We start from the raw sequence: 72,089 nt of genomic DNA, 5'->3' as shown, positions 1-72,089 counted from the left end.
TGGGACCTAGAACAAGCATCTCTGTTTTGACCGAGTCTAAAAGTATAACATTTACAGCCACCCACTTCCTTATGTCTGAAACACAGGCTTCCAGCGAGGGCAATTTTGGGGCTTCACCATGTTTCATCGAAATGTACAGCTGTGTGTCATCCGCATAGCAGTGAAAGTTAACATTATGTTTCCGAATGACATCACCAAGAGGTAAAATATATAGTGAAAACAATAGTGGTCCTAAAACGGAACCTTGAGGAACACCGAAATTTACAGTTGATTTGTCAAAGGACAAACCATCCACAGAGACAAACTGATATCTTTCCGACAGATAAGATCTAAACCAGGCCAGAACTTGTCCGTGTAGACCAATTTGGGTCTCCAATCTCTCCAAAGGAATGTGGTGATCGATGGTATCAAAGGCAGCACTAAGGTCTAGGAGCACGAGGACAGATGCAGAGCCCCGGTCTGATGCCATTAAAAGGTAATTTACCACCTTTACAAGTGCAGTCTCAGTGCTATGATGGGGTCTAAAATCAGACTGAAGTGTTTCGTATACATTGTTTGTCTTCAGGAAGGCAGTGAGTTGCTGCTCAACAGCTTTTTTCATTTTGTTTTGAAAGGAATGGGTTTTTTAATATTTTCTGTTTTGAAAATAATGTTTTTTTTTCATATTTTCTGGGTCAAGGTTTGGCTTTTTCAAGAGAGGCTTTATTACTGCCACTTTTAGTGAGTTTGGTACACATCCGGTGGATAGAGAGCCGTTTATTATGTTCAACATAGAAGGGCCAAGCACAGGAAGCAGCTCTTTCAGTAGTTTAGTTGGAATAGGGTCCAGTATGCAGCTTGAAGGTTTAGAGGCCATGATTATTTTCATCATTGTGTCGAGATATAGTACTAAAACACTTGAGTGTCTCCCTTGATCCTAGGTCCTGGCAGAGTTGTGCAGACTCAGGACAACTGAGCGTTGGAGGAATACGCAGATTTAAAGAGGAGTCCGTAATTTGCTTTCTAATGATCATGATCTTTTCCTCAAAGAAGTTCATGAATTCATTACTGCTGAAGTGAAAGCCATCCTCTCTTGGGGAATGCTGCTTTTTAGTTAGCTTTGCGACAGTATCAAAAATACATTTTGGATAGTTCTTATTTTCCTCAATTAAGTTGGAAAAATAGGATGATCGAGCAGCAGTGTGGGCTCTTCGATACAGCACGGTACTGTCTTTCCAAGCTAGTCGGAAGACTTCCAGTTTGGTGTGGCGCCATTTCCGTTCCAATTTTCTGGAGCTTGCTTCAGAGCTCGAGTATTTTCTGTATACCAGGGAGCTAGTTTCTTATGACAAATGTTTTTTGTTTTTAGGGGTGCAACTACATCTAGGGTATTGCGCAAGGTTAAATTGAGATCCTCAGTTAGGTGCTTAACTGATTTTTGTCCTCTGACATCCTCGGGTAGGTGGAGGGAGTCTGGAGAAGCATCTAGAAATCTTTGGATTGTCCGAGTATTTATAGCACGACTTTTGATGATCCTTGGTTGGGGTCTGAGCAGATTATTTGTTGCGATTGCAAACGTAATAAAATGGTGGTCCGATAGTCCAGGATTATGAGGAAAAACATTAAGATCCACAACATTTATTCCACAGGATAAAACTAGGTCCAGAGTATGACTGTGGCAGTGAGTAGGTCCTGAGACGTTGGACAAAACCCACTGAGTCGATGATGGCTCCGAAAGCCTTTTGGAGTGGATCTGTGGACTTTTCCATGTGAATATTAGTCACCATTAATTAGAATATTATCTGCCATGACTACAAGGTCTGATAGGAATTCAGGGAACTCAGTGAGTAATACTGTATATGGCCCAGGAGGCCTGTAAACAGTAGCTATAAAAAATGATTGAGTAGGCTGCATAGATTTCATGACTAGAAGCTCAAAAGACAAAAACATTACATTTTTTTTGTAAATTGAAATTTGCTATCATAAATGTTAGCATCACCTCCGCCTTTGCAGGATGCGCGGGGGATATGGTCACTAGCGTAGCCAGGAGGTGAGGCCTCATTTAACACAGTAAATTCATCATGCTTAAGCCATGTTTCAGTCAGGCTAATCACATCAAGATTATGATCAGTGATTAGTTCATTGACTATAACTGCCTTGGAATTGAGGGATCTAACATTGAGTAGCCCTATTTTGAGACGTGAGGTATCACAATCTCTTTCAATAATGGCAGGAATGTCTTTATTCCAGTGAGATAGCTAAAGCGAACACCGCCATGTTTAGTTTTGCCCAACCTAGGTCGAGGCACAGACACGGTCTCAATGGGGAAAGCTGAGCTGACTACACTTACTGTGCTAGTGGCAGACTCCACTAAGCTGGCAGGCTGGCTAACAGCCTGCTGCCTGGCCTGCATCCTATCTCATTGTGAAGCTAGAGGAGTTAGAGCCTTGTCTATGTTTGTAGATAAGATGAGAGCACCCCTCCAGCTAGGATTGAGTCCGTCACTCCTCAACAGGCCAGCCCTGGTCCTGTTTGTGGGTGAGTCCCAGAAAGAGGGCCAATTATCTACAAATGTTATCTTTTGGGAGGGGCAGAAAACCATTTTCAACCAGCGATTGAGTTGTGAGACTCTGCTGTAGAGCTCATCACTCCCCCTAACTGGGAGGGGGCCAGAGACAATTACTCGATGCCGACACATCTTTCTAGCTGATTTACACGCTGAAGCTATGTTGCGCTCGGTGACCTCTGACTGTTTCATCCTAACATCATTGGTGCCGACGTGGATAACAATATCCCTATACTTTACACTCACCAGTTTTAGCTTTAGCCAGCACCATCTTCAGATTAGCCTTAACGTCGGTAGCCCTGCCCTCTGGGAAACAGTGTATGCTCGCTGGATTATTCGTTTTAAGTCTAATACTGCTGGGAATGGAGTCGCCAATGACTAGGGTTTTCAATTTGTCAGAGCTAATGGTGGGAGGCTTCGGCGTCTCAGGCCCCGTAACGGGTGGAGGAGAGACCAGAGCAGCTTAATGGGGAGAACCGGTTGAACGTTTCAGTCGGCTGAATGAGCGTCACCGGATGAGCATGCGGAAAGCATTTCCCTCCAGAAGCCGTGAGAAAAATGTCCGACTGCGGGGACTGTGCGAGGGGACTTAAACTACTATCTGTACTTACTGGTGGCACAGACGCTGTTTCATCCTTTCCTACACTTAAATTACCCTTGCCTAACGATTGTGTCTGAAGCTGGGCTTGCAGCACGGCTATCCTCACATAAGTCGATCGTTCTGCTGTATATTATGAATACAGCGACTGCAATTAGAAGGCATAATGTTCATGTTACAACTTAGCTTCGGCTGGTGGAGGTCATGTAGAACCATGTCCAGATAAAGCGTCCGGAGTTAAAAAGTTGAATGAAAAAAAAGTTGAGCGAGGGAAAAACTAAAAATATAAACGTAATTAAAAAGTAAAAACCGTAAAGTTGTCAGGATTTGGAGCGTGCTAAAATCAAGCTGCAACAAGAGCGGCTAGAATTGGTTCGGGAAGGAAAGCTCTCCGGGGAGAGTTTGCTTTGGGAAAGTGACCCTGATTTACCTAGGGGTCGCTCCTCTCTTGGTCGTGCCCTGGACACATTTGACATTGTTGGAAAGTTATGGCTGTTGCCAAAATGTAATGAGAAGGACCCTGAGACGTTCTTTTTGTTGTTTAAGCGTGTTGCTGATGCTAGGAGTTGTCTTGACTCTAATTTAGTTTAAAAAGTGAAGACTGTTTCTGAAGCTGTGGTTTTGGTGGACGAGTAGGCTTTGCAGATCCCCGTATTCGGAGTGAGTGTGTGTTCGGAGAGATTTGGGCCTCGCCCCCCGAGATGCTCTGGTTCACATGCAGAGCTTCATTCATCTAGGGTAGAGCCTGGCTCCTATGGTAAACCTGACTTCAGTCAAGACTCACTACTGTCATGGTTCAGGTCATTGGAAAAACAAATGTCCTGTTCTTAGGGCCACGGGTAAATTCAGTACTCGCGCTATGTTAAACCTAAGCCTACGATGTTAGCAGCGCCTGTCCCACATCCATTCACTCCATCTCATGCCCAGGTACATGTGAAAGTCCTAATTGACCCAGATTGTTAACATTTCGTTACAGAGGGTTGTGTCTCTGTTAAGAAGTAATGACCCAGTGCCAGTGAAGATCCTGAGTGTGACAGGTGCCTCTGAGTTGTTTGTGTTAGTCAATGTTACCCTTCTCTACTGAGACTGATTCAGGGAATTACTTGGCTGGTGAGCGTGTATAGCCTGTCGTGTCTCTACCTCTAATGGTTTCCACTAAGCCGTCGTTTGAAGCGATCCCCGATGAGAGCGCAGTTTCCCAGAGATGTTCTCTGCGTGCGTGGTGCCATGTTCCATGAGCCGTGGTGATCTGGTCACTGCACCGGCTAACAATGTTCCAAATAAATCTGTCAATACTTTCCCTGTTATCTGTGTCCCGCTCTGATCTAATCAAGAACCAGAGGGCTGACACCATCTTAGAAGAGTCACGTGACTGGCCACTGGTTATTTTGTGTTTTCCTGTCATTTCTGTCATCTGTTCTCGTTTTCTTCCCTCTTAAAGATTGCTTCCTGTGCGCAAAGGTTGCTGAGGTCTGGGGAGGATGAGGTTGGCTGGAAGATGGTGTTAATTCGGGCAGTAGTTTGTTTGGTTGGGGTGGTGTTCCGGGGTACTTGGTGGTCCCTGGTTTTATAGGGGGAGTGGGTTTGACAACCCTGCCACTACACACACCATTGTTAATTGTATATAGTTTACGTTATATATTTATGTTATTCCTTGATCTCTGCATTGTCACGGGCTACAAGCCGGTTCGTGACAAAATGGGACCAACACTTTACATATTGCGTTAATTTTTGTGTAGTATAGTCATGAGAATCGCAATACATATGGTTTGGGCACCTAAGTATCGTGATGATATTGAATTGTGAGGTCCCTGGTAATTCCCAGCCCTAGTAATGCATTGTAGCCTACTATAAATACAATTAAATTAAACTTTTATTCATCACATGCATAGGATACATCGGGTGTAAAGGATACAGAGAAACGCTTACTTGCAAGCTCTTTCCTATATACAAATATTTCCCTTATCTGACCATTAATGAATTTGGCATGTCAAGGGTCAATCTGTGGTTCAGAAAATAACAAACCACTTTAACAACTAATTCATAGAGGACTGACTATCCATGATATCAACATGATAGTTGTTTTGAGGCTTAGTGTTTATTTACACAATTCCATTGTTTACAAAGAATTGAGTAAAACAAGTTTATTTTGGCCTCTAATGGGGAATGGCAGTTGAACTAAGCTCATGAGGCATTTATTTACCACATTATCATTCATTTAAATCAAAGATTGCTCCTTTAAGATAAACACTTCATTACATTTATATTTGGAAGCCACTGATTTGATCATCTCAAGTCTGGTTGATCTTCACGGACAGATGGACGAACAACAGCAGTAGGAGCTGCAGGCTCATGATGCTGAGCCTGGACAGAAGCTGCTGGTACTGGTACCACAGGCCCATGGGGTTGGACCTGGACAGGAGCTGCTGGTACTGGTACCACAGGCCCATGGGGTTGGACCTGGACAGGTGCTGCTGGTACTGGTGCCACAGGCCCGTGGGGTTGGACCTGGACAGGAGCTGCTGGTACTGGTGTCACAGGCCCGTGGGGTTGGACCTGGACAGAAGCTGCTGGTACTGGTGCCACAGGCCCATGGGGTTGGACCTGGACAGGAGCTGCTGGTACTGGTGCCACAGGCCTGTGGGGTTGAACACAGTGTCATGATTTAGTAGCAGTACCTGAAACATGGAAGCCCAAATGTCGCCCTCGGACCTTGAGAGTATCATCTTGATGTAATGGTTAAGATGTTGGGTTGGTGAGTGAGATGCCCCCAGGTCTGGATTCACCATTTAGAATTACATTACACCCCAAAATATTGTTCTGTGGCAAAAGGTCAGTTCAAGAGCATGAATTTGATAGAATTCCAACCAAAGAGGAGTTTGACAACTCTGATCTACTAACCTCAATGTCAACATTTCTGGGCAGCAACAACACATTTAGGGTGGACTTATTGTTATCATCTGGGAGTTGGTAAAATAGTAGCACCAGAGCACGGATAGGAGAGACAGGAGCTTCCTGTTCCTTGGTGATGCCATATTTGCAGAATCATGTGATGTTTAATATGACGTGAGTTTCTGTTGCCTCATGGGGAAGGAGAAACTCCATACTGTCATCATCAGTCACATGGGCTACAGACAGGAAGTCACATCCACCCTCTAGGAGAGAAAGAGAACAGTGTTCTGTTCAGATGACAATGACAACCCAGTAGTGGAGTAGTGATGCTACTGATGGTGATTAAGAATACATAGGTTATAGACTATCTGGAAATGTATTACTTACCAGAATGAATCTCACAGTGTGGGAGGCGTAAACTTGAACAGGGGTCCTGCAGGCCTCTTGCCACTCTTGGCTAGAAGCCTCCTGTCCCAGTGGACTGTCCTATAGAGCACCTCTCCCTCCATCCTAAACACCAGGTCTGTTATACTGCACTGGAACAGACCTGCACTGGGGCACTGGAACCTGTAGAACAAACAATTATTCAAATTACATTTGAATAACATTTCCCAAATTTGATTTAAAAATGTTGATATTGTCCTTAAACTATTAATGAGGGGGGAAAAAGTTACCGGTATGCTCCCTTGCCCTCATGACTATAGATTTCAGGTTCAAAGTGATTGGGAACCGTCTACAATGCATAGACAATAACATGTGTTATAGTTTGAACAGTAGTTGAATATAAATGTATAAACTGGTCTTTCTTGCTTTCTTTACAGCAAAGGTCTTACCATAGTAAGAGAGAATAAAGTAGACGGCATTGGTCAAAATCGTGATTTATGACCCTATGTCCGGCTGGGGCGTACATGCCCAAATAAGGGCATCCGGTCTGGACACCCTGGCGGGAAGGTGTCACGTGGTTAGGGTCATATAGTTTTATCCTGTTCTGTCACGTGTTAGAGTGTGTGTTATATCTATATTGCATCTCTTTGAAGTTGTCATGATGATTGATGTGTAGGGCCCTCATTGAACTGGGGGGTTGTGTTTGAACATTTCAAAGAGGATGACCCCACACCCCCCTATTTTATTGCTCTTAGGGTTGTTGTCTATGAATTAGGAATGTCCGGGGGGTTATGTGTTGGAGGCAGACGTCTTATAAATACGCCCCAGACACACATGCGGCCCCAGAACACTAAACAAGATTTTTAAAATAAACATGGATTTTGGTAAAGCAGTGATGACCGTAACAACGGAAGCAGGACCGCGGTTGAAACATAGAGAAAAGACCCAGTATAAAGCAACAATATACGACGCGCCAAAAAAGCGGTTTCTATGTGTCACATAATTTGCAAATAAATTCATTAAAAATCCTACAATGTAATTTTCAGGATTTTTTTCGCATTTTGTCTGTCATAGTTGACGTGTACCTATGATGAAAATTACAGGCCTCTCTCATCTTTTTAAGTGGGAGAACTTGCACAATTGGTGGCTGACTAAATACTTTTTTTCCCCACTGTAGCTGATGTGTGTGTTTTAATAATTCAGCGACAAAAGCCTGTAAATCTAAACCAAATATACAGGGTGTTGCATGCTGGGATCATTGAGAAAACAGGGCCAAGTATCCTGCAACGAATCCTAAATTGTCTGTATATGTAATACATGATGTTTGCAAAAATAAAAATACAAAAATGAAACTGAAATATTGTTGTTATTTGAAAGTGGCTCATAAACGTTATTGTACCTCTGAGAGGCAGGAAGGATGGCGGAGCAGATGTTGAAAAACGTGTATTACACCCCCTCTAACCCTGGGTCTTATGGGGGTAAGGAGCGTTTACAGAGAGCTATAGCCGAAGGAACAGGTAGCCGGTTAGGCGTTGCTCAAGTGGATGATTGGTTAACCGCGCAGGATGCTTATACTCTGGATAAACCTCTACGAAAACAATTTCCAAGAAATATAGTTTTTTCTACTCATCCCTTGTCCCAGTTTCAGGCGGATCTATGTGACATGCAGGCCCTTGCAGATAAAAATGATGGAAATCGATACATGCTAACGGTTATAGATATTTTCTCTAAAATGGCCTTTGTAAGGGTCTTAAGAAATAAGAGTGGGGCAGAGGTGACCAGGGCCTTTGACTCTATCTTGAAGGAACGAGGAGTCCCCAAGAAAGTGCAGACTGATGGCGGAAAATAATTTTTTAATAATACTTTTCAGAAACTCATGAAGAAGCACAATATAGTACATTTTGCTACAGGCTCGGATTTGAAAGCTTCAGTTGTCGAACGCTTTAACAGAACTCTGAAGGAGCGGATGTGGAGATATTTTACAGCTCACAACACGCATAGATATATCGATATAGTTCAAGATTTAGTAAAGAGTTACAACTACAGCTACCATAAGAGTATAAGGATGAAGCCCGCAGAGGTCTCTTCTGAAAACTCTTTTCAAGTCTTTAAAAATCTGTATGGTTTGTTCCCCCTTCGCCGTAAGAAAAAAATTGATTTTAAATTCATAGTGGGGGACATGGTACGTATATCAAAGTTGAGGGGTGTTTTTGACAAGAAATATGAGCAAGGTTATAGTGATGAAGTGTTCACCGTTACCGAATGTCTACCTCGCATACCCCCTGTCTACAAATTAAAAGATTATGACGGGGAGCTTATAGAGGGATCGTTTTATGAGAAGGAACTACAGAAGGTACAGGTGGTTAAAGACAAAGTCTTTCACGTGGAGGAAATTCTAGATCATAAGAGAGAAAGGGGTAAAAAATGGGTCTTGGTCCGTTGGAAAAACTGGCCCCAAAAGTTTAACAGTTGGGTTTTAGAGCAAGATGTGGAGGAGGCATCGGGGGTTAACTTAAACCTCTCAGGCATGATAAATACAATGTCATTCGCGTGTACACAGGAGTGCATCATGGAACACAGCGGCTTCTACCTGACCCTCCCCAGTAATGCATCTGCACACATATCGTAAGAACCAAAGTTCTAATTACACAACCAATTTTCCAAAGCCAATTTTCCAAAGAGTTATCCAAGGCCTGGGAAGTAGGTCTCAGCGAGATTACATACCCCCACAGCTGGTATAATATCAAAGAGAAGGACCGGGATTTTTATTGCAAAAGGATATCGGAACCTGCGAAACTTCTAAAGATTAAATAGGGTTCTATAGAACCGTCGACAGGATCGTCTCAGAGTTGAATGAACTCCTAACCCAGAACAATACGGAAATACTCTTGAGCTACAACCCTATTCATAAACGTGTACAAATCTCAGGAATGTTAAATTGCTTAATTTTATTGAATTTAATCATAGTCGTTCAAAAGTCATTCAAAATTCATTCAAAAGTCATTCAAAAGTCTAACCACCCCGAGAGATCGGGATTAGGAAAAGGTCCGGAGGCGTTCATGGGGCTAAATGAGTCATCATCATCCCCTTCATATGGGGGAGGGGTTGTTGGGACATCTTTAGAGGTGCTGTAGCTCGGTGAAGGGTTTTGTTTTAAAGCTTGAATCTGTTGACGAAGCTTATGGTTCGGTACCCCCGAGAGAGGAATGTTGAGGATTGCCAGGGCCTTAAGAAACTGAGGCCACCCTGGTGGTCTTCTGTCATCAGCAACCTTGTGGGCTGTTGTGGTACTTTTAAGCAAGTCAAACATATGTGAACCCTTGACAACAGCGCCCTGAAGGATAAACTCTCCTTTGTCATTCCAAGTAGTGGTCTCCTTTGAGTCTTTTAGCTTGTTCATAATGTATCTAGCATTTTTCCTGTTACGTGCCGGAACATCTGTCAACACATCATGCATAACATTATCTTCAACAGGCAAGATCACAGGTACAGGCATTACAGGGGCATGGCTCTCTCTAAGTGCGTCATCTTTTAAAGGTTCAGGTAGGGAAAGCGTTAAATGGTTGGTATCTCTCTCACCTTGTTTTACCAAGGTCAAATACCTTTGCAAGAGGTTTGTGTATTTTTTAACCTTATCATAGGGGTTCAATCCTTTTCGGTTCAAAACATCCTTCATGGCCGTATCCAAATCATTTTCCGCTGTTTGTCTGATATTTTCAGGACCCTGCATTTGTTTTTTAAGTCTATCCAACTCTTGTTGAGGCACCAAGTACATTTTATTTGCCATCACACTCTGTGTTCAACCCCCACGCCTGGCAGCAATAAGGCTGGTGATGAAGGGTAGTGCTATAGTTAGCAACGGCAGAAGAAAACCCCCAGACTGTTGTAGGCTGTCTTTTCTTTCGAAGACTGGCTCTTTTGTTGACAAAGAGTTTGGTCGCAGTCTTTTGTCATATTATCCCTATCTCACATAGGGATAATATGAGATCTGAAGAACAGTGATCCAAGATGGCCTTCCGTTCTTTAGCTGTAGCCCCAACTAGGCTTCTCAAGAGGGGCAGGTTTCTTTTTAAACGCAGAGACATAGTGGTTACTTTTTAGGAATGTACACAGCCGGCCACTCCCACGGGAACAGGCCTGTTCGGAGCCTCAGGTGTTCTGGAGTATTTGCTTTTAAATCCACGATTAAATAAGAAAATGGCGCTTTGGTAGCGTCCTCATAGCTATCCATAAAGTAGGACTTCCTTCCCGGGTACATCTGCTGAGCTAGAGTGTTAATTTGTAGTTTGTCTCTAGGGTTTTTGAACAAAACCATGTAATTGGCGTTCAAACTAATGATACGGCTGTTTTTACCTTGGTGAAACACATTCTGCACCAAGCAAAGCACAGACAGGTTTCTATGATGAGTATATTGGGTAAATGCTCGTGCAATTTCAGGATGTTCGCTACCTGCAAATAGCATATCGTCCAAAACCAGCAGATTGTTTTTATGTGGAGGTAAAAGTTCATCATCAGACAGGGATTCAGGTATTCCTTCAACAAACTTGATTTTTATTTTCTTCAACAATTCATCATACATAGGTTGATAACATGAATAACACCACACAATATTGTCAGGCTTCTGAGATAACACATGTTCAGAATTCTCTAAAATACTTTTTACAAAACAAGGAGGGGCCTGCGATTAAGGCCGAAAATGGTAGTTGCAACCGGGGGTCAAAACCTTCTACAGCAGCCATTATATCTTAAGCTTTAAGACACACTGGGGCTTGTAGCATAAGTCAGTAGCCAAAGGGCAGTGTGGTCCCGTTAGGTAAAAGCAGTCTCTTGTCATAGACTACCCTGAATCTTTTAGTAAGTGGGGCATTCCTGAGATGGAAGCCCTTTTTATCCCTAAATTTATTTTGTTGGAGCTCAAAATCTCCAAGTCTCTATTCCGATCGTTTATGAACCCCTCGACCAAGCGTGTGATTGATTCCAAGTTTACACGCGGGGCATTTTCGTAGTTTTGAGTCACGCCTTTGGCTTTCAACACCACGTGATTGTCTTTAGTCCTAAAAGCATAGCTTTTGGGCCCACATTCTGTGATATGGTCGCCATTTTTGAGTTCACTCGTTAAACCACCCAGATAGTTGCTAAGTGGGGGGCTCCAGTCACCCTGTTTGCTTACATAGACCACAGAGTCTGTGTCATGGTAAAGAACCCTCCTCTGAAGCTGCTCCATGAGGGCATACAATTCAAGTCGGACGTAGGCCGTGGTAAATGCTGCAAGAAACACATTTACATTACTTGGGGGTAGAACCCACTTCGTGTTACGTCTCCATTGCACCAGGGCAATGTTTTGACTCAAGAATGAAAAATGTGAAATTTCATATTGGTCCGAAAAAACTAATTCCAAAAATTCTTCGGGGTCTTTAATGATCGACGTTGTTAGCATATTGCATCTCTGTGAAAGCTTCCCCCAAAGCGAGTTTAAGTACAATTTCGACACATTTAGTTTGGTCTTGTTGACCTCTATTCTGTCAGGGTCAAGAAGAACGCCATCTCTGTCGTGATAGTCTCGAATGTACTTGTCTTTGCTCTCTTGATCTGTGACCGATGAAGGATAGCCTGAAGCCATCTGCTTGCATCTCAAGAAGGTCTTGATGTACTCTTTAAAAAGAGTGTCTGATTTCCTGGAAAAGTTCCACACTTCAAAGATTTTGGCCACACGATATCCCTTCTCCAGAGCCTTTGTGAATTCAGGTGTAACCCAGACAGCTGTAAGGGCTCTTTCCTGATCTGAGTGATCACAAGGTTTTTCCTGGTTGTTGTTTTCACTGCAGGTGCGACATAGGGGAAAGAAAAGTTTTCCTTGAGGTCCCTTGTAAGGCAACACTGGTATTAACAAACCCCTAGGTGGGTAGACAGTTGCTTTGATCAGACCAAAATAGTTTTGGGGTAAGTCAAAGTCGCGGTGAATAATTTCAGGATGCCCCATAGGATAGCATGAGGAACTCATTACATAAGGATAAAGAGATGTAAAATCTACATAACCTATTGTCTTGTCTGGTTGCGCTACATACCGCAAGGTCAAAGCATTGGTACGGCCTCCATACAGAGCCTGTCGTGGCTCCAAGGTTTCGGGTGTGTCAAAGCTGGAAAGGAAAGCTCGAACATGGGGATCAGACTTTTTGAGTGCGGTCCACTCATGCTCCCACATAACATTCACTTTCAAACCATAAGTAGCCTGTAAAGATTCCAATATGTCTTGAAACTCTAGGTACATTTCACCAAAAGTCCTTTGGGTTAGTACACACAGGGCCTGTGGCTCAAAGCAAGATTTACAACCGTGGAAGAAACAACCGTTGTACTCAAACACGGTCTCAACACCGTCAATCTGTGTGTATCCATCTACATGATAAGGCCCAAATGCCTTCTCACCCCTATTCAAAGCATGTTGAATAAAAATGTCTTCATCCTGGGCCAAGTACTCCAACCACTGAATGGAACCACTAGAGTATGACTTGAATTGGCGTCGGTAGTTGTCAGATGAGGGGATAGCTATAGATGCTGTAGGTAGAAAGTGTGTACGATAGGTTTTCATGCATGCCGATGCAATAGTTGTACAACTCCAGGGGTCAATGCCTGCATCTTTGATGACCTCTGCTCTGAATCTGAGGCACCCCTCGCGAAGGATAACCACGTCGTTGTCACAGTATGACTCCATCTCTTTGTGGAAATCAAAAGTGCTGTGACATACTGTCTCGTACCATGTCATGAATCTCTCTCGCTCTTTGGGAGACATTTCATCACAACCGTACATTTCAGGTCTCGGATAAGATCCTATATAGTGTAAATTCTCCTCAGATGTAAAACAATGGGGAAACCAACCTTTCACAGAGTTCTCAAAACCCAAGGCCTCAGGCATTTGAGACAATCTCATTGGTAAGAAGCTTAAACTGTCAATGTATCTCTGGTTGAAAGCGGGGTCTACAAAACACAAGATTTTACTACCTTGAGCTATGACACTGGGTGCAACGCCTTGCTGTATGAGAGGGTTCAAAAGAAGGTACGAATCATATGCTCTAGAATTGTGCGCTATAAATGTAAAGTTTCTGTACTGGGGTTTTCTGAAGTGTTTTAGAAAGAGGAGTGCACAATTGGGTCCCTCGGCTGACCACTTATCCCCCTTGAAAGTCATGGTAGATACAAAAATAGGCAAATGAACACCTGATTGTTGATTAGTCTCAAAATCATAAAAAACGCATTTCTCTGAATGTTCATCTTCAGCCAAGGGTTGGATATAACACTCGTGGGGCACTTCTTGAACCACTTCAGAGTCTCTGCTTTTCAAAGGCCCTTTACAGATTGGGCAATGAAAGATTCCACACACATGAGGTTTAGGGCTGTCTATTTTAAGGTTGTAATTGCATTGACATTTTGGACATTTCCTGTTAATATCACAACTGCTTACAGATTTACAGGCCTTGGGGTGCCATGTTTCAATTTTGTGTTTTTCGTAACAGTAGGCCGAACGGCATGTCCGGTGACAATCGGCACAGGGTGTCAGGTTTAAGGGCTGCATCGGACATTTTTCATCCAGACATACGGAACAGTTATAACGGCACGAGTGGCCACCCTTTCGGGTGGAGCCGGTATGACAGGCTGGACACACATATGGTGCGCCTAAAAACGCTCCGATGTTGGTAACTGCATTGTAATGGTAGTTTTGCACATAAAAGTACAGGATCTGAGGATGAGGTTGGGGGTTGTTTTGGAATTTAAAGAGAGAAGCATTAGCTCTACTGTGGTACAAAACCACAATCTTGATGTTCAGAAAGTTTTCAAATTTGTCTATGTCAGAGAATGCCACTGCATCCTGCATGCCCAGACCAACAGCATTTTGAAGATCTCTAGCCTTTTGCAACGCCTCTAGATCCGTACATCCAGGGTTTAGTAAATGTGCTAGGCCTATTGCAAAGCATAGCTTATTACCGTGATTGTGAACGTTTGAGGCATGCCCTTTTATTGTTTCTGATTTCTGATTGCATTAGGCTATCTAGCTTCCTTCTCTGCCCCCCACCACCCAGGGGTTGCCGTACTTTTTGCACAACAAGGTCCAGCGACCTATCGGCTATGATGGATAAATTTGATTGAACAAGTCGTTCCAGCAGGGCTATAAATTGTTCAAGATCTGCTTCACCATTGGGTAAAATAAGAGATAGTGTTTTGCATGCTATCTCCACAAATTTCAAACTGTAAGACATCACGAGGTTCGCCATAATCTCTTGCCCTCTCTAACAGTTCGTTCAGAGTATCCAAAATCATCACGTAAAAAACCGCATAGTCGAGATTTTGATTCACCCATGTGAAATTGAAAAACTGTCTAATCTCTGTATTGCTGAATTTATTTCTGTACACAACCCTGACACTTCTATCAAGACCATCTCCCTCCTGATTTATTAGACAATTTTCCAATTCCTCAAAAACATAATATTCCGTTACAGCCTCTTCTGACAGGGGCATTAATAGCGGGCTGCTTGGGGGCTCAGGTGTAGAAGATCTCAGGCTCTCGTTCATCTGGTTTATTAAAAAAACTAGGGCGGGCGGGATTTGAGATAATTGGTTTTCATCGGTTGTTCCTGACTCGTTCATATGTTTAATTATTTCAATTAGGTCGGCGGGAATTTGGGAAAATAGATTTCCGTCTATCGGAATTATGTCTGATACCCCACCCTCGTTCATCCGTTCAATTAAAGCTTGTAGATCGGGGGGTATTTTCGCCAAAAGGCTTTCAACTGTCTCAATTATAGGCACATCCATTTCGGTAACTGGTTTTAGCGCTGGTATTTGCGTTTTTTAAACGGTTTTGTTGCTTAACAACCGGGGCATTGTTCTATGCCAGAAGGATAGATCCTGACTGTATTGCCGCTCGAGTAAATCAACCATTCGTTGGTGTAGCAAGACATTTCTGGATTTTAGAGCCTTTGAAAAGGCCTTGATAAACCCCGCTTGGTCTATTTCAGGTTCGGGTGTTTCTACATAAGAATTGGAGGAATCAAGAAGATTGGCTGCATTACAGAATAGCCAGTCGTCTACCTGTGAAATGTCATTTAAAACGTTGAAATCATCCGGTTTCATTGTTTTATTGTGAATGTCAGGCGCTCCGAAATCCTCCGCGGATTCTCGGTGTGTATGGTCTTCTGTGCCGTTATACACCGGGGAGGAGTCTGAAAAAACATTATTTGTCATTGTTTTAGCATTTTCAATCATAAAAATGTATAAATTATAATAAACTCTGTATTACTAATAACATATATAAGGGCTTCATACCATGTCCGTGTAGGGCCGTTTCTTGAAAAAGGTAACTTTTTGGGCCAGGGGATTCTGCGCAATGCACTTGCGCCGATGTTGTGCCCTGTTTGGGGCGGAAATATGTAGCTTGGTTCCTGGGGGGTGTTAGAGTAAACCCGTTCGAACAGAAAGGCAGAATAGCATCAATGTCCTCGTTCAGAGTACATGAAGCACCCGTGGTCCTTCTTTTGGGTCTGTCCGCTGTAATCACAAAAAAATAGCTTTTAATATAGGGTTCACACTTTTTGTTTTTAATGTATACATTTTCTTAGGGATTTTTTATTATTGAACTTACGTCTACAATAGTGAGATGTAGACTGGCTACTTAAAGCTCTGCACTCAGTTTGATTCTGAGAATCCCTCTCTGACAAATTCGGTTCCAAATCATCTAGCCCACGGAGCATCTGCGTAAAGGATTGCGAGCCTACAGACGTTAGATAATATTAACATATATTTATACGAAATATACACATTTTTAAAATATGAGAATACGGGCATTTGACATATTACCTTAAAATCATTGTCCATCAGTTCTAGAATAGTGATATCACATTTTTAATATCGATACAATTCCCTGAAAATACCTCTCCAAATCTAATATATTATTTTCACTAACTCACCTTCAGAAAGCTCCATTAAGACCGATTCCGAGATTATCTGTCTGCCTGATAACTCTTCTGTCTGTTGGCCGGGAGTCTTTTGAGGTGCGCTATAGGATGTCTTACCGTCTGGCTAGTTTCACTATCCTGCAATGAGTTTACAGAGCGGGGGTGCCGTTTTTTCAGGCGTCATCCTGTATGCAAAAAAGGGTCATATAAAGTACTCGAATGTCTAGAGACCCAAAACTACAGGCGGGTGTCTCGACATATTCGGTCTGCCGATATTGCACTTATGCTTCATAGCACAGCGTTGGGGTGTCCGTTGTAAATTTATATCCCGGGGTGGGGGACCGTTAGTATATGCGCTGATTAGAAAATAACATATGTTTTAAACCGTAGGAGGTCGTCTAGACATGATATCTTATGCCTGGGCTTTTTCAGTTTTTTAGCCCCCAAATGTTTGAGGGCGAGATAAATACGTATTTGAAAGGGCTTAGGGGGGTAATAAAATGGAAAGTGCCTAGACCAATTGAAGAGACGCCGGCAATCCTAAACAAACTTACACACACCCTTTCTGGTTTCAAAAGCCCCCCATGCAGAGACACACCCCTCCCTCACACGCACACACCCCCTGCGCACGTGCCAGTCCTAAACAAACGTACACACACTTTTTCTGGTTTCAAAAGCCACATGCAGAGACACACCCCCCTTTTTGTTTTGAAACACACACACACACAATTACCCTCCCTCACACGCACACACACCCCCTGCGCAGACACACGTCGTTACGGAATCCTTTTTTCTCAAGCCCTGCCTGGGAATGGCTCGAAAACGCCCCTACGTTAAAGGTGAGATACAGCTTTAAAACCCTTTTATTTCATTCATAATATTTAGTACAGACCTTTTTAAAAACAGCTTGTGCAATATTGTAACACGCATTCATGTTTTTTATGTATAAACAACGTTTGAAGAAATGACAGATTCCCGTTCGTTAAGGGGTAGCTTTAAAACCATTTATTTCATTCATAATATTTAGTACAGACCTTTGAATAATTAATACAATCCATTTTTACTGTTCCTTTCTTACGGATAACGGGCCCTGCTATAGGGTTGTCACTGAACCCCAACCGCTGTCTGTGTCCAACTCCCCAGCGTCAAGACTCACCCCAGGGATAGATCCTACGTCTGGCCTGTAGACTCTTGCCCGTGTGTCTTAAGGATAGAAGCGGCCATCGACGTAATTGTTCACGATTTTTGAAAAGATTGTCCAGCTTATTCATCAGGGTTATGAATATAGGGTAATCCCTCCATTTAAAGCTAAACACAGGCATAAAAAAATTCACATCCTTGCAGGCTTTCGATAATACATATGAATTTACAGACTTCGCCACATTTGTACTATCAAATTGTTCACATGCTAAAATTATCACTTTGAAGTCGGCGCTATAAGCCATTGAAGAGATCCTGATGGCTTGTAAATCATGGCGACCCTCCACCCTCTCTTCCATAGCATAGCCTGGCACGGCTGTACCACTCAGGGCCTGTTCAATTTGACAGAGCGCTAGCCGTATCTTAAGCCATTCTCTCATACGCAGTGCAGGAGAAAAACTCCCGGGTTTTGCATGATAAAGGGGTCTGGGGCCGCTGTCTGTGAAAATGTTCACCGTTGAATCCTCAGGTTTGAACATATAAGTCATATGGCCATCACTAGTATCCAAAAACTCTTTAAAACATTCTGGGGCCTCACCCAAAGATCCTCGATGCTTTTATCATTGGGTTCGCGACAAGAGACGCATAGTACCCCGAGAATTGGCCTAGGAGTCATAATTTTCTGTTTAATGTTCAAGGTTTTTATTTTTTAAATATTGTTTAGTGTTCTGGGGCCGCATGTGTGTCTGGGGCGTATTTATAAGACGTCTGCCTCCAACACATAACCCCCCGGACATTCCTAATTCATAGACAACAACCCTAAGAGCAATAAAATAGGGGGGTGTGGGGTCATCCTCTTTGAAATGTTCAAACACAACCCCCCCAGTTCAATGAGGGCCCTACACATCAATCATCATGACAACTTCAAAGAGATGCAATATAGATATAACACACACTCTAACACGTGACAGAACAGGATAAAACTATATGACCCTAACCACGTGACACCTTCCCGCCAGGATGTCCAGACAGGATGCCCTTATTTGGGCATGTACGCCCCAGCCGGACATAGGGTCATAAATCACGATTTTGACCGATGCCGTCTACTTTATTCTCTATAGCGTGCTCCGTGAAATGACTCCATCGCCGTGGCGATGAGAGGTAGCGGGTAACTGAATCCCACTGTGATGGAATTTAGACCTCGATAGTCAATACACGGACGCAGACCTCCATCCTTCTTCTTCACAAAAAAGAAACTCGAGGAGACGGGTGACATGGATGGCCGAATGTATCCCTGTCTCAGAGATTCAGTGATATGTCTCCATAGCCACTGTCTCCTCCTGTGACAAGGGATACACGTGACTCCTAGGAAGTGCAGCGTTAACCTGGAGGTCTATTGCACAATCCCCTTGTCGATGAGGTGGTAATTGGGTCACCCTCTTTTTACAGAAAGCGATAGCCAAATCGGCATATTCGGGGGGAATGCGCACGGTGGAGACTTGGTCCGGACTCTCCACTGTCGTCGCACCGATGGAAACACCTACCTGAGCACTCCTCTGACCACCCCTCAAGAGCCCCCCATCTCCATGAAATTTTAGGATCGTGATCAGCCAACCAGGGAATCCCCAGCACCACCGGAAACGCAGGAGAGTCAATGAGGTAGAGACTGATCCGCTCCTCATGCCCCCCCCACGTCACCATGTCCAGTGGAACCGTAGCCTCCCTGACCAGCCCTGACCCAAGTGGTCGACTATCTAAGGCGTGCATGTGGAAGGGTTGATCCAACAGTATCAAGGGAATCCCTAACCTATTCGCGAACCCACAATCAATAAAGCTCCCCGCTGCGCCTGAATCTACTAGCGCCTTATGCTGGGAGTGAGGGGAAAACTCAAGAAAGGAAACTAACACATACATTTAACCAACAGGGGGCTCTGGGTGAGTCTGGTGTGGACTCACCTGAGGTGTTCGAGCAGTGCTCTGCCTGCCCTCTCGACTCCCAGATGAGCTCCTCCAGCACCGGTCAGCAGCGTGTCCTCTCCAACCACAACTGGTGCAGGAGGAGGCTCCTCCTCCAGTCGACCTAGCAGGAGTACCTCCCAATTCGATGGGCGTCGGAGCAGGTGGGCTGGGAGGTGGAATGAACAGGACCCGATCAGAGCACCCACGGGCAGCCAGCAAGTTGTCCAGTCTGATGGACATGTCGATTAGCTGGTCCAACGTGAGGGTGGTGTTCCGGCAAGCTAGCTCCCTGCGGATGTCCTCTCGTAGGCTACACCTATAATGGTCGATCAGGGCCCTGTCATTCCACCCCGCGCCGGCGGCCAGGGTCCGGAACTCCAGCGCAAAGTCCTGTGCGCTCCTCGTCTCCTGCCTTAGATGAAACAGACATTCACCCGCCGCTCTACCTTCAGGTGGATGGTCAAACACAGCCCGGAAACGGCGGGTGAACTCTGGGTAATTGTCCCTCGCTGAGTCTGGGCCATCCCAGACTGCGTTGGCCCACTCCAGGGCTATCCCCGAAAGGCAGGAGACGAGGGCGTTAACACTCTCCTCTCCGGAGGGAGTCGGGTGAACGGTCGCCAGGTAAAGATCTAATTGGAGCAGGAACCCCTTGCACCCGGCAGCCGCCCCATCATACTCCCTCGGAAGTGCGAGTCGAATCCTGCTGGGGCTGGACACCGTTGAAGAGGGTGGTGGTGCAAGCTGAAGAGTGGCTGAAGACGGGGTAGGGATACCACTTCTCTCCCATCTCTCCATTCTCGCCAACACTTGATCCATAGCCGTCCCCAAACGGTGGAGAACGGCTGTATACTGATGGACACGCTCCTCCATGGACGGGGAGGGCGCGTCCGCTCCTGCTGACTCCATAATTGTGGTGCGGGTTTCTGTCAGTACTCTCTACGAGTGGTGGGTGTGGAAGTCAGGTGCAGGAGAGGAGTAAATACGTAGAAAAGCGTATTTAATAAAGTTCATCCAAAACATACAGGTACCGAACAAAATACAGTCCTTAAATCCACTAGGACAAATACTAGTGAAAACACCTGAATGAAATAAAATGAACACACTAACGTCACCCAAAATAACAGACAGGGAAAACGCCAACAAACCTGCACGAAACAGAGTGGGTAGGGCGAGAATAAATACCCAAACTAAACAACCTAAACAAGACACAGGTGAACAATCAAAACAGACATGACCAAACGAAAAAGAAAAAAGGATCGGTGGCAGCTAAAAGACCGGCAACGACGACCGCAGAGCGCCGCCCGAACAGGGACAGGAGCCACCTTCGGTGGAAGTCGTGACATGGGGGGAAAAAAATTAAACGGTATAATCTTTGTCAATGATATCAAAAATAGGACTGGTGGAGTTATGTCACACATGCAGCTAACAAAAATATATGGAAATATCTACTCTACTCTACTCAAAATTACAACCAACTAATTTCAGCATTACCCCAAAAATGGAAGAGGCAAGAAGAAGGGTGAAAAAGTTAGGAACTTGTCTGTCAGCCCTGCATTAAAGTCCAAAACTGGTTAAAGAAAATTGTGATAAATAAAAATGTATACCAGTGTCATGACGTTGGCCTGTGGGTAAGGTTTATGACCCCCCATAAATACCTTCTCCCTTCCCCTCTCTCTCTGACCCTACTGAAGGACTGGAAAAGCCTGTGTTAAATATAGAGAGTCTGGGAACATCAAACAAATAGGGAAAGGAACCATCTTTTGTTAATAAAACCAGTTGGAAATATGCTTGATAACGTAATGAGTATGTATGTCAGTTCATTGTTATCTGAGACATTATGATTAATGGCAGGACGACATAAACTGTACCGGAGAAAGTATACACCCTCTAGTTATCAGAGTCACATGGAATTGTTATGCAATTGAAATGTTTGATATTGAAATTGTTTGTTAGGAGATTAAATGTAATTTTAGCTTCCAAATGAGAGAATTGGGTTTTCATAAGGAAAGTGCCCGGCCGATCAGTGGCCCAACCCTTTGTAGAGACATGGGGTTATAAACGATGGGGCGCCTCCTTCCCCCTCTCCACTATATAAGTCTTGGACGAAAAGACATTCACGTGTTCCAGTACGGGAGGACTGCAGCCTCTACGTTATAAGGACAGACACATATCAAGAACAGAACTAAGCCAACCTCGGCGTGAGCTATGGTATGAACTGGTATGAACTTTGAGCTTATTCACTACAGAAGTGATACTTCCTAGCCGTTGAGTTAGCCGCTGCTAACGTGGGCTAGGAAAGGACGGACGACGGATCCAGTCTAACAACCAGACGAAGATACCACCACCATTGACATTCTTCCACTACACAACAGGAAGATCTGTTGGCCAACCACGGCCAGCATCTACGACCAATCTACCGAAGCGCAGCTCAGAGTAAATATTTATTGCATTTTCCTTTTCCAAATGGGCGGTAATTTAGAATGCATAAGATAATGTATTTACGATAGCATAGCTGCTGTTTCTGTGTTCCTAAATCTTCCCGCTCTTTCATTCAAGCCCAACCCCCTTTCCTTTGTGTAACCAGCCATGATACAGGCTCAGTCCACCAGGACGTTTTCTGTATGACATCATATGAATTCTGTGTATTTGTAATTCTGTGTGATTAGTTAGGTATTTAGTAAATAAATAATTAAACCCAATTTTGTATTGCTGATTCAACTTGTTAGCCAGGGTTCGTGAAGATAACCAAGAATTTATAACTTTCATGATGAGATTGAAAATAAGATAAGATTGACTGCTATCGATGTAAAATATTACTAAGTATTTTAAGAGTTTATTCAGAAGATAACAGCTCTATAAACGTTCTTCTGTGGTGCCCCGACTTTCTAGTTAATTACATTTACATGATTAGCTTAATCAGGTAATATTAATTACAGAGAAATAATTTTATAAGTTAGCATGTCATATCACTTAATCCGGCATAGCCAAAGACACGACACCAGTTTCATTTAAGGATTAAAAAATTGACCGCTGTATATATAATCTATATATATAGATTGAAAAATAGTTGGGAAGAGATTTTCAATGTGCCGATTCCATGGCACATGGTTTATGAATATATGGCTCTTGAGTGCATCTCAGTGCTAGAGGCATCACTACAGACCCTGGTTTGATTCCAGGCTGTATCACAACTGGCCATGATTGGGAGTGCCATAGGGTGGCGCACAATTGGTCCAGCGTCATCTGCGTTAGGGTTTGGCTGGGGTAGGCCGTCATTGTAAATAAGAATTTGTTCTTAACTGACTTGCCTAGTTAAATAAAATAATTAACTGATACACAAAACAACGCTGGATTCCAAATTGAGTTTTTCAATTGAAAATATAATACAAAATCCTTGCAACCAATAGATGTTATATATATGGGGGGTACAACCATCCAAGCTCTGCATATTTTTGCTATGAAGAGACAGAATCATTAGATCATTTGTTTTGGTACTGTCCATATGTAGCTTGTTTTTGGTCGCAGGTTCAGGAATGGCTGAAGAATTGCAACATTTACCTGGAGATAACTCTGCAAATAGCACTGCTGGGTGATTTAAAAAGTCATAGTCAATCGATCAATAATATAATAATAGTCTTAGAATTTTTTTTTATCTCTAATTTAAAATCTGTAGAAACTGTAGGAATAGAAAGGTTCATAACTTTTGTGAAACATTACAGCACAGTTGAAAAATATATGGCAAATGGGATACTGGATGGTGTTCAGAGATTGATGGGAGGGGTTGAGGGTAGCTGAAGGATGGGATATTATGGTCTTCAGAGATTGATGGGAGGGGTTGAGTGGAGCTGAAGGATGGGATATTATGGTCTTCAGAGATTGATGGGAGGGGTTGAGTGGAGCTGAAGGATGGGACTAAAAATAACGAGATAACTAATGTATAATATACTGTGTCTGTAAAATGTATATAGGTTCAGAACTTTTGTGAAACAGCACAGTTGAAAAATCAGAGATAGAGATAGATGGGAGGGGTTAAGGGTAGCTGAAGGATGGGAGGGTTCGGGAAAATAATAAAGGAAAATATATGTTTAAAATATATTGATTTTTATATATATATATATATATAAAACATATATGGGGGATTGGAAATGATGCAATGATTCCACATTGATGGAAGCGACAATCTATCTGCAATATGAAAGCTGATCTACCTCTAAAGGTCTGAATGCGCAGCCTCAACATCCCATGTTGACTGAACAGTTCACTTTGGGGTTTTGTGCCTAAGACTGAAAAGAATGAAGAGCTTTTCAAATGCACATCGTGTAGCGTTTACAAAAGAACTGGATGTCACTCTGGATAATAGCGTCTGCTAAACAACTAAAATGTAAATGAAGGATGTATTATCATAAACAAGATCGGCTATCTAGCTGCAACATTATGAATGTTTAAAGAAATTAGTATTTCTTAAACCTCCCGCTTTGGGCTGGATGTGTCAATGTGTGAAATGCTTACTTTGAAAGCCACTGTTTTCTGGAAGCTGTGCTGCACCATTTTCCCTACATTTTCCCCCCACAGGGGCAACCTCTAGCAATTTGACCTCCAGACAATGAGATGCAGCCTCACCATTTGACTGACAGCTAGCAAGGATCACACATAGCAGAGCAAGAGAGAGAGAGAGCAATGACGTGGTGCACATATCTGCACATGAGGTATTATGACATTTTTGAGGACTACTTTTGGCCCTGGGGCCTACTTTCAGAACTACTGGCTAAAAAGTATACAAAAGTACTGGAGAATCCCTTCAACTGTCTTGAATGAGCCTCATGTCTCAGGTGAAGTCACTGCTCAGGGAAAGCTCAGAGACTTTGCTTTTTAATGGTTGAATAAGATGAGAGAAAAAAAGAAGGAACCCGCACACTGCTCTTGATAGTATCACTGCTCTTTAATGAGCTTTACGTATCGGCCTCACGGCCTTCGTCAAAGCTTTAAAGGAAATATGTTTTATATCTTTGCCTGTAGGAGCTTGCAAGTAAGCATTTCACTGTGCCATTTACACCCGCTGTATTCTGTGCACGTGATGAATAAACGTTTGATTTGATTTATAGTAGACTACACTGCATAAGTATATAAAAGTATTTTTATATATTTTTAAGCTTTTAATATTTCTACGTCATTATCCCTACACAAACACATTAATCTGATCCATTCATGAAACACCTTAATTTCATTAAATTAAGAAAAATTGTTATCATGAGATTATTGTGGTCACAGGTCCCAAAGTGCAGTCATCATCATCAACACAATCACCAACACCACCATCATAATTTTTATTTATTTTATTTCACCTTTATTTAACCAGGTAGGCAAGTTGAGAACAAGTTCTCATTTACAATTGCGACCTGGCCAAGATAAAGCAAAGCAGTTTGACACATACAACAACACAGAGTTACACATGGAATAAACAAACATACAATCTATATACAGCATGTGCAAATGAGGTTGGATAAGAGAGGTAAGGCAATAAATAGGCCATGGTGGCAAAGTAATTACAATATAGCAATTAAACACTGGAATGGGAGGATGTGCAGAGGATGAATGTGCAAGTTGAGATACTGGGGTGCAAAGGAGCAAGATAAATTAATACAGTATGGGGATGAGGTAGATTAGATGGGCTATTTACATTTACGTCATTTATTTACAGATGAGCTATGATCAGGTGCAGTGATCTGTGAGCTGCTATGACAGCTGGTGCTTAAAGCTAGTGAGGGAGGTAAGAGTCTCCAGCTTCAGAGAATTTTGCAGTTCGTTCCCGTCATTGGCAGCAGAGAACTGGAAGGAGAGGCGGCCAAAGGAAGAATTGGCTTTGGGGGTGACCAGTGAGATATACCTGCTGGAGCGCATGCTACGGGTGGGTGCTGCTATGGTGACCAGTGAGCTGAGATAAGGCGGGGCTTTACCTAGCAGAGACTTGTAGATAACCTGGAGCCAGTGGGTTTGGCGATGAGTATGAAGGGAGGGCCAGTCAAGGAGAGCATACAGGTCGTAGTGGTGGGTAGTATATGGGGCTTTGGTGACAAAATGGATGGCACTGTGATAGACTGCATCCAATTTGTTGAGTAGAGTGTTGGACGCTATTTTGTAAATGACATCGCCGAAGTCGAGGATCGGTAGGATGGTCAGTTTTACGAAGGTATGTTTGGCAGCATGAGTGAAGGATGCTTTGTTGCGAAATAGGAAGCCGATTCTAGATTTAATTTTGGATTGGAGATGCTTCATGTGAGTCTGGAAGGAGAGTTTACAGTCTAACCAGACACCTAGGTATTTGTAGTTGTCCACATATTCTAAGTCAGAACCGTCCAGAGTACTGATGCTGGACGGGCGGGCAGGTGCGGGCAGCGATCGGTTGAAGAGCATGCATTTAGTTTTACTTGCATTTAAGAGCAGTTGGAGGCCAAGGAAGGAGAGTTGTATGGCATTGAAGCTCATCTGGAGGTTAGTTAACACAGTGTCCAACGAAGGGCCAGAGGTATACAGATGGTGTCGTCTGCGTAGAGCTGGATCAAAGAATCACCAGCAGCGAGAGCGACATCATTGATGTATACAGAGAATAGAGTCAACCCGAGAATTGAACCCTGTGGCACCTGCCAGATGTCCGGACAACAGACCCTCCGATTTGACATACTGAACTCTATCGGAGAAGTAGTTGGTGAAACAAGCGAGGCAATCATTTGAGAAACCAAGGCTGTTGAGTCTGCCAATAAGAATGTTGTGTTTGACAGAGTCGAAAGCATTAGCCAGGTCGATGAATACGGCTGCACAGTAATGTCTCTTATCGATGGCGGTTATGATATCGTTAAGGACCTTGAACGTGGCTGAGGTGCACCCATGACCAGCTCTGAAACCAGATTGCATAGCGGAGAAGGTACGGTGAGATTCGAAATGGAGACAAAGTGGAGTCGCAACTCAACGGCTCAGACACGAGAGGTATGTGGCAGGGTCTACAGTCAATCACGGACTACAAAAGAAAAAACAGCCCCATCGCGGACCACGATGTCTTGCTCCCAGACAGACTAAACAACTTCTTTGCTCGCTTTGAGGACAATACAGTGCCACTGACACGGCCCGCTACCAAAACCTGTGGGCTCTACTTCACTGCAGCCAACATGAGTAAAACATTTAAACGTGTTAACCCTCGCAAGTCTGCAGGCCCAGACGGCATCCCCGGCAGCGTCCTCAGAGCATGCGCAGACCAGCTGGCTGGTGTGTTTACGGACATATTCAATCAATCCTTATCCCAGTCTGCTGTTCCCACTTGCTTCAAAAGGGCAACCATTTTTCCTGTTCCCAAGAAAGCTAAGGTAACTGAGCTAAATGACTACCGCCCCGTAGCACTCACTTCCGTCATCATGAAGTGCTTTGAGAGACGAGTCAAGGACCATATCACCTCCACCCTACCTGACACCCTACACTCACTCCAATTTGCTTACCGCCCCAATAGGTCCACAGATGACGCAATCGCAATCACACTGCACACTGCCCTAACCCATCTGGACAAGAGGAATACCTATGTAAGAATGCTGTTCATTGATTACAGTTCAGCATTTAACACCATAGTACCCTCCAAACTCATCATTAAGCTCGAGACCCTGGGTCTCGACCCCGCCCTCTGCAACTGGGTCCTGAACCTCCTGACGGGCCGCCCCCAGGTGGTGAGGGTAGGTAGCAACATCTCCACCCCGCTGATCCTCAACACTGGGGCCCCACAAGGGTGCGTTCTCAGCCCTCTCCTGTATTCCCTGTTCACCCACGACTGTGTGGCCATGCACGCCTCCACCTCAATCATCAAGTTTGCAGACGACACTACAGTGGTAGGCTTGATTACCAACAACGACGAGACGGCCTACAGGGAGGAGGTGTGGGCCCTCGGAGTGTGCTGTCAGGAAAATAACCTCACACTCAATGTCAACAAAACAAAGGAGATGATCGTGGACTTCAGGAAACAGCAGAGGGAGCAGCAGCTATCCACATTGACAGGACAGTAGTGGAGAGGGTGGAAAGTTTTAAGTTCCTCGGCGTACACATCACGGACAAACTGAAATGGTCCACCCACACAGACAGCGTGGTGAAGAAGGCGCAGCAGGCGCCTCTTCAACCTCAGAAGGCAGAAGAAATTAGGCTTGTCACCAAAAACACTCACAAACTTTTACAGATGCACAATCGAGAGCATCCTGTCGGGCTGTATCACCGCTTGGTACGGCAACTGCTCCGCCCATAACCGTAAGGCTCTCCAGAGGGTAGTGAGGTCTGCACAACGCATCACAGGGTGCAAACTACCTGCCCTCCAGGACACCTACACCACCCGATGTCACAGGAAGGCCAAAAAGATCATCAAGGACAACAACCACCCGAGCCACTGCCTGTTCACCCTGCTATCATCCAGAAGGCGAGGCCAGTACAGGTGCATTAAAGCTGGGACCGAGAGACTGAAAAACAGCTTCTATCTCAAGGCCAACAGACTGTTAAACAGCCATCACTAACATTGACTGGCTGCTGCCAACATACTGACTCAACTTTAGCCACTTTAATAATGGAAAGATTGATGTAATAAATGTATCTCTAGCCACTTTAAACAATGCCACTTTAAATAATGTTTACATACCCTACATTACTCATCTCATATGTATATACTGTACTCTATACCATCTACTGCATCTTGCCTATGCCGTTCGGCTATCACTCATTCATATATTTTTATGTACATATTATTATTCATTCCTTTATACTTGTGTGTATAAGGTAGTTGTTTTGAAATGTTAGGTTAGATTACTTGTTAGATATTACTGCATGGTCGGAACTAGAAGCACAAGCATTTCGCTACACTCGCATTAACATCTGCTAACCATGAATAGATATAGGTCTGTAGCAGTTTGGGTCGAGAGTGTCCTAGACCCAAACTATGGGAATCTCAGACGATACAAAAGAGAGGTTGAACAGGCTAGTAATAGGGGTTGCAACAATTTCGGCAGATCATTTTAGAAAGAGAGGGTCCAGATTGTCTAGCCCGGCTGATTTGTAGGGGTCCAGATTTTGCAGCTCTTTCAGAACATCAGCTATCTGGATTTGAGTGAAGGAGAAGTGGGGGAGTTAGAGTTGCTGTGGGGAGCGCAGGGCTGTTGACCGGGGTAGGGGTAGCCAGGTGGAAAGCATGACCAGTCGTAGAAAAATGCTTATTGAAATTCTCAATTATTGTGGATTTATCGGTAGTGACAGTGTTTCCTAGCCTCAGTGCAGTGGGTAGCTGGGAGGAGGTGCTTTTATTCTCCATTGACTTTACAGTGTCCCAGAACTTTTTTGAGTTTGTACTACAGGATGCAAATTTCTGTTTGAAAAAGCTAGCCTTAGCTTTCCTAACTGCCTGTGTATATTGCTTCCTAACTTGCCTGAAAAGTTGCATATCACAGGGGCTATTCGATGCTGATGCAGTACGCCACAGGATGTTTTTGTGCTGGTCAAGGGCAGTCAGGTCTGGAGTGAACCAGGGCTATATCTATTCCTGAATGGAGCATGCTTATTTAAGATGGTGAGGAAGGCACTTTTAAGAATAACCAGGCATCCTCTACTGACGGGATGAGGTCAATGTCATTCCAGGATACTCTGGCCAGGTCGATTAGAAAGGCCTGTTCGCTGAAGTGTTTTAGGGAGCGTTTGACAGTGATGAGGGGTGTTTTTTGACCGCAGACCCATTACGGATGCAGGCAATGAGGCAGTGATCGCTGAGATCTTGGTTGAAAACAGCAGAGGTGTATTTGGAGGGCGAGTTAGTTAGGATGATATCTATGAGGGTGCCCGTGTTTATGGATTTGGGGTTGTACCTGGTAGGTTCATAGATAATTTGTGTGAGATTGAGGGCATCAAGCTTAGATTGAAGGATGGCCGGGGTGTTAAGCATGTCCCAGTTTAGGTCACCTAGCAGCACGAGCTCAGAAGATAGATGGGGGGCAAACAATTCACATATGGTGTCCAGGGCACAGCTGGGGGCAGAGGGTGGTCTATAGCAAGCGGTAACGGTGAGAGACTTGTTTCTGGAAAGGTGAATTTTTAGAAGTAGAAGCTCGAATTGTTTTGGTACAGACCTGGATAGTGAGATAGAACTCTGCAGGCTCTCTTCAGTAGATTGCAACACCGCCCCTTTTGGCAGTTCTATCTTGGCAGAAAATGTTATAGTTAAGGATGGAAATTTCAAGGTTTTTGGTGGTTTTCCTAAGCCAGGATTCAGACACGGCTAAGACATCCGGGTTGTCAGAATGTGCAAAAGCAGTGAATAAATCAAACAGGGAGTAGGCTTCTAATGTTAACATGCATGAAACCAAGGCTTTTGCGGTTACAGAAGTCAAGAAATGAGAGCACCTGGGGAGTAGGAGTGGAGCTAGGCACTGCAGGTCCTGGATTAACCTCCACATCAACAGAGGAACAGAGGAGAAGTAGGATAAGGGTACGGCTAAAGGCTATAAGAACTGGCCGTGTAGCACGTTCGGAACAGGGAGTAAAGGGAGCAGGTTTCTGGGCACGATAGCATAGATTCAAGGCATAATGTACAGACAAAGGTATGGTAGGAAGAGAGTACATTGGAGGTAAACCTAGGCATTGAGTAATGATGAGAGATATATAGTCTCTAGAGACGTTTAAACCAGGTGATATGTGGGAGGTGGAACAACATGGTTGATTAAGGCATATTGAGCAGTGCTAGAGGCTCTACAGTGAAATAAGACAGTAATCACTAACCAGGACAGTAATGAACAAGGCATATTAGCCAAGTGATCGTATGGATCCAGTGAGTGGTTGGACTGACTTATTTTAGTCTAACCCTGACTGATGCATTGAGAACAAACATTTACAACAGTAGTTATTTCTCGAGAAACGATATTCAGTCTATGGAGAAGACTGTTTAAACCTTAGCTAGTGTTTTCTCTTGTCCTACACCCTCCCTCCGCCTGGGAGCACCGTAGCAGAGTGATCACGGGTCACTCTGGTGACGTGTAAGTAGCAATGATACCAGGAAGTGTGAACTAGGGAAGCAAAATAGTTTCGGTAAATTGATTATTTTCACTCGTTATCAAGGAATATATTTTATTCTGTAGTGAATAGGTGTATACTCTAGTTGTGTAACATATTACCAGCCGTCTAGCTAGCTTGTTAGCTACCATGGGACGACATGGGCGCGTTGGTTTAGCGGTTTTTGTTCTCGTGCTGGTCTTTTGCGAAGCAAGAAGACACAAACTCGCCCTAAAGGTAAAATAACACCAATCTTGCTTTAACGTTACTTCATACACTGTGTTCTCAGGTAGTGTGTACTTATAGCCAATAACATGCGAAATTGAGATAGCGGTAGCAAAGTTCCACAAATGTAACTTCTTCAAAATGCATCGCGCTAGCTAACTTTGTTTTGCCCTTTTCAGCCATAGCTAAGCTAGCTAGCTAACGTGTAGCGCTTTTATAGCGCCTACGTCAGGGGATTTCTGCAACTCTGTTTGCTAGCTACTACTAATCACTTAACTTAGCCAGCCAACTAACTCGCTTGTTAACTAGGCAACCTTTTAATGTGTCTGTGATTTTTACACTTGACTGTCATAGAAACGTTGCAGCTAAACAACTAGAAAAAGGTTAGTTAGCTAGCTGTCTAACGTTACATCAGCTGAGATGTTAAAGTATTCATCCTCAGTGTTCTCATGATCAATTTTTCACATTGATATTTGTCATACTTGGATAACAAATGCCACCTCTCTCCCTCCTCCTTTCTCCCCTCGTCGCCCCCCAAACTCTCTTCCTCCCTCCCTCTTCTTCCTCCAACCCGTCTCTCCCCCCATTCCTCTTGCCCCATCCCTCCCTCTCTCTCTCCCCTCTCCCTCCATCTCTCTCCCCCATCCCTCCCACTGTCTCCCTCCCATCCCTCCCACTCTCTCCCTCCATCTCTCTTTCAGAATGACACTAGATTTGTGGTTCATCTCAACACCTTCGGTTTCTTTGCCAACGGAAATCTGGACGTCAACGTTCTCTCCCTGAGACTGCCTGAGGACAACAGCAAGCACCCTGTAAGAACAACTGGCGTGTGTACAGCTTGCTCTCTGGCTATATTGTCTCCAGTTAGTGAATTGTATCATTGTTTTCTCTCTCCATATAGGTGGGATTCAGTCTCTCCAAGTCTCGTGTTAATGGAGTGCTGTCCTACACAGTGAGTAGATCTCATCAAACCAAATCACTTTTGCAACTGTCCTGTTATCTTAAATGAATGCACGCTCTGGAACGCCCCGCCAGCCAATCAAAATCGACTATTCAACAATACCATGTTATAGGCATTACTATCAGTAGATACGGAGGTGAGATATAGGCTACTATGTGAGACATTGGGTGTTTCTCTAAATGCAATCTACCGTGCTCCGAGCACTGGAGGGTCGGAACATGAGTCCAAATCAAAGTCAAACGGAGCGTGAAGGGCACTTCTCAGGTGTGTACTCCGTTTGTTCCATATTTTTGTTCATATTTTGAAATATCAAAATATCACACGTCAATGGAAAGTATAAACAGAAATATGAAACATCCCAAGAAAAAAAACTACAGTAAAGTATAAAAATGATTTGATCTGAAGCAAATGTTGCCTATTCACATCTCATATGTTCCCTGAATACAATATTTTGTCTTGATACGTTAATAAATATATGTGTTCATTTTGGCACGTTTACCGGCCCACAATACCCACTGTAGTGAGCATAGAACGCAAGGCCATAGTAATTCAATAGGGCTAACATTAACTGGCTAGCTACTACTGTTAGCTAGCTAGCTACCCACAAAGAATTGAATCTACCTTGCTTAACATTAGTTTTAGGTAATTTTTGCCTGTTAAACTATCTGTTTAACTACATTATTACCATTCACATATAGCTAGCTGATAATTATGAAGTAAAACGTTTGCTTTGTGTATATCTTGTTTGGTGTCTATTGTTGCCATTGTCCTGGCTGGAAAATGTTCAGTGAAGCGTGAGGTAATACACTAGGGGGAGTGAAAGTGCTGCTCAAATGTACTTGTTTTTGGTGTTCTCCACTCTCGTTTTCACAAGAACGTCCTCGGAGAATGCACTCGGAGCGTGAGTGTGGAGCACGGTAGTATGCATATTGAGAAACTCCCATTATGTTTTACTGTCAGTACATATACTAGGTAATACATTGTTTTAGTACCGTTTCATATGATACTACCAACATTTTTTCTGCCCTACGATCTAAAGACGCCGCTGGGTCCTGTTATAAAGTTGTGTTTTATAAATTTGGTGAAATGTTTTAAGCAACAGCAACTAGTCTCTTATATGCGCCGGTCCAACAATGTCCACTTCACTTTCATGCGCATATCACGGTTGGCAGCTGTAATCCGCCGGTCTCATCCCCTACCTGACCTCGCTCACCTGCTTCTCTCCGTCAGCTCTTCCTGCTCATCTATTCCTCCATCAGTTTGTAGCCATGATGGCGAGTGGGGGATGCAGACCCTGATCAGTCTTCTGCTCTTACACTTGTACATTGGATACATTGGAGCAGAGTGAGCAAAGTTCGTTATCATTTAATCCCTGGTATAACCAAGAGTACACAGGCCACGCCAGTCTGATGATTTTGATATAATTTCCCAAACCATGTCGCGGGGCGTTTTAAACTTTACCCCGGGTCGCTTATTATTGTTTTGATAACAAACAATGTTGTTCAGTCATGTTACCTAGCAACCTGGTAACTTGACGTTAGGTCTAGGCAAATTTGATTGGCACAGGAAGAAAGGAAAAGGGTCTGCTGTTCTTGATGTGCTTCAAAGGTAGGATTCATATAGGCCTAATGTAATGTTTCTAAAAGGTTGTGTAGTAATGTTGTAATGTTTGTTCTCCAGGCGGAGGAAACGGAGGTGTGTCCGCTCAGCAAACAAAGCAGTGTTGAGCCCCTCTTCCTCTTCCTCATTGACACCAACATCCTCAGGTACGGTTTTCTGTCTGTGTGTGTGAGAGAGATCAGCTGGGTTTTTTTGTGCCTAGTGAATACATGTGTTTATCAAAAACTAACTGTGTGTGTTCTCCTCTCTTCTGTAGAGTCAATGTGAAGTCTTATGGAGACCAGGACAGTGTCTTGACCCAGCTGAAGACAGACAAGACACTCACTAAAGACTCAGGTCAGCACTATATACCTCCCTTCAATACAACGCAGTGGCGTAGTGCAGTCCCGGGGGGGGGGGTTGCACCATGGTGCAGGGAGAACTGTCGTTTTAAAGCTAGTCTCATGGATATTTTGCCATGAGGCTGAGAGAAAAATGTTGCTGTTTTAGAGCTCAGAGATTCTTGAAAGATGGGACAATCTCAACTTTTTCCCCCACAAATATTTGTCTTAATATTAATTTGAAATATATATACACTGAGTGTACAGAACATTATGAACTTTACAGACCATGAGTGGTCTTGCTGTTCTACATGTACTGAGGTCATTAAAAACAGGGTCCTTATGGTATAGCTGCCCCTGCGCATTCCTGATTCATTTAAGATTTTAGACTGATCTGACGCAGTTGACTAAATCTCTGCACAAATCTTTAGCAATCAGTTTTGAGAGAAATATCCCTTAGGGTTATTGCAAGAAACTACATACAATATTTTGTCAGTTAATATTCATTATTGCAAGTTTTTGGAATTTTAAACATTTTATTGGGAGCGTTTGAAATTGGGATCCTTTGCACCAAAAAAGAGCATTCCCAGGAATAGAACCAAAATGGAAATGAATAATATTGAAAGTATAAAATTATAAAATTTCTCAATGTAACGTAACACATTTTTTTCCAGCTATAAAAATTCAGTTTGTCTCGACTTTCAAGAATCCATGAGTTAATTTCATGCTGTTCTACACATTTTGCCATGAATAATGATTGAAGGAAAGACTGATGTGTTCGTATGCTGTCTGGGGGGCCTGAACTCCAGGGGGACCCCAACCCAAAAAGTACTACAGAGTAGTGTTGTCGTTATATAACCTGAATACAGAGTAGTGTTGTCTTTATATGTAACCTGAATACAGAGTAGTGTTGTCTTTATATGTAACCTGAATACAGAGTAGTGTTGTCGTTATATAACCTGTGGTGTTGTCTTTATATAACCTGACTACAGAGTAGTGTTGTCTTTATATGTAACCTGACTACAGAGTAGTGTTGTCATTATATAACCTGTAGTGTTGTCGTTATATAACCTGACTACAGAGTAGTGTTATTATTTGACCTGTAGTGTTGTCATTATATATAACCTGACTACAGAGTAGTGTTGTCTTTATATGTAACCTGACTACAGAGTAGTGTTGTCATTATATAACCTGTAGTGTTGTCGTTATATAACCTGACTGCAGAGTAGTGTTGTCATTATATAACCTGTAGTGTTGTCGTTATATAACCTGACTACAGAGTAGTGTTATTATATAACCTGTAGTGTTGTCATTATATATAACCTGACTACAGAGTAGTGTTGTCATTATATAACCTGTAGTGTTGTCTTTATATAACCTGACTACAGAGTATCAAGGTTAGAGTTTATTCACGTTCATCCATCATCATCATCATCATTATGTGCTGTCTTCTGATTGGCTGTGTGTTCAGTTTCCAGGAGAAGAAGATTGGTTCCCAATGACTCTGAGGACTTGAAAGTGACAGTACAGAAGAGTAATGTGGAGGAAGAGAAGAAAGATACAGTGCTGAAAGAGGAGGGGACGAAGGAGGAAGAGAAACCAGAACTCAAGGAGGAAGAAGTAAAGGCACAGTTGGACAAAATGGAGACTAAAAAACCTACCAAGCAGGTGTGTGTGTCTCTTTATCTCGCTCGCTCTCTCTTTGTTTGTGTGTGTGTCTCTCTCTCTCTCTGTGTCTCTCTGTGTGTGTGTGTCGCTCTCTCTCTCTCTCTGTGTGTGTGTGTGTCTCTCTCTCTGTGTGTGTAACTTCTGACTGTATGTTTCTCCAGGTGGGGCGGATCAACGGGCTGACTCTGGATGTGCAGAAAATCAACGGCTCCTACAGCTTCAGCGTGAGTCCACTAACCTTTACACAACCTTTACACAATGTTTAAATACCTTCAAACATCTTCCGCAATACCTTAAAACAACCTTTTTACAGACATTGTCAAATAATTCTCCAACCTTTCCACAGCTTTTAGTCTTCCACACATTGTTCAACCTTCACACTGCTGGGTGTTTATTTGAGTGACAGCTGACCGTGGTCCCTCCCTCTCCACAGTTCCACATGGTGATTGGCCAGTTGGATGAGGGCCTGTACAACCTCAACTTCCACTACTGTGAGAACATTCTGCCAGGCACCAACCGCCCCTACAATCTCAACGTGAGTGGTGTTCTGTATTACCTTGTTAGTGTTTACATTTCTTAGTGTTTTCTGATTACGTGTGTGTGTGTGTGTCCAGGTGGAGGTGACGGAGAAGAACCCAGGAGGTTACCTGTCAGCAGCAGAGATCCTTCTCCCTCGTCTCTACATCTTCATGGCTGGAGTCTTCTTCATTATAGCCATGGTCTGGGTTTACACACTGCTGAAGCACAGGTACACACACACACACACACACACACACGGCGGCATGCTACGACACCGACATGCATTTCTTTATCCTTGTCAGATAGGCTACTGTGTCTGCTAAACGGGGGCGGCAGGTAGCTTCAAGGTTAGAGCGTTTTGGCCACTTACCGAAAGGTTGCTTGTTTGAATCCGCAACCGACAATGTTAAAAATCTGTCGCTGTGCCCTTGAGCAAGGCACTTAACCCCATTTGCTCCAGGGGTGCTGGACAATGGTCTCCCTGGCCGTGACCCCACTCCCTGCAGGTGTGTCGGGGGGGAGTCTGGATATGAAATACACATTGCCATTACACTCTTGTACAAGAAATGCCCACAAGTAAATACAACCACCCCACAAACTATTATGATTTATTATTACATATAGGTGTACAGAAGAAACAAACTATTATAATTTATTATTACATACAGGTGTACAGGAGAAGAATAATTCGTTAATCTTCGGTCAGAGTGTATATATATATATTTTTTTATTATGATCAGTATTATATTGTTCAATTATAGGAGTAACTTTGGTTACTAAAACATTCTTCCTCACCTCAAGTTCAGCTGTCAGTCTGGAGCACTGGTGCACACTGCCTTCATATCATAGGCCTCCCACGCTGCCTTCATATCATGGGCCTCCCACGCCACCTTCATACCATGGGACCCGCACGCTGCCTTCATACCATGGGCCTCGCACGCTGCCTTCATATCATAGGCCTCGCACGCTGCCTTCATATCATAGGCCTCGCACGCTGCCTTCATATCATAGGCCTCGCACGCTGCCTTCATATCATAGGCCTCCCACGCCGCCTTCATATCATGGGCCTCGCACGCTGCCTTCATACCATGGGCCTCGCACGCTGCCTTCATACCATGGGCCTCGCACGCTGCCTTCATACCATGGGCCTCGCACGCTGCCTTCATGCCATGGGCCTCGCACGCTGCCTTCATACCATGGGCCTCGCACGGTGCCTTCATACCATGGGCCTCGCACGGTGCCTTCATACCATGGGCCTCGCACGCTGCCTTCATACCATGGGCCTCGCACGCTGCCTTCATACCATGGGCCTCGCACGCTGCCTTCATACCATGGGCCTCGCACGCTGCCTTCATACCATGGGCCTCGCACGCTGCCTTCATACCATGGGCCTCGCACGCTGCCTTCATACCATGGGCCTCGCACGCTGCCTTCATACCATGGGCCTCGCACGCTGCCTTCATACCATGGGCCTCGCACGCTGCCTTCATTTTTATGAAAAAAATAAATACATTAAAGTTTCAAGATTACATCCTACCTGAAGAGCGAGTTGCACAGTAAACTTACTTATATGGAGGACATTACCCATGTAGGCTGTTCTCTATCGACCTACTCGCTACTCTTCTCCTAGGCTGTTCTCTATAGGCCTAGTATCTACTCTTCCCCTAGGCTGTTCTCTATAGGCCTAGTATCTACTCTTCCCCTAGGCTGTTCTCTATAGGCCTAGTATCTACTCTTCCCCTAGGCTGTTCTCTATAGGCCTAGTATCTACTCTTCCCCTAGGCTGTTCTCTATAGGCCTAGTATCTACTCTTCCCCTAGGCTGTTCTCTATAGGCCTAGTATCTACTCTTCCCCTAGGCTGTTCTCTATAGGCCTAGTATCTACTCTTCCCCTAGGCTGTTCTCTATAGGCCTAGTATCTACTCTTCCCCTAGGCTGTTCTCTATAGGCCTAGTATCTACTCTTCCCCTAGGCTGTTCTCTATAGGCCTAGTATCTACTCTTCTCCTAGGCTGTTCTCTATAGGCCTAGTATCTACTCTTCCCCTAGGCTGTTCTCTATAGGCCTAGTATCTACTCTTCCCCTAGGCTGTTCTCTATAGGCCTAGTATCTACTCTTCCCCTAGGCTGTTCTCTATAGGCCTAGTATCTACTCTTCTCCTAGGCTGTTCTCCATAGGCCTAGTATCTACTCTTCTCCTAGGCTGTTCTCCATAGGCCTAGTATCTACTCTTCATGTAGGCTGTTCTCTATAGGCCTACTCTTCTCCTAGGCTCTTCTCTATAGGCCTAGCATCTGCTCTTCTTGTAGGCTGTTCTCTATAGGCCTAGTCTCTACTGTTTGTTTTACTGCAATGAAAGAGGCCTCTATCTTCACAATCAACAGTAGTCTAGGCGCTCGCTCTGTCTGTCTATGTCTCTCAGCAGCTCATAAGGCAGAGAGAGAAGGGTATGGTGCTGCAGGGTGTATGATGGGCAGCCCTGGACAATCTGGCCGGATACAATTTTATTTTGATGGGATATTAATTAATACATTTTGTCAGCCGGAAACCCTATAGCAGACATTGTTCTGGATCTACACACTGATGAAGCACCGGTACACATAGGAACGCTCCCAGTAAACAGTTTATAACCCATCTGATCCTCTGCTATTCTCTTCTCTCTGGTTCTCTGTTCCTCTGCTATCCTCTCCCTTCTCTCTCTCTGGTTCTCTCTTCCTCTGCTATCCTTTCCCTTCTCTCTCTGGTTCTCTCTTCCTCTGCTCTCCTCTCTGGTTCTCTCTTTTTCTCTTTCACTCCTTTCTCCTCCCCTGTAGGTACAGTGTGTTTAAGATCCACTGGCTGATGGCAGCTCTGGCCTTCACCAAGTCCATCTCCCTGGTCTTCCACAGCGTGAGTACAACAGACACACATGTAGCCACACACATACATACTGACCTCCACACACACACAGAGAAACCCACAGAGAAACACACACACACACGGACCTCCACATACATCCTCCACCTAACCGACCCCACTAAATTATAATTGCCTTCTGATGTAAAATGGAATATCCTATAAAATGTTGATTCTCCTCTCTCTCAGATCAACTACCACTTCATCAACACAGAGGGACACCCCATAGAAGGATGGGCTGTCATGTACTACATTACTCACCTGTCAGTCTGACTTCTATTTCATTCTGGGTGATATTTCTGGAGGGGGGGTGATACATCTGTGTGTGTGTATAAAATGGGTGTGTGTCATACTGTATGTATAATATCACATTTTATCAGTCACATACACATGTTCAGCAGATGTTATTGCAGGTGTAGTGAAATGCTTGTGTTCCTAGCTCCAACAGTGCAGTAGTATCTAACAATACACAACAATACACGCATCTAAAAGTAAAGTAATGGAATTTATAAATATTTTGACGAGCAATGTCGGAGTGGCATTAACTAAAATACAGTATATACATATGAAATGAGTAAAGCAGTTTTGATGTGTGTATGTTTCTGATCAGTGTGAATATTTTGATGTGTGTGTGTCTGTTACATTTGTGTGTGTTGTGCGTAATAACGTGTGTGTGTTGTGCGTAGTAACGTGTGTGTTGTGCGCAATAACGTGTGTGTTGCGTGCAGGTTGAAGGGGGTTTTGCTGTTCATCACTCTGGCGTTGATTGGTACTGGCTGGGCCTTCGTTAAATACATCCTGTCAGACAAGGAGAAGAAGATCTTCATGATCGTCATCCCTCTACAGGTACACCTGGGGGGTTATATCGTCATCCCTCTACAGGTACACCTGGGGGGGTTGTATCGTCATCCCTCTACAGGTACACCTGGGGGGTTATATCGTCATCCCTCTACAGGTACACCTGGGGGGTTATATCGTCATCCCTCTACAGGTACACCTGGGGGGTTATATCGTCATCCCTCTACAGGTACACCTGGGGGTTATATCGTCATCCCTCTACAGGTACACCTGGGGGGTTATATCGTCATCCCTCTACAGGTACACCTGGGGGGTTATATCGTCATCCCTCTACAGGTACACCTGGGGGGTTATATCGTCATCCCTCTACAGGTACACCTGGGGGGTTATATCGTCATCCCTCTACAGGTACACCTGGGGGGTTATATCGTCATCCCTCTACAGGTACACCTGGGGGGTTATATCGTCATCCCTCTACAGGTACACCTGGGGGGTTATATCGTCATCCCTCTACAGGTACACCTGGGGGGTTATATCGTCATCCCTCTACAGGTACACCTGGGGGGTTATATCGTCATCCCTCTACAGGTACACCTGGGGGGTTATATCGTCATCCCTCTACAGGTACACCTGGGGGGGTTATATCGTCATCCCTCTACAGGTACACCTGGGGGGGGTTATATCGTCATCCCTCTACAGGTACACCTGGGGGGGGGTTATATCGTCATCCCTCTACAGGTACACCTGGGGGGGGGTTATATCGTCATCCCTCTACAGGTACACCTGGGGGGGGGTTATATCGTCATCCCTCTACAGGTACACCTGGGGGGGGGTTATATCGTCATCCCTCTACAGGTACACCTGGGGGGGGGTTATATCGTCATCCCTCTACAGGTACACCTGGGGGGGGGGTTATATCGTCATCCCTCTACAGGTACACCTGGGGGGGGGTTATATCGTCATCCCTCTACAGGTACACCTGGGGGGGGGTTATATCGTCATCCCTCTACAGGTACACCTGGGGGGGGGTTATATCGTCATCCCTCTACAGGTACACCTGGGGGGGGGGTTATATCGTCATCCCTCTACAGGTACCCCTGGGGGGGGGTTATATCGTCATCCCTCTACAGGTACACCTGGGGGGGGTTATATCGTCATCCCTCTACAGGTACACCTGGGGGGGGGTTATATCGTCATCCCTCTACAGGTACACCTGGGGGGGGGTTATATCGTCATCCCTCTACAGGTACACCTGGGGGGGGGTTATATCGTCATCCCTCTACAGGTACACCTGGGGGGGGGTTATATCGTCATCCCTCTACAGGTACACCTGGGGGGGGGTTATATCGTCATCCCTCTACAGGTACACCTGGGGGGGGGTTATATCGTCATCCCTCTACAGGTACACCTGGGGGGGGGTTATATCGTCATCCCTCTACAGGTACACCTGGGGGGGGGTTATATCGTCATCCCTCTACAGGTACACCTGGGGGGGGGTTATATCGTCATCCCTCTACAGGTACACCTGGGGGGGGGTTATATCGTCATCCCTCTACAGGTACACCTGGGGGGGGGTTATATCGTCATCCCTCTACAGGTACACCTGGGGGGGGGTTATATCGTCATCCCTCTACAGGTACACCTGGGGGGGGGTTATATCGTCATCCCTCTACAGGTACACCTGGGGGGGGGTTATATCGTCATCCCTCTACAGGTACACCTGGGGGGGGGTTATATCGTCATCCCTCTACAGGTACACCTGGGGGGGGGTTATATCGTCATCCCTCTACAGGTACACCTGGGGGGGGTTATATCGTCATCCCTCTACAGGGACACCTGGGGGGGGGCTATATCGTCATCCCTCTACAGGTACACCTGGGGGGGGTTATATCGTCATCCCTCTACAGGTACACCTGGGGGGGGGTTATATCGTCATCCCTCTACAGGTACACCTGGGGGGGGGTTATATCGTCATCCCTCTACAGGTACACCTGGGGGGGGGTTATATCGTCATCCCTCTACAGGTACACCTGGGGGGGGGTTATATCGTCATCCCTCTACAGGTACACCTGGGGGGGGGTTATATCGTCATCCCTCTACAGGTACACCTGGGGGGGGGGTTATATCGTCATCCCTCTACAGGTACACCTGGGGGGGGGTTATATCGTCATCCCTCTACAGGTACACCTGGGGGGGGGTTATATCGTCATCCCTCTACAGGTACACCTGGGGGGGTGGTTATATCGTCATCCCTCTACAGGTACACCTGGGGGGGTGGTTATATCGTCATCCCTCTACAGGTACACCTGGGGGGGTGGTTATATCGTCATCCCTCTACAGGTACACCTGGGGGGGGGTTATATCGTCATCCCTCTACAGGTACACCTGGGGGGGGTTATATCGTCATCCCTCTACAGGTACACCTGGGGGGGGAGTTATATCGTCATCCCTCTACAGGTACACCTGGGGGGGGGGGGAGTTATATCGTCATCCCTCTACAGGTACACCTGGGGGGGGGAGTTATATCGTCATCCCTCTACAGGTACACCTGGGGGGGGGGAGTTATATCATCATCCCTCTACAGGTACACCTGGGGGGGGGAGTTATATCATCATCCCTCTACAGGTACACCTGGGGGGGGGGGAAGTTATATCATCATCCCTCTACAGGTACACCTGGGGGGGGGGGGAGTTATATCATCATCCCTCTACAGGTACACCTGGGGGGGGGGGAGTTATATCATCATCCCTCTACAGGTACACCTGGGGGGGGGGTTATATCATCATCCCTCTACAGGTACACCTGGGGGGGGAGTTATATCATCATCCCTCTACAGGTACACCTGGGGGGGGGAGTTATATCATCATCCCTCTACAGGTACACCTGGGGGGGGGGAGTTATATCATCATCCCTCTACAGGTACACCTGGGGGGGGGGAGTTATATCATCATCCCTCTACAGGTACACCTGGGGGGGGGGAGTTATATCATCATCCCTCTACAGGTACACCTGGGGGGGGGGAGTTATATCATCATCCCTCTACAGGTACACCTGGGGGGGGGAGTTATATCATCATCCCTCTACAGGTACACCTGGGGGGGGGAGTTATATCATCATCCCTCTACAGGTACACCTGGGGGGGGGAGTTATATCATCATCCCTCTACAGGTACACCTGGGGGGGGGGAGTTATATCATCATCCCTCTACAGGTACACCTGGGGGGGGGGGGGGGGTTATATCATCATCCCTCTACAGGTACACCTGGGGGGGGGGGGGTTATATCATCATCCCTCTACAGGTACACCTGGGGGGGGGGGGGTTATATCATCATCCCTCTACAGGTACACCTGGGGGGGGGGGGGGGGGGTTATATCATCATCCCTCTACAGGTATACCTGGGGGGGGGGTTATATCATCATCCCTCTACAGGTACACCTGGGGGGGGGGGGGGGGGGGGGGGGGTTATATCATCATCCCTCTACAGGTACACCTGGGGGGGGGGGGGGTTATATCGTCATCCCTCTACAGGTACACCTGGGGGGGGGGGGGGGGGGGGGTTATATCATCCTCCCTCTACGGGTACACCTGGGGGGGGGGGGGGGGGTTATATCATCATCCCTCTACAGGTACACCTGGGGGGGTTATATCGTCATCCCTCTACACGTACACCTGGGGGGGTTATATCGTCATCCCTCTACACGTACACCTGCTTGGGGGGGGGGGTTATATCGTCATCCCTCTACAGGTACACCTGCTGGGGGGGTTATATCGTCATCCCTCTACAGGTACACCTGCTGGGGGGGGTTATATCGTCATCCCTCTACAGGTACACCTGCTGGGGGGGGTTATATCGTCATCCCTCTACAGGTACACCTGCTGGGGGGGGTTATATCATCATCCCTCTACAGGTACACCTGGGGGGGGAGTTATATCATCATCCCTCTACAGGTACACCTGGGGGGGGGAGTTATATCATCATCCCTCTACAGGTACACCTGGGGGGGGGGAGTTATATCATCATCCCTCTACAGGTACACCTGGGGGGGGGGAGTTATATCATCATCCCTCTACAGGTACACCTGGAGGGGGGGGGGTTATATCATCATCCCTCTACAGGTACACCTGGGGGGGGGGGGGGGTATATCATCATCCCTCTACAGGTACACCTGGGGGGGGGGGGGGGGTTATATCATCATCCCTCTACAGGTACACCTGGGGGGGGGGGGGGTTATATCATCATCCCTCTACAGGTACACCGGGGGGGGGGTTATATCATCATCCCTCTACAGGTACACCTGGGGGGGGGGGAGTTATATCATCATCCCTCTACAGGTACACCTGGGGGGGGGAGTTATATCATCATCCCTCTACAGGTACACCTGGGGGGGGGGAGTTATATCATCATCCCTCTACAGGTACACCTGGGGGGGGGAGTTATATCATCATCCCTCTACAGGTACACCTGGGGGGGGGAGTTATATCATCATCCCTCTACAGGTACACCTGGGGGGGGGGGGGGGGGTTATATCATCATCCCTCTACAGGTACACCTGGGGGGGGGGGGGTTATATCATCATCCCTCTACAGGTACACCTGGGGGGGGGGGGGTTATATCATCATCCCTCTACAGGTACACCTGGGGGGGGGGGGGTTATATCATCATCCCTCTACAGGTACACCTGGGGGGGGGGGGTTATATCATCATCCCTCTACAGGTACACCTGGGGGGGGGGGGGGGTTATATCATCATCCCTCTACAGGTACACCTGGGGGGGGGGGGGGTTATATCATCATCCCTCTACAGGTACACCTGGGGGGGGGGGGGGGTTATATCATCATCCCTCTACAGGTACACCTGGGGGGGGTTATATCGTCATCCCTCGTACACCTGCTGGGGGGGTTATATCGTCATCCCTCGTACACCTGCTGGGGGGGTTATATCGTCATCCCTCTACACGTACACCTGGGGGGGTTATATCGTCATCCCTCTACACGTACACCTGCTTGGGGGGGGGGGGTTATATCGTCATCCCTCTACAGGTACACCTGCTGGGGGGGTTATATCGTCATCCCTCTACAGGTACACCTGCTGGGGGGGGGGGGTTATATCATCATCCCTCTACAGGTACACCTGGGGGGGGGGGTTATATCATCATCCCTCTACAGGTACACCTGGGGGGGTTATATCGTCATCCCTCGTACACCTGCTGGGGAGGTTATATCGTCATCCCTCTACACGTACACCTGGGGGGGTTATATCGTCATCCCTCTACACGTACACCTGCTTGGGGGGGGGGTTATATCGTCATCCCTCTACAGGTACACCTGCTGGGGGGGTTATATCGTCATCCCTCTACAGGTACACCTGCTGGGGGGGGTTATATCGTCATCCCTCTACAGGTACACCTGGGGGGGGGGGGGGTGTTATATCATCATCCCTCTACAGGTACACCTGGGGGGGGGGGGGGGTTATATCATCATCCCTCTACAGGTACACCTGGGGGGGGGGGGGTTATATCATCATCCCTCTACAGGTACACCTGGGGGGGGGGGGGGGTTATATCATCATCCCTCTACAGGTACACCTGGGGGGGGGGGGGTTATATCATCATCCCTCTACAGGTACACCTGGGGGGGGGGGTTATATCATCATCCCTCTACAGGTACACCTGGGGGGGGGGGGGGTTATATCATCATCCCTCTACAGGTACACCTGGGGGGGGGGGGGGGGGTTATATCATCCTCCCTCTACAGGTACACCTGGGGGGGGGGGGGGGGGGGTTATATCATCATCCCTCTACAGGTACACCTGGGGGGGGGGGGGGGGGGGGTTATATCATCATCCCTCTACAGGTACACCTGGGGGGGGGGTTATATCATCATCCCTCTACAGGTACACCTGGGGGGGGGGGGGGGTTATATCATCATCCCTCTACAGGTACACCTGGGGGGGTTATATCGTCATCCCTCGTACACCTGCTGGGGAGGTTATATCGTCATCCCTCTACACGTACACCTGGGGGGGTTATATCGTCATCCCTCTACACGTACACCTGCTTGGGGGGGGGGGTTATATCGTCATCCCTCTACAGGTACACCTGCTGGGGGGGTTATATCGTCATCCCTCTACAGGTACACCTGCTGGGGGGGGTTATATCGTCATCCCTCTACAGGTACACCTGCTGGGGGGGGTTATATCGTCATCCCTCTACAGGTACACCTGCTGGGGGGGGTTATATCATCATCCCTCTACAGGTACACCTGGGGGGGGAGTTATATCATCATCCCTCTACAGGTACACCTGGGGGGGGGAGTTATATCATCATCCCTCTACAGGTACACCTGGGGGGGGGGAGTTATATCATCATCCCTCTACAGGTACACCTGGGGGGGGGGAGTTATATCATCATCCCTCTACAGGTACACCTGGAGGGGGGGGGGGTTATATCATCATCCCTCTACAGGTACACCTGGGGGGGGGGGGGTTATATCATCATCCCTCTACAGGTACACCTGGGGGGGGGGGGGTTATATCATCATCCCTCTACAGGTACACCTGGGGGGGGGGGGGGTTATATCATCATCCCTCTACAGGTACACCTGGGGGGGGGGGGTTATATCATCATCCCTCTACAGGTACACCTGGGGGGGGGGAGTTATATCATCATCCCTCTACAGGTACACCTGGGGGGGGGGAGTTATATCATCATCCCTCTACAGGTACACCTGGGGGGGGGGAGTTATATCATCATCCCTCTACAGGTACACCTGGGGGGGGGAGTTATATCATCATCCCTCTACAGGTACACCTGGGGGGGGGAGTTATATCATCATCCCTCTACAGGTACACCTGGGGGGGGGGGGGGGGTTATATCATCATCCCTCTACAGGTACACCGGGGGGGGGGGGGGGGTTATATCATCATCCCTCTACAGGTACACCTGGGGGGGGGGGGGGTTATATCATCATCCCTCTACAGGTACACCTGGGGGGGGGGGGGTTATATCATCATCCCTCTACAGGTACACCTGGGGGGGGGGGGGGGGTTATATCATCATCCCTCTACAGGTACACCTGGGGGGGGGGGGGGTTATATCATCATCCCTCTACAGGTACACCTGGGGGGGGGGGGGGTTATATCATCATCCCTCTACAGGTACACCTGGGGGGGTTATATCGTCATCCCTCGTACACCTGCTGGGGGGGTTATATCGTCATCCCTCGTACACCTGCTGGGGGGGTTATATCGTCATCCCTCTACACGTACACCTGGGGGGGTTATATCGTCATCCCTCTACACGTACACCTGCTTGGGGGGGGGGGGTTATATCGTCATCCCTCTACAGGTACACCTGCTGGGGGGGGGGGGGTTATATCGTCATCCCTCTACAGGTACACCTGCTGGGGGGGGGGGTTATATCATCATCCCTCTACAGGTACACCTGGGGGGGGGGGGGTTATATCATCATCCCTCTACAGGTACACCTGGGGGGGTTATATCGTCATCCCTCGTACACCTGCTGGGGAGGTTATATCGTCATCCCTCTACACGTACACCTGGGGGGGTTATATCGTCATCCCTCTACACGTACACCTGCTTGGGGGGGGGGGTTATATCGTCATCCCTCTACAGGTACACCTGCTGGGGGGTTATATCGTCATCCCTCTACAGGTACACCTGCTGGGGGGGGTTATATCGTCATCCCTCTACAGGTACACCTGCTGGGGGGGGTTATATCGTCATCCCTCTACAGGTACACCTGCTGGGGGGGGTTATATCATCATCCCTCTACAGGTACACCTGGGGGGGAGTTATATCATCATCCCTCTACAGGTACACCTGGGGGGGGGGGGGGGTTATATCATCATCCCTCTACAGGTACACCTGGGGGGGGGGGGGTTATATCATCATCCCTCTACAGGTACACCTGGGGGGGGGGGGGGTTATATCATCATCCCTCTACAGGTACACCTGGGGGGGGGGGGGTTATATCATCATCCCTCTACAGGTACACCTGGGGGGGGGGGTTATATCATCATCCCTCTACAGGTACACCTGGGGGGGGGAGTTATATCATCATCCCTCTACAGGTACACCTGGGGGGGTTATATCGTCATCCCTCGTACACCTGCTGGGGGGGTTATATCGTCATCCCTCGTACACCTGCTGGGGGGGTTATATCGTCATCCCTCTACACGTACACCTGGGGGGGTTATATCGTCATCCCTCTACACGTACACCTGCTTGGGGGGGGGGGGTTATATCGTCATCCCTCTACACGTAGACCTGCTGGGGGGTTATATCGTCATCCTCTACAGGTACACCTGCTGGGGGGGGTTATATCGTCATCCCTCTACAGGTACACCTGCTGGGGGGGGTTATATCGTCATCCCTCTACAGGTACACCTGCTGGGGGGGGTTATATCGTCATCCCTCTACACGTACACCTGCTGGGGGGGGGTTATATCGTCATCCCTCTACAGGTACACCTGCTGGGGGGGGTTATATCGTCATCCCTCTACAGGTACACCTGCGAGGAAGGGGGGTTGGTATGTTATTAGGATCGCCATTAGCTTTAGCAAAAGCAGCAGCTACTCTTAATGGGGTCCACACACAACTTGAAACATGATACAGAACATCAATAGACAAGAACATCTCATCATCCCTCTACATGTCCTCCTGTGGGGGGTGGGGGGTTATATCATCATCCCTCTACATGTACACCTGGGGGCGGGGTGTGCGGAAGTGACAGTCGACTCGTTAACCAATGATCTGACAGAGATAGATTTAGTGATGTATTCTTCTTAATCTCTGGCAAACTTCCACCAGTTTGACTCTCTCTCTCTCTTCCCCCCCACCCCCTCTCCCAGGTTCTGGCCAACGTAGCCTACATCATAATAGAGTCTACAGAGGAGGGCTCTAGTGAGTACACCCTGTGGAAGAAGGTTCTGTTCCTGGTTGACCTCATCTGCTGTGGAGCTATCCTCTTCCCTGTTGTATGGTCAGTATTAGAGGTTGACCGATTATGATTTTTCAACTCCGGTGCCGATTATTGGAGGGCCAAAAAAGCCGATACCGATTAATCGCCTGATTTAAAAAAATATATATATAAAGAATATATTTTTATTTATTTGTATAATGACAATTGCAACAATACTGAATGAACACTTAATATAATACATCAATAAAATCAATTTTTTTTACTTTTCGTCGTGACATTTTGCGCGCGCTTCCTGCATTTGGAGTAGTGGACTAAACGCGTGAACAAAAAGGAGGTATTTGGACATAAATGATGGACTTTATCGAACAAAACACATTTATTGTGGAACTGGGATGCCTGGGAGTGCATTCTGATGAAGATCATCAAAGGTAAGTGAATATTTATAATGCTATTTCTGATTTTATTTGACTCCAAAATGGCGGGTATCTATATTGCTTGTTGTTGTCTGAGCGCTGTACTCAGATTATTACAAAATTTGCTTTTGCCGTAAAGCTTTTTTGAAATCTGACACAGCGGTTGCATTAACCTCCCTGGGCAAGGTGGGACGTAATCACACAGCCATTTTCAAAGCAACTAGCATGCATCACAAATACCCAAAACACAGCTAAATGCAGCACTAACCTTTGACAATCTTCATCAGATGACACTCCTAGGACATCATGTTACACAATACATGCATTTTTTGTTCGATAAAGTTCATATTTATATATAAAAACAGCATTTTACATCGGCGCGTGACGTTCAGAAAATATTTTCCCTCAAATACTGCCGGTGAATCAGCGCCACAATGTACAAAAATACTTGTCATAAACATTGATACAAAATTAAACTGTCATTCAAAGAATTATAGATGAACCTCTCCTTTATGCGAACGCTGTGAAAGATTTCAAAAAAGCTTCACGAGGAAAGCACTCTTTGCAATAATCTGAGTACTGCGCTCAGAAAAATACACTAGGCAATACAGATAGCCGCCATCTTGGAGTCATCTAAAATCATACATTGCATTAGAAATATTCCCTTACCTTTGATCATCTTCATCAGAAGGCACTTCCAGGAATCCCAGGTCCACAACAAATGTTGTTTTGTTCGATTAAAGTCCATAATTTATGTCCAAATAACTCCTTGTTGTTCGTGTGGTACACACTATCAACAGCCAGTGAAATATCAGGGCGCGAAATACAAAACTGCAAAAATCTAATAATTTCATTTCCTCAAACAATCAACTATTTTACACCATTTTAAAAGAAACTTCTCATTAATCTAACCACATTGTCCGATTTCACAAAGGCTTATCGGCGAAAGCATAAAATTAGATTATGTTAGGACATAAACTTCACAAGAAAAACCACACAGCCATTTTCCAAGCAAGGACATGCATCACAAAAACCAAAAATACAGCTAAAATATTCACTAACCTTTGATCTTCATCAGATGGCACTCATAGGACTTCATGTTACACAATACATGTATGTTTTGCTCGATAAAGTTAATATTTATATCCAAAAACCCCATTTAACATTGGCGTGTGATGTTCAGATAATGTATTCCCACCAAAACTCCCGGTGAATGAGCACATCAATTTACAAAAATACTTATCATAAACGTTGATAAAATTTACAACAGTTATTGAAAGAATTATAGATATACTTCTCCTTAATGCAACCGCTGTGTCAGATTTTAAAATAGCTTTACGGAGAAAGCACATTTTTCAATATTCTGAGTATATGGCTCAGCCATCAAAGCAAGTTATACAGATACCCGCCAAGTTCTGTGGTCAACTAAACTCAGAATTAGTATTATAAATATTCTCTTACCTTTGCTGATCTTAGTCAGAATGCACTCCCAGGACTCCTACTTCCACAAGAAATGTAATTTTTTTCTCGAAATACTCCATATTTATGTCCAAATACCTCCGTTTTGTACGTGCGTTCAGATCACTATCCAAAGGCATAACGTGCGAGTGTAAATCCAGACACAAAGTCAAATAGTTCCATTACCGTTCGTAGAAACATGTCAAACGTTGTTTACAATCAATCCTTAGGGTCTTTTTTAACATAAAACGTCGATAATATTCCAACCGGACAATAGCGTATTCATTACAGAGGAAAAAGAAGAAGCGGCTCGCCAAATGTGCCCGCGCAGTAAACAACTCACTGGTCCCAGGCAGTCCACTCATTGACTGAGCTCCTATTTTCTGCCCAGTAACAGGAGGATAAAACACGTTTCTAAAGGCTGTTGACAGCCAATGGAAGCCTTAGGAAGTGCAACGTGACCCCACAGACACTGTAGTTTCGATAAGGATTCAAAAGAAGAATTACAATTCTCAGATTTCCCACTTCCTGGTTGGATTTTTCTCAGGTTTTTGCCTGCCATATGAGTTCTGTTATACTCAGACATCATTCAAACAGTTTTAGAAACTTCAGTGTCACCATAGAAGCCTCAAACTTTCTAAAGACTGTTGACATCGAGTGGAAGCCTTAGGAAGTGCAAAATGAACCCTAAGTCACTGTGTGTTAGATAGGCAATCACTTGAAAAAGCTACAAGCCTCAGATTTCCCACTTCCTGGTTGGATTTTTCTTAGGTTTCTGCCTGCCATATGAGTTCTGTTATACTCACAGACATTCAAACAGTTTTAGAAACTTCAGAGTGTTTTCTATCCAAATATGCATATCCTACCTTCTGAGCCTGAGAAGCAGGCAGTTTACTATGGGCACGCTTTTCATCCGGATGTGAAAATACTGCCCCCTACCCCGATGAAGTTAAGAAAACATATACCAAGTAGACAAAAATAAAACGTTATAATAAAAAGTAACATAATAAGAATAATGAGGCTATATACAGGGGACACCGGTACCGAGCCAGTGTGCGGGGGTACAGGCGAGTAGCAGCAGTCTACAAAAGGGAGGGGGGGGTGTCGATGTAAATTGTCCGGTGACAATTTTATTAATTGTTGAGCAGTCTTATGGCTTGGGGGTAGAAGCTGTTGAGGAGCCTTTTGGTCCTAGACTTGGTGCTTCGGTACCGCTTGCTGTGCGGTAGCAGAGAAAACAGTCTATAACTTGGGTGACTAGAACATTCTAACATGAATTTTATGTAAAAGACAATGCAGCTGCCTTGTTGGAGAAAATTACTGTTGGGTTTGAGAAGGGGGCTCCTTCCTCCCTGACGGGCCATCAGAGGAGAATATTATTGTTGGGTTTGAGAAGGGGGCTCCTTCCTCCTGACGGGCCATCAGAGGAGAATATTACTGTTGGGTTTGAGAAGGGGGCTCCTTCCTCCCTGACGGGCCATCAGGGGAATATTACTGTTGGGGTTGAGAAGGGGGCTCCTTCCTCCCTGACGGGCCATCAGAGGAGAATATTACTGTTGGGTTTGAGAAGGGGGCTCCTTCCTCCCTGACGGGCCATCAGAGGATAATGTGTGTGTGTGTGTGTGTGTGTGTGTGTGTGTGTGTGTGTGTGTGTTTGTTTGTGTTTGCAGGTCTATTCGTCACCTACAAGAGGCTTCCAGCACTGATGGGAAAGGTGAGCCATCTACAGGGAGGGATACATTTCATGGACAGTTAGCAGTGGTTAATAACTATACCTTAGTCAAATATAGTATCAACTTGTTGGTGCTGAGTTCCCCTGTAGTTCCCCTGTAGTTCCCCTGTAGTAATACTGTCTGTCTCTCTTTGTTTCCCTCAGCTGCCATGAAACTCAAGCTATTCAGACATTACTATGTCATGGTGAGGAGACCTGTGTCTGTCTGTCTCTCTTCCTTGTAGATATTTTGAATTCTAACTTATTTTTCTGTGAAAGTTCTGAAAAATGTCAGGATGGGTAATCTCTCTCCTACTCTGTCTCTTCCATCCCTCCCTCCATCTCTTGATCTGTAGATAGTGTGTTATATCTACTTCACGAGGATCGTAGCCATCCTGCTGAAGGTGACGGTGCCTTTCCAGTGGCAGTGGTGTTACGAGGTGAGACACTGTCCACTTCTGATGTCACACTGTGAAACTCTGACACTGATGATAGCCATTCCTTCATTGTTTTTCGAGATTGTCTGAATGTTTTATTTTCCCTCTTTACCCCTCCCTCCTGTAGTTCCTAGTGGAGGTGTCTACTCTGATCTTCTTTGTGTTGACGGGGTATAAGTTCCGCCCGGCTTCCAACAACCCCTACCAACAACCCCTGCCCCTGGATGAGGAGGACGTGGAGAGGGATGAAGTGTAAGAGCCAGTGTTGTTTTTTTGTGAGGTAGCATCTGGGGATGTTTAAACGTGATGTGTTCAGTATTAAACTAACCCTCTCTTTCTCCCTCTTCTCTCTGCAGGGTGACGGAGTCCGGCATGTTGGAGGGCATCTCTAAAGTCAAGAAGACATCTGATGGTCGAGAGCGGCAGAAAAAGTCTAACATGTGAGAGTGTGTGTGTTTGGCAAGAGGGGGGTGTTCTAAACACCCATGTAACCCCTCAGCGTTGGAGAGAAACGGGGACTGAAACGGACCAAGACACACCCTTTACGCCCCCGCCCCCCAAAACACTCCTCCTTCCTCCTCGATCTGAAACTGGGTGGCTGTTACTAAAGCAACCACCGCCTCTCTATGCAACAAGACAAACGATGACAGACTTTAGTTGTCGTTGGACCTTCTCTCTCTCATATATCTGGAGACTTTCTGGAGGCTCTGCACCCCTGCCTGGTGTCATAATGGTTCATTCCAGGGAGAACTCTTCCACCCCCCCCTCATCGATGGATGAATAGAATGGTCTGGTCTGGGATAGAATGGACCTCTAATGACCTCTCTCTCTCACACTCCCTTTTCTTCTCTCTGGAGAACGGAGGAAGCGAGACTCCAAAGATGATCATTTTCCAGATGTGTGATTGGTATATTTTATATTCAGAGTATCTTGTTCTGTTTTAATGTGTCCCAACTGGCACCCTATTCCTGATGTAGTGCACTACACAGGGTGTGGTTTGGAACCCTGTTCCTGATGTAGTGCACTACACAGGGTGTGGTTTGGAACCCTATTCCTGATGTAGTGCACTACACAGGGTGTGGTTAGGAACCCTGTTCCTGATGTAGTGCACTACACAGGGTGTGGTTAGGAACCCTGTTCCTGATGTAGTGCACTACACAGGGTGTGGTTAGGAACCCTGTTCCTGATGTAGTGCACTACACAGGGTGTGGTTTGGAACCCTGTTCCTGATGTAGTGCACTACACAGGGTGTGGTTTGGAACACTGTTCCTGATGTAGTGCACTACACTACGCAGCCTCTGTCTATTTAAGTGGTACTTTTGTTCTGTTGGACTACTTTGGCTGTATTTTGATGTGTGTTTTTTTGCTGTTGTGTTTCTCTTCCAATTGGAGATGCAGTTTGAGACGTCTGTCTGTCGAACAGAGGTTATCCAACCTTCCTCTGAAGGAGCTGGTATGGGTGCAGGCTTTTGCTCCAGCCCTGCAGTAAAACACCTGTTTCAACTAATCATTTTTTTATAGTTGATTAATTATAGTTATCAATAAAGAACAGCTGATTAATTAGTCATAGTCATCAATAATGTGGCCCTGACCGGTTCTGACTGTCTCACCCCTGGACCAGAGAACAGACACCCACCGTGGCCCTGACCGGTTCTGACTGTCTCACCCCTGGACCAGAGAACAGACACCCACCGTGACCCTGACAGTCTCACCCCTGGACCAGAGAACAGACACCCACCGTGACCCTGACAGTCTCACCCCTGGACCAGAGAACAGACACCCACCGTGACCCTGACAGTCTCACCCCTGGACCAGAGAACAGACACCCACCGTGACCCTGACAGTCTCACCCCTGGACCAGAGAACAGACACCCACCGTGGCCCTGACAGGTTCTGACTGTCTCACCCCTGGACCAGAGAACAGACACCCACCATGGCCCTGACAGGTTTTGACTGTCTCACCCCTGGACCAGAGAACAGACACCCACCGTGGCCCTGACAGGTTCTGACTGTCTCACCCCTGGACCAGAGAACAGACACCCACCATGGCCCTGACAGGTTTTGACTGTCTCACCCCTGGACCAGAGAACAGACACCCACCATGGCCCTGACAGGTTTTGACTGTCTCACCCCTGGACCAGAGAACAGACACCCACCGTGGCCCTGACAGGTTCTGACTGTCTCACCTCTGGACCAGAGAACAGACACCCACCGTGGCCCTGACAGGTTCTGACTGTCTCACCTCTGGACCAGAGAACAGACACCCACCGTGGCCCTGACAGGTTCTGACACCCACCGTGGCCCTGACAGGTTCTGACTGTCTGTCAGTGGAATTTTCTATCCCAATGATAACAATTAATAAGCCTTGACTAATCCCCAAGGTTTGTAAGACACTGGGTTAAGAATAATTAGATAAGGACTCAGCTTTTCTGCAAAAGGACTGTACAGTTTATTCAGAGAACGTTCTGAAGTCCATTACACAAAGACATTCATTTTATGCTCACTCCCCACTTACACCCGAACAGTAGGTGAGTTGTGTCCCTCCCCGGAGTTCATCACTGTTAAGCACTACGCTGTCTGTTCCTTTCCCCCGAGATTAGAGGGACCTTGAGGGTCACTCCCTTTTTCTTCTCAAAGTTCCTCAGCTGTCGGGTCAATCACAGTCTATTTGTTGTTTTCTTAGGCCCACTACACACACACATTTCTCTTCCTTCCGGGCCCTCTACTAGACCTTATGGGCCTTTCGATTAGTACTTTAATTATACATGCTACATAACTACTAATTAGTTATGTGACAGGGTTGGATTCTTTAATCATTTACTTTTGAACATATTATTCCCTTAAATTACTAATAATACACATTCATTATCAAATGCTATATGGAAACATAATTGTGATACAAGGATTAACCAAACCAATACATGTATATACATCCGATACTCATCAATGACTATCCTGGGCCTATCTCCAATTATGACACTTCTTATTTAGGATTTTCATGAAAGGAACTAAACATTGAAAATAGTCTCATCAAACATTGGCTCCTCGTGGTTAAGAGACGGAGCCATCTTCCAGGCCTGGAGGCCTGTATTTGTCATCCCACTGGTCAGAGTTCAGAATCGGTCCGTATCTCACCATCTGCTGCGTCATCGATCTCTCTAGAGTTCTGGTGATTAAACCTTTCACACATGGGACCAAACAACATCCACACAATACTAACACACTCATACAGGTGAAAGCAGCCAACAATACAGTACTTCCAACACTTTTCCATTTCCCAAACATGCAATCGAACCACCCTGTCAGGGAAGTATCCACCCCAGAGCTCTCTGCTAACTCATGAGCCAATGTGGTTAAACCGGCAAGGGCCTTGGTCACTGATCCGTCTGGAGCTGTGTTATTTGGAATGTAAGTGCAGCAATGAAACCCAATCATTCTGCCTACACCGCCCTTTTCTGCCAATAACATATCGAGAGTCAGTCTAGTTTACCAGGTCATGAGGGAGGTGGCAGATGATTGGTCAGAGAACCCCTTTACTGCATCCCCTGTTTCATTCATGAATCTCTCAATTATAATAGATGTAATTAATCCAATCCACATTTTTATTTATTGTCAACTACCAAAATAATGTAGTGGTAAAGCCTTCACCTATTTGATTCATAGCTTTGTATTCATCTGGAACTTCCCTGAGGATGCCAATAGCATCCATCTAGACAAGGCTACTCCCATCCTGGTCAAAACTCCTCCTGTGCCTACTTTAGCCTCCTTTAACTGGCCTCTGATGACTAACTCGAACTGGTTGGACCAATAACCCCGGGGCGCAAGTTCCTAACCACCCTTTTTGGTAGTTTCTGTCGTATGCGTCCTTTGCTGGTACTAGCCCACCCTACATCAGTTATAGGTGCTGTGAGGTTAAGAATTTTCTCCTGTACTTCTAAACCTAAGTCAGTCACATTGACGATTACCTTTCAACCCTTAAAATCATCTAAGTTCTCATTCTTGTATCTATAACGCTGGTACTCATCGGGAGATAAAGTGAACCGAGGTGGGTTGGCCGAGTACTTCAATCTGGCCAATCCCTGTAAAGTTATTTGCTTTCCTGTTTAATGTTTACCTTAAATCCTACATCTTGATCTTCTTTGACTCCTTATTCTAAAAGTCACTCATCAGTGTATTATATAGTTTCTTTTACTTCTTCTCAATGACATCGGCATCATATAATTAGTACTGGAAGGTGGTGGATCTGAATGTATCAGAAAGATTACCAAGACTATGATGCAGCTCAGAGTCCCTACTCTTCCCAAAAACCGCCAACTCTCTCCTGCCCTTAGTTGGTCTGCTAGGTACCACCCCATACTCACCTCTAGGAGCACACACAGTGATGAACGGTCGGGATAGGGAATCTTCGTTAAGGAGGTAACCCCCGGACCCTGTTGGTACCCGGTTCTTCTCCTAACTCTGTGTGTGTGTGTGTGTGAGCAGCAGTGCTTGTATGTGTTCATACCCTTTTGCAGTGGGTAACGTGGACCCAAGTGACCCTCAGCTTTTCTAATGGCAAAGGCAGTGGTTTAACTTCTTACATCTAGACGTTCCGCTAGCGGAACACCGCTCCAATATCCAATGATAGGGCGTGGCGCGAAATACAAAATCCTCAAATCCGAAAACTTCCATTTTTCAAACATGACTATTTTACACAATTTTAAAGACAAGACTCTCGTTAATCTAACCACACTGTCCGATTTCAACGAAAGCAAAACATTAGATTATGTCAGCAGAGTACCCAGCCAGAAATAATCAGACACCCATTTTTCAAGCTAGCATATAATGTCACAAAAACCAAAACCACAGCTAAATGCAGCACTAACCTTTGATCTTCATCAGATGACACTCCTAGGACATTATGTTATACAATACATGCATGTTTTGTTCAATCAAGTTCATATTTATATCAAAAACCAGCTTTTTACATTAGCATGTGACGTTCAGAACTAGCATTCCCACCGAACACTTCCGGTGAATTTACTAAATTACTCACGATAAAGGTTCACAAAAAACATAACAATTATTTTAAGAATTATAGATACAGAACTCTGTTATGCAATTGCGGTGTCCGATTTTTAAAATAGCTTTTCGGTGAAAGCACATTTTGCAATATTCTGAGTAGATAGCCCGGCCATCACAGGCTAGCTATTTTGACACCCACCAAGTTTGGTACTCACCAAACTCAGATTTACTATAAGAAAAATTGGATTAGCTTTGCTGTTCTCCGTCAGAATGCACTCCCAGGACTTCTACTTCAACAACAAATGTTGGTTTGGTTCCAAATAATCCATAGTTATATCCAAATAGCGGCGTTTTGTTCGTGCGTTCAAGACACTATCCGAAGGGTAACGCGCCCGCTCGTATCAGGACAAAAAAAATCTTAATATTCCATTACCGTACTTAGAAGCATGTCAAACGCTGTTTAAAATACATTTTTATGCTATTTTTCTCGTAAAATAGCGCTAATATTCCAACCGGACAACGTTGTATTCATTCAAAGAGTGAAAGAAAAAAATGGAGAAGTCTCGTGAACGCGCATCTGTCTCACTGTCCCCAGGCAGGCCACTTACAAACTCTGCTGCTGTACTTTGCCCAGAGACAGGAGACACGTCATTCCGCTTTCTGAACGCTTTAGAGAGCCAATGGAAGCCTTAACCTCTCTGGGCTAGGTGGCACCAAATCGTCCCACCTACGTAACAGCCAGTTGAATGTCACAAAAACCCAGAAGACAGCTCAATGCAGCACTAACCTTTGATGATCTTCATCAGATGACACACCTAGGACATTATGTTATACAATACATGCATGTTTTGTTCAATCAAGTTCATATTTATATCAAAAACAGCTATATACATTAGCATGTGACGTTCAGAACTAGCATACCCCCGCAAACTTCCGGGGAATTTACTAAATTACTCAAGATAAACGTTCACAAAAAGCATAACAAGTATTTTAAGAATTATAGATACAGAACTCCTCTATGCACTCGATATGTCCGATTTTAAAATAGCTTTTTGGTGAAAGCACATTTTGCAATATTCTAAGTACATAGCCCAGCCATCACGGGCAAGCTATTTAGACACCCAGCAAGTTTAGCCTTCACCAAAATCAGATTTACTATAACAAAAATGTTATTACCTTTGCTGTTCTTCGTCAGAATGCACTCCCAGGACTTCTACTTCAATAACAAATGTTGGTTTGGTCCCAAATAATCCATCGTTATATCCAAACAGCGGCGTTTTGTTCGTGCGTTCTAGACACTATCCGAAATGGTAAATCAGGGTCACGAGCATGGCGCATTTTGTGACAAAAAAATTCTAAATATTCCATTACCGTACTTCGAAGCATGTCAACCGCTGTTTAAAATCAATTTTTATGCAATTTATCTCGTAAAAAAGCGATAATATTCCGACCGGGAATCTGCGTTTCGGTAAATAGAGGGAAAAAAAGAAAGACGGGGGCGACCAGTGCACGCGCCTAAGCCCACTGTCCCCTGATCGGCCACTTGACAAAGGCGATAATGTGTTTCAGCCTGGGGCTGGAATGACGACATTCAGGTTTTTCCCGGGCTCTGAGAGCCTATGGGAGCTGTGGGAAGTGTCACGTTACCGCAGAGATCCTTTGTTTTGGAAAGAGATGTCAAAGAAAGCCAATAAATGGTCAGACAGGCCACTTCCTGTAAAGGAATCTCTCAGGTTTTTGCCTGCCATATGAGTTCTGTTATACAGACACCATTCAAACATTTTTAGAAACTTTAGTGTTTTCTATCCAAATCTACTAATTATATGCATATTCTCGTTTCTGGGCAAGAGTAGTAACCAGTTTAAATCGGGTACATTTTTTTATCCGGCCGTGAAAATACTGCCCCCTAGCCCCAACAGGTTAATCAGGGCAAGGTGACCGAAAACAAACAGTGTAGCTATTCCCTCCACAAGGCAATCAAACAAGCTAAGCGTCAGTATAGAGACAAGGTGGAGTCGCAATTCAACAGCTCAGACACGAGAGGTATGTGGCAGGGTCTACAGTCAATCACTGACTACAAAAGAAAAACCAACCCCGTCACGGATCACGATGCCTTGCTTGCTCCCAGACAGACTGAACAACTTTTTTGCTCGCTTTGAGGACAATACAGTGCCACTGACACGGCCCGCTACCAAAACCTGCGGGCTCTCCTTCACTGTAGCCAACGTGAGTAAACTATTTAAACGTGTTTACCCTCGCAAGGCTGCAGGCCCAGATGGCATCCCCGGCCGTGTACTCAGAGCATGCGCAGACCAGCTGGCTGGTGTGTTTACAGACATATTCAATTAATCCTTATCCCAGTCTGCTGTCCCCACATGCTTCAAGAGGGCCACCGTTGTTCCTGCTCCCAAGAAAGCTAAGGTAACTGAGCTAAATGACTACCGCCCTGTAGCACTCACTTCCATCATCATGAAGTGCTTTGAGAGACTAGTCAAGGACCATATCACCTCCACCCTACCTGACACCCTAGACCCACTCCAATTTGCTTACCGCCACAATAGGTCCACAGACGACGCAATCGCCATCACACTGCACACTGCCCTAACCCATTTGGACAAGAGGAATACCTATGTAAGAATGCTGTTCATCGATTACAGCTCAGCATTTAACCTCTCTAGGATTGGCGGGACGAAATCGTCCCACCTACTCAACAGCCAGTTGAATCCCGTGGCACATTATTCAAATACCTTAGAAATGCTATTACTTCAATTTCTCAAACATATGACTATTTTACACCATTTTAAAGACAAGACTCTCGTTAATCTAACCACACTGTCCGATTTCAAAAAGGCTTTACAACGAAAACAAAACATTAGATTATGTCAGCAGAGTACCCAGCCAGAAATAATCAGACACCCATTTTTCAAGCTAGCATATAATGTCACATAAACCCAAACCACAGCTAAATGCAGCACTAACCTTTGATGATCTTCATCAGATGACAACCCTAGGACATTGTTATACAATACATGCATGTTTTGTTCAATCAAGTTCATATTTATATAAAAAACCAGCTTTTTACATTAGCATGTGACGTTCAGAACTAGCATACCCCCGCAAACTTCCGGTGAATTTACTAAATTACTCACGATAAACGTTCACAAAAAACATAACAATTATTTTAAGAATTATAGATACAGAACTCCTCTATGCACTCGATATGTCCGATTTTTAAAATTGATTTTCGGTGAAAGCACATTTTGCAATATTCTCAGTAGATAGCCCGGCATCACAGGGCTAGCTATTTAGACACCCACCAAGTTTAGCACTCACCAAAATCAGATTTACTATAAGAAAAATGTTATTACCTTTGCTGTCTTTGTCAGAATGCACTCCCAGGACTTCTACTTCAATAACAAATGTTGGTTTGGTTCAAAATAATCCATAGTTACGTTCAAATATCCTCTGTTTTGTTCGTTGCGTTCAAGACACTATCCGAATGGTAAAGAAGGGTGACGCATTTCGTGACAAAAAAATTCTAAATATTCCATTACCGTACTTCGAAGCATGTCAACCGCTGTTTAAAATCAATTTTTATGCCATTTTTCTCGTAAAAAAGCGATAATATTCCGACCGGGAATCTGTGTTTAGGTTCAAAGACGATAGAAAATAAAAACATGGGGTCGACTCGTGCACGCGCCTCAGCCCATTGTCCTCTGATAGAGCACTTGCGAAAAGCGCTAATGTGTTTCAGCCTGGGGCTGGAATTACGTCATTCAGCTTTTTCCCGCCTTCTGAGAGCCTATGGGAGCCGTAGGAAGTGTCACGTTACAGCAAAGATCCTCAGTCTTCAATAAACAGAGTCAAGAAGCTCAAAGAATGGTCAGACAGGCCACTTCCTGTAAAGAATCTTCTCAGGTTTTTGCCTGCCATATGAGTTCTGTTATACTCACAGACACAATTCAAACAGTTTTAGAAACTTTAGGGTGTTTTCTATCCAAAGCCAATATATGCATATTCTAGTTACTGGGCAGGAGTAGTAACCAGATTAAATCGGGTAAGTTTTTTTATCCGGTCGTGCAAATACTGCCCCCTATCCCCAACAGGTTAACACCATAGTACCCTCCAAACTCGTCATTAAGCTCGAGGCCCTGGGTCTCGACCCGGCCTGTGCAACTGGGTCCTGGACTTCCTGACGGGCCGCCCCCAGGTGGTGAGGGTAGGTAACAACATCTCCACCCCACTGATCCTCAACACTGAGTCCCCACAAGGGTGCGTTCTCAGCCCTCTACTGTACTCCCTGTTCACCCATGACTGCGTGGCCATGCACGCCTCCAACTCAATCATCAAGTTTGCAGACGACACTACAGTGGTAGGCTCGATTACCAACAACGACGAGATGGCCTACAGGGAGGAGGTGAGGGCCCTCGAAGTGTGGTGTCAGGAAAATAACCTCACACTCAATGTCAACAAAACAAAGGAGATGATCGTGGACTTCAGGAAACAGCAGCCCCCTATCTACATTGACGGGACAGTAGTGGAGAGGGTGGAGAGTTAAGTTCCTCGGCGTACACATCACGGACAAACTGAAATGGTCCACCCACACAGACAGCGTGGTGAAAAAGGCACAACAGCGCCTCTTCAACCTCAGGAGGCTGAAGAAATTCGGCTTGTCACCAAAAACACAAACTTTTACAGATGCACAATCAAGAGCATCCTGTCAGGCTGTATCACCGCCTGGGACGGCAGCTGCTCCGCCCATAACCGGAAGGCTCTCCAGAGGGTAGTGAGGTGTGCACAACGCATCACCGGGTGCAAACTACCTGCCCTCCAGGACACCTACACCACCCGATGTCACAGGAAGGCCAAAAAGATCATCAAGGACAACAACCACCCGAGCCACTGCCTGTTCACCCTGCTATCATCCAGAAGGCGAGGTCAGTACAGGTGCATCAAAGCGGGGACCGAGAGACTGGAAAAACAGCTTCTATCTCAAGGCCATCAGACTGTTAAACAGTCATCACTAACATTGAGTGGCTGCTGCCAACATACTGACTCAACTCCACCCAGTTTAATAATGGTAAAATTTATGTAATCAATTTATCACTAGCCACTTTATATTATATAATGTTTACTTACCCTACATTCCTCATCTCTTATGTATCTACTGCATCTTGCCATCTGATGTAATTAAATGTATCACTAGCCACTTTAACTTCTATGGGCTACGTGGGACGCTAGCATCCCACCTGTGGGACACAGCTAGTGAAATATCAGGGCGGCAAATTCAAAACAACAAAATCTCATAATTCAAATTTCTCAAACATACGACTATTTTACACCATTTAAAGATACACTTCTCCTTAATGTAACCACATTGTCCAATTTGATTTCAAAAAGGCTTTACAGCGAAAGCAAAACATTAGATTATGTTAGGAGAGTACATAGACAAAAAAACACAGCCATTTTCCAAGCAAGGATATGTCTCAAAAACCCAAAACACAGCTAAATGAAGCACTAACCTTTGACGATCTTCATCAGATGACACTCCTAGGACATCATGTTACACAATACATGTATGTTTTGTTCGATAAAGTTGAAATTTATATCCAAAAACAGCATTTTACATTGGCGCGTGATGTTCAGAAAATGTATTCCCCTCAAAACTTTAGGTGAATGTGCACATCAATTTACAAAAATACTCATCATAAACGTTGACAAAATACGAAACAATTATTTTAAGAATTATAGATAAAGTACTCCTTTATGCAACCGCTGTGTCAGATTTTAAAATAGCTTTTCGGCAAAAGCACATTTTTCAATTTTCTGAGTACATAGCTCGCCATCAAAGCAAGCTATACAGACACCCGCCAAGTTCTGGGATCACCTAAACTCAGAATCAGTATTTATAAATATTCTCTTACCTTTGCTGAACTTCATCAGAATGCACTCCCAGGACTGCTACTTCTACAATAAATGTTGTTTTTGTTCGAAATAATCCATATTTATGTCCAAATACCTCTTTTGTTCGTGCGTACAGAGCACTATCCAAAGGCATAACGCGCAAGCGCGGTACCAGAGACGAAAAGTCAAAATGTTCCATTACCGTTCTTAGAAGCATGTCAAAAATTGTTTAAAATCAATCTTCATGGTATTTTTTACATAAAATTGCGTTAATATTCCAACAGGACAATAGTGTATTCATTCCAGAAGAAAAATAAGGAAAGGCGCGCTCGTGGGATCGCGCATATCCAATCCCTTTGTCCCCAGGCAGTCCACTGATTGACTGAGCTCCTATACTCTGCCCGGTTACAGGAGACGGATGAAACAACTTTCTGAAGGCTTTTGACAGCCAATGGAAGCCTTGGGAAGTGCAACGTGACCGCACAGACACTGTCGTTTCGAATTCTTCTCAGGTTTTTGCCTGACATATGAGTTCTGTTATACGCAGACACCATTCAAACAGTTTTAGAAACTTCACTGTTTTCTATCCAAATCTACTAATAATATGCATATTCTAGTTTCTTTGCCAGAGTAGTAACCAGTTTAATTTGGGTACGTTTTTCATCCGGCCGTGAAAATACTGCCCCCTATACCTTAAGTTAAACAATGCCACTTTATATAATGTTCTCATACTCTACATTGCTCATCTCATATGTATATACTGTACGCTATACCATCTACTGCATCTTGCCATCTTGATGTAATGTATCACTAGCCACTTTAAACAATGTCACTTCACATAATGTTTTTCATACCCTGCATTGCTCATCGCATATGTATATACACTGTACTCTATACCATCTACTGCATCTTGCCTATGCCATTCGGCGATCACTCATTTATGTATTTTTATGTACATATTCGTACTCATTCCTTTACACTTGTGCGTATAAGGTAGTTGTTGTGAAATTGTTGGGTTATATTACTTGTTAGATATTACTGCATGGTCGGAACTAGAAGCACAAGCATTTCGCTACACTTGCATTAACACCTGCTAACCATGTGTATGTGACAAATACATTTGATTTGAAATGATATGTTCTATTAGTCTCCCTGATGGCCACCTCATCAAGCAATGAAATCAAATTAGAAAAAACTAAAGTTCTCCGTGTTGTAAAACGTATTATGTGTACACCTGCAGCTCCTGTCCAGGTCCAACCCCACAGGCCTGTGGCAGCAGCTCCTGTCCAGGTCCAACCCCACAGGCCTGTGGCAGCAGCTCCTGTCCAGGTCCAACCCCACAGGCCTGTGGCAGCAGCTCCTGTCCAGTCCCAGCGTCATGGGCCTGCAGTTCCTACTGCTGCTGTTCGTCCATGAAGATTAACCAGACTTGAGATGATCAAATCAGTGGCTTGCAAATATTTATGTAATTAAGTGTTTATCTTAAAGGAGCAATCTGTGATTTAAATGAATAATAATGTGGAAAATAAATGCCTCATGAGCTTAGTTCAACTGCCATTCCCCATTAGAGGCCAAAATAAGCTTGTTTTACTCAATTCTTTGTAAACAATGGAATTATAAAAATAAAATACTAAGCTTCAAAACAAATATCATGTATGGTCAGTCTTCTATGAATTAAAGTGGTTTGTTATTTTTTGAACCGCAGCTTGACCCTTGACATGCCAAAGTAATTTATGGTCAGATAAAAATATACATATTTCCCTTGTGTATAGGAAAGAGCTTGCTAGTATGTGTTTCTCTGTATCCTTTACACCCGATGTATCCTATGCATGTGAAGAATAAAAGTTTAATTAAATTGTATTTATAGTAGGCTACAATGCATTAGTAGGGCTGGGAATTACCAGGGACCTCACAATTCAATATCATCACGATACTTAGGTGCCCAAACCATATGTATTGCGATTCTCATGACTATACTACACAAAAATTAACGCAATATGTAAAGTGTTGGTCCCATTTTGTCACGAACTGGCTTATCGCCTGTGACAATGCAGAGATCAAGGAATAACTAATATATATTTAACGTAACTATATACAATTAACAATGGTGTGTGTGTGTGTGTGTAGTGGCAGGGTTGTCAAACCCACTCCCCCCATAAAACCGGAGACCACCAAGTACCCCGGAACACCACCCCAACCAAACAAACAAAATACTGCCCGGATTAACTCCATCTTCCAGCCAGCCTCATCCTCCCCAGACCTCAGCAACCTTTGCTTCCTGTGTGAAATCTTTAAGAGGGAAGAAAACGAGAACAGATGACAGAAATGACAGGAAAACACAAAATAACCAGTGGCCAGTCACGTGACTCTTCTAAGATGGTGTCAGCCCTCTGGTTCTTGATTAGATCAGAGCGGGACACAGATAACAGGGAAAGTATTGACAGATTTATTTGGAACATTGTTAGCCGGTGCAGTGACCAGATCACCACGGCTCATGGAACATGGCACCACGCACGCAGAGAACATCTCTGGGAAACTGCGCTCTCATCGGGGATCGCTTCAAACGACGGCTTAGTGGAAACCATTAGAGGTAGAGACACGACAGGCTATACACGCTCACCAGCCAAGTAATTCCCTGAATCAGTCTCAGTAGAGAAGGGTAACATTGACTAACACAAACAACTCAGAGGCACCTGTCACACTCAGGATCTTCACTGGCACTGGGTCATTACTTCTTAACAGAGACACAACCCTCTGTAACGAAATGTTAACAATCTGGGTCAATTAGGACTTTCACATGTACCTGGGCATGAGATGGAGTGAATGGATGTGGGACAGGCGCTGCTAACACCGTAGGCTTAGGTTTAACATAGCGCGAGTACTGAATTTACCCGTGGCCCTAAGAACAGGACATTTGTTTTTCCAATGGCCTGAACCATGACAGTAGTGAGTCTTGACTGAAGTCAGGTTTACCACAGGAGCCAGGCTCTACCCTAGATGAATGAAGCTCTGCATGTGAACCAGAGCATCTCGGTGGGTGAGGCCCAAATCTCGCCGAACTCCCCCACTCACTCTGGGGATCTGCAAAGCCATTTCTGTGAGTCAAAACCTAGTCGTCCACCAAAACCGCAGCTTCCGAGACAGTCTTCACTTTTCATTTGTTAATGTACATGGCTATTTGATCAGCGTCAGGAACCAATTCGTAAATGTGTAACAGCCATTTGAACCTCATAACTGACACTGTCAGCTACACCAAGATCTGTATATGCTTCCTGTACTAGTCAACACACTGCAACATTAAAGTGAAATCAGGCCAACTCCTAACGTCAGCAACGCACTCAAACAACGGTCTCAGGGTCCTTCTCATAAAATGTTGGCAACAGCCGTAAGTTTCCAATAATATCAAATGTGTCAGGGCACGACCAAGAGAGGAGCGACCCCTAGGTAAATCAGGGTTACCTTCCCAAAGCAAACTCTCCAAGAGCTTTCCTTCCCTAACCAACTCTAACCGCTCTTGTTGCAACTTGATTTCAGCATGCTCCAAATCCTGTTTACATTCCTTTTCATACTTTAACATTCACGCTCCAGTTTAGCTTGTTCCTGCTCTAGCTGTAACAGAAGCAGTTCTTTCTGCTGTTCTAAAGGAAGACTACTAGGGCTAACAGACGGAGCGGCCATTGTAACGAAACGGGGAGATGGCTGGGGAGGTGGTGGGTCCTCGGCAGAGGCTGCCCCAGTGGTAACTTCAAGTAAACCACTCTCCATCAGATAGACCTTCAATATCAACCTAACAGAATTTTTTATGTTTGTCACTAATTTCAACCTGGTAGTGTTCAGCGATCTTCAACAGCTGTTCTTTAGTACATCATTCTAACATTCCTCTGATGGAACACAAATTAACACATCTACATTAGTCACAAGTAACTGCTAAAAAGCATCTTACCCTCTGCTGAGCACACCAGACCACAACAAGAGAAGCGCCAATCACACTGGGCACCACAGGAGAGAGATGAGATATAAGGAGTTCCCCAAATCCTACAATAACTCAACCCTAGTCTTCATGTGGATTCACGGTGGGTAATAACGCACTGTAGCCCGCTTGCATGGAAACCCCCCAGCATGCTGGCGGATTCCCCCTAAGCCACGGATGTGCCCCCGAGACAACTGACAACCTATCCAAATCTCCCACTGAGGTACCAAATAGCACTACCCTATCCAAATCTCCCACTGAGGTACCAAATAGCACTACCCTATCCAAATCTCCCACTGAGGTTCCAAATAGTACTACCCTATCCAAATCTCCCACTGAGGTACACAGCCCATTGTACTCATCTCAGACATCAGCGGGTAGAGCAAGAGGGTCCAGCCTGGGCAGGTGCCTGGAAACTAACCAATGTTACTCTCTCCAACACAGCACACAACCAACCCTGGTCACCAAACAGCACAACTCAAAATCTGTAGCAAAAGATAAACAAAGCACCTGCAGAGTTTAAAACTAACTCCACATTTTCTACCAAACACAATACTCAACCTAGTCAGCCTAACTAGTATTAGGCTTAGTGGCATACTTCTCCATGCAACGCACTGTTTGATGACACCACAATTACTGATGCATCTCTAAGACATTATACCAAACACTTATAAGACTATGCAGTGAGATACCAACCAAAGCACATCCCAATTAGCATTAACCCATCATAACGTAACAAAATACTAAACCCTAAAATGTCTAGGAACCAACCTTAAGATCCCAGATGAGCCCCAACTTGTCACCAACCGGCTTGTAGCCCATAACAAAGAGGGAGTCAACACAGAGATTAATGAATAACCAAAATGTATTTATGAACTAAAGTAAACTATATACAATTAACCATGGTGTGTGTAATCAGTAGTGTAAGTGTGTGGTTGAGTGCATATATGGTGATGAGAGGTTCCAAAACAAATAAGTCACAAAAAATTAAATAAAATGCCACAACCAAAATAACTGTGTCTGTGTGGATTCTCAATGAATGGAGGTAAGGTGTATTTATCCCAGGACACACCAGAGCCCAGGTGTATCCCATTTTGCTGACGACTCTCCTGGCTCCGCCCGCCGACATCCTATTAAGGAAAACAAGAGTTTTACACGTCCCAGTTTTGGGACTGGTGCAGCAGATAATAGTTCCTGTAACACAAGATAAATGATGAAACAGGAGAACGTGGCTTCTCTTTCAAAGGTCCTCTCAATTATCTTTATTGAACATTCTCTCAAGAGCAAATCGTATTTCTTTCTTTTCATTGTATTTCTCTTTAAAGTGTTTCATAATCTGTCTCAAATACCTGACATATTACTTCATACAAACATACATCAATTTATACATAAAATATTAAGTTCTAACCCAATTCACATCCTCAAATTCTTTACATTTATACCCCAAACACATTTACTCTTAACTTTAACTCACCTGTTTAGGTTATAATTATGTAGTTGACTGTTGCCCACTAAAGCCCCATAGGAGAAAAAAACATAAAAGCCTTTAAAGACTGGCATAACTCATTAGAAGTTACTTTATACCCATGCTCAAAATACATTCACCCAGTGTAAGAAGGGCTAATAGAAAGACAAGAATATTGCAAATGACATTATTGCTAATTATTGGAAAATGACTGAACAAGCTAGTAACCGGAGTTAGCCAAAAGCTAACCGGAGCCAGCCAAAAGCTAACCGGAGACAGCCAAAAGCTAACCGGAGCTAGCCAACAATTAACCAGATGTAGCTCCAAGCTAGCAGCTTTTTTAACATTTACAGTACAACAATAAAAGTTGAACATCAGTTACCACATTAAACTATCTATCTAAACCTTTAGGATATAAGTAGGAGTGTCTTATTCAAAAATAAAATGTTCAGGATTTAACGAATCGTTTTTTCTAGATCAAAGGAATACACATTTATATTCACTTCAACAGGCAAGTTACAAAACTATATTGTGGTATACATTGTATTTTTTCACTTTACTTACCTGTAACACAGGATAAATGATGAAACAGGAGAACATGGCTTCTCTTTCAAAGGTTCTCTCAATTATGAGATAACACAGGTGCATAATCGCATATAGTTCCAGTACGACGCGAACACGTAAGACTGCCCCTATTGGTTAACAGTAGTATAAATGCTTTAAAATGGCGAGACCTTGGAGGACTGACATTTCAGTAAAAGCATTCATCCCCAATACAAATAAACAATACATAAACACAAATGTGACCATACATGTTGTGTGCGTCACAAGAGCAAAGAGAAAGAATTCGGCAGTGTCATGAGAATTCGTCACAGTGTCATGAGCTGAAATAAAATATCCCTGCAATTTTCCATATGCTGAAAAATATTATTTATCTCAACTTGTGTGCACAAATTTGTTTACATCCCGGTTAATGAGCATTTCTCCTTTGCCAAGATAATCCATCCACCCATAGGTGCGGCATATCAAGAGCTGATTAAACAGCGTGATCATTACACAGGTGCACCTTGCGGACAATAAAAGGCCACTCTAAAATGTGCAGTTTTGTCACACAACGCCACAGATTTTTCAAGTCTTGAGGGAGCTTGCTATTGGCAGTATACTCTGCGTGCCTGCCTGTCTGTGTTACAGTTCCTAATATAAAACTTAATGATGAGATATTGAGAGACCAGTAGAAAGGTTCTAGTATTTCCTACCAATATTAATATGTTAATGTTCTTTGTTTTATATCAGTAGTCAGTATTTCTATTCTCTTATATCTTATCATCTTTGTTATTTTAGAGACCCTTCATGTTGGATGTTCCAGCTCTGCTAATGACCAGTCTGGAGGAGCTCACTGAAGAACAGCTGAAGACATTTCAGTCTTACCTGACTACAATCCAGCTGTCTGGCTTTCCTCCCATCCCAGAGAGCCAGCTGGAGAACGTTGACAGACAGGACACAGTGGATCAGATGGTGAAGAGATACAACCCTGAGGGAGCTGTGGAGATTTCTTCCCAACTCCTCATCAATCCTCTGTGTTCTCAGATACCTCTGTGTTGAGACTATTAGCCATCTCCAGTGGTCTCTCTAGGATGGGAGGACAGTCCATCTCCAGTGGTCTCTCTAGGATGGGAGGACAGTCCATCTCCAGTGGTCTCTCTAGGATGGGAGGACAGTCCATCTCCAGTGGTCTCTCTAGGATGGGAGGACAGTCCATCTCCAGTGGTCTCTCTAGGATGGGAGGACAGTCCATCTCCAGTGGTCTCTCTAGGATGGGAGGACAGTCCATCTCCAGTGGTCTCTCTAGGATGGGAGGACAGTCCACCTCTAGTGGTCTCTCTAGGATGGGAGGACAGTCCATCTCCAGTAGTCTCTCTAGGATGGGAGGACAGTCCATCTCCAGTGGTCTCTCTAGGATGGGAGGACAGTCCACCTCTAGTGGTCTCTCTAGGATGGGAGGACAGTCCATCTCCAGTAGTCTCTCTAGGATGGGAGGACAGTCCACCAGCTCAGGAGAGAGAGAAGAGTAACCTGTCATGTATCACATTGTCACTGACTGAATAATACCCTAGAAGGCAACATTTGGCTTAGTGACGCCATTTTCTGGTTGTAAACTGGTTTTCTAGTATACAGTATCTCACAAAAGTGAGTACACCCCTCACATTTTTGTAAATATTTGAGTATATCTTTTCATGTGACAACACTGAAGAAATGACACTTTGCTACAATGTAAAGTAGTGAGTGTACAGCTTGTATAACAGTGTAAATTTGCTGTCCCCTCAAAATAACACAACACACAGCCATTAATGTCTAAACCGCTGGCAACAAAAGTGAGTACACCCCTAAGTGAAAATGTCCAAATTGGGCCCAATTAGGCATTTTCCCTCCCCGGTGTCATGTGACTCGTTAGTGTTACAAGGTCTCAGGTGTGAATGGGGAGCAGGTGTGTTAAATTTGGTGTCATCGCTCTCACACTCCCTCATACTGACTGGTCACTGGAAGTTCAACATGGCACCTCATGGCAAAGAACTCTCTGAAGATCTGAAAAAAAGAATTGTTGCTCTACATAAAGATGGCCTGGGCTATAAGAAGATTGCCAAGACCCTGAAACTGAGCTGCAGGCCGGTGGCCAAGACCATACAGCGGTTTAACAGGACAGGTTCCACTCAGAACAGGCCTCGCCATGGTCGACCAAAGAAGTTGAGTGCATGTGCTCAGCATCATATCCAGAGGTTGTCTCTGGGAAATAGACGTATGAGTGCTGCCAGCATTGCTGCAGAGGTTGAAGGGGTGGGAGGTCAGCCTGTCAGTGCTCAGACCATACGCCGCACACTGCATCAAATTGGTCTGCATGGCTGTCATCCCAGAAGGAAGCCTCTTCTAAAGATGATGCACAGGAAAGCCCGCAAACAGTTTGCTGAAGAAAAGCAGACTAAGGACATGGATTACTGGAACCATGTCCTGTGGTCTGATGAGACCAAGAAACTTATTTGGTTCAGATGGTGTCAAGCGTGTGTGGCGGCAACCAGGTGAGGAGTACAAAGACAAGTATGTCTTGCCTACAGTCAAGCATGGTGGTGGGAGTGTCATGGTCTGGGGCTGCATGAGTGCTTCCGGCACTGGGGAGCTACAGTTCATTGAGGGAACCATGAATGCCAACATGTACAGTGGCATACTGAAGCAGAGCATGATCCCCTCCCTTCGGAGACTGAGCCGCAGGGCAG

General features: G+C 45.1%; 1 protein-coding gene and 1 long non-coding RNA gene across 3 annotated transcripts; both read left to right on the top strand.

Moving 5' to 3' along the window:
* Window positions 1–30,497: 30,497 nt before the first annotated feature.
* Window positions 30,498–54,043, top strand: LOC115178541 (protein GPR108-like). 2 transcript variants are annotated; one of them, XM_029739800.1, is made up of 18 exons: window positions 30,498–30,751; window positions 31,441–31,551; window positions 31,641–31,691; window positions 33,381–33,466; window positions 33,577–33,656; window positions 35,112–35,272; window positions 35,467–35,532; window positions 35,742–35,843; window positions 35,923–36,056; window positions 38,639–38,714; window positions 38,910–38,983; window positions 39,449–39,566; window positions 48,391–48,521; window positions 52,003–52,046; window positions 52,209–52,249; window positions 52,400–52,483; window positions 52,608–52,732; window positions 52,837–54,043. In XM_029739800.1, the coding sequence occupies exons 1-18, from the start codon at window positions 30,665–30,667 to the stop codon at window positions 52,922–52,924; spliced, it is 1,659 nt and encodes a 552-aa protein (XP_029595660.1). In that variant the 5' UTR covers window positions 30,498–30,664; the 3' UTR covers window positions 52,925–54,043. The 2 variants fall into 2 exon arrangements, with proteins under 2 accessions (XP_029595660.1, XP_029595659.1); XM_029739799.1 differs by having other exon boundaries at window positions 35,112–35,308; window positions 35,470–35,532.
* A 10,501-nt stretch (window positions 54,044–64,544) lies between these two features.
* Window positions 64,545–65,035, top strand: LOC115178545 (uncharacterized). The gene is made up of 2 exons (XR_003872649.1): window positions 64,545–64,639; window positions 64,679–65,035. It is a non-coding gene; the product is annotated as an uncharacterized LOC115178545 (long non-coding RNA).
* The last annotated feature ends 7,054 nt before the right edge of the window (window positions 65,036–72,089 follow it).

Source organism: Salmo trutta, chromosome 38 (genome assembly GCF_901001165.1).
Source record: "Salmo trutta chromosome 38, fSalTru1.1, whole genome shotgun sequence".
In the NCBI taxonomy this organism is placed as follows: domain Eukaryota; kingdom Metazoa; phylum Chordata; class Actinopteri; order Salmoniformes; family Salmonidae; genus Salmo; species Salmo trutta.
The sequence above is the reverse complement of the archived record's forward strand: the minus strand, read 5'-3'. Positions and strand labels throughout refer to the sequence as shown.

Excerpts from the sequence above, each read along its gene's own strand:
- LOC115178541 (XM_029739799.1), top strand. The coding sequence starts at position 30,665 with ATGGGACGACATGGGCGCGTTGGTTTAGCGGTTTTTGTTCTCGTGCTG. Across the intron at positions 35,309-35,469 it reads CTAAAAAACCTACCAAGCAG|GTGGGGCGGATCAACGGGCT; the intron begins GTGTGTGTGTCT and ends ATGTTTCTCCAG. Across the intron at positions 39,567-48,390 it reads TGATCGTCATCCCTCTACAG|GTTCTGGCCAACGTAGCCTA; the intron begins GTACACCTGGGG and ends CCCCTCTCCCAG.